The sequence below is a fragment of the Lampetra planeri genome, chromosome 35 (genome assembly GCF_965212315.1).
Source record: "Lampetra planeri chromosome 35, kcLamPlan1.2.h2, whole genome shotgun sequence".
Lineage (NCBI taxonomy): Eukaryota > Metazoa > Chordata > Hyperoartia > Petromyzontiformes > Petromyzontidae > Lampetra > Lampetra planeri.
The window spans coordinates 2612778-2678890 of record NC_136141.1 but is presented as its reverse complement, the minus strand read 5'-3'; the positions used below and the strand labels follow the sequence as shown (position 1 = coordinate 2678890).

At 49.0% G+C, this 66113-nt stretch overlaps 2 protein-coding genes and 1 long non-coding RNA gene across 5 annotated transcripts; 2 read left to right on the top strand and 1 right to left on the bottom strand.

Annotated features, from left to right (window-relative positions):
* Positions 1-3446: 3446 nt before the first annotated feature.
* Positions 3447-6229, top strand: LOC144730260 (uncharacterized). The gene is made up of 2 exons (XR_013587803.1): positions 3447-3537; positions 6014-6229. It is a non-coding gene; the product is annotated as an uncharacterized LOC144730260 (long non-coding RNA).
* A 1930-nt stretch (positions 6230-8159) lies between these two features.
* Positions 8160-11036, top strand: LOC144730259 (urotensin-2 receptor-like). Its single transcript, XM_078610924.1, has one exon. The coding sequence runs from the start codon at positions 8236-8238 to the stop codon at positions 9502-9504; it is 1269 nt and encodes a 422-aa protein (XP_078467050.1). The 5' UTR covers positions 8160-8235; the 3' UTR covers positions 9505-11036.
* Positions 11037-34406: 23370 nt separating this feature from the next.
* Positions 34407-63049, bottom strand: TEX47 (testis expressed 47). 3 transcript variants are annotated; one of them, XM_078610921.1, is made up of 9 exons: positions 62884-63049; positions 56293-56365; positions 52302-52405; positions 50931-50995; positions 49701-49779; positions 47507-47632; positions 40304-40463; positions 37300-37426; positions 34407-35793 (listed from the first exon to the last, which is right to left on the bottom strand). In XM_078610921.1, exons 1-8 carry the CDS (start codon positions 63046-63048, stop codon positions 37344-37346), a joined length of 855 nt encoding a protein of 284 aa, XP_078467047.1. In that variant the 5' UTR covers position 63049; the 3' UTR covers positions 34407-35793; positions 37300-37343. The 3 variants fall into 3 exon arrangements, with proteins under 3 accessions (XP_078467047.1, XP_078467048.1, XP_078467049.1); XM_078610922.1 differs by having other exon boundaries at positions 34407-35528; XM_078610923.1 differs by lacking the exon at positions 62884-63049 and adding an exon at positions 58513-58974.
* Positions 63050-66113: the final 3064 nt, after the last annotated feature.

Genomic DNA, 66113 nt, shown 5'->3' with positions numbered 1-66113 from the left:
TTATGGCTTTATTATGGTGATTTCGAAACGTTTTTTGGTTTGGCCATGTTTGTTTGTTGTCGTACGGAGTTAGAATGATGACTTTAATCTAAGTTGTCTTGTGGTTGTTGTTGTTGTTGTTTGACTTGCATCCCACTGGGACTTTTGCACAGCGTTGGTGTACGGTGCTTTTTCTGGAAGACTTTGCAGTTTTTTCCTGGATTTTTCTGTTTGCGCAAAGTCACTTTAAGATGTTTTCTTGTTCATGTTTTTGTTTTTTTGTTGCGGTCGCACCCGATTCAAGAGCCGAATGGCTCACAGGGCTATACCAAATAAATTAAACTTAAAAAAAAAACAATCTCCCACCGGACACATCAACCTTTAATTACGTGCAGTTAGAAACCCGTTTAATAATAATAATGTGCACGTATTACCACATGCGGCGGTCACGCTTAGCCGAACCTAATCAGGGGGAACCGAGCGGGTTGATGTTCCAAGAGAAACAGCATGTGAGAAGTTCATTAAATGAGCAAAGCATCCATAGGCACGCCACGTAAGAGAGTGTCAACGTCTCCAGGGGTTGTGTGAATTCCTATCTCGGGCACAGAGAACACCGGGGAACAGCGCGTGTCCCACGTGGTGGTTCCAGTCCCTGACGTATCATCATGCGCCACGGTGGTGAACCATTAACTACCTCGCCTGGTATACAGGAGGTCGTGGGTTCGATCCCAACCCTGACGCCTGCTGTAAAATTGGAGTTTGCGTGTCTCTCTCTTATCATTACGGTGGCTAGGAGATGTTAACTCCCTCGCCTGGTGTGCAGGAGGTCGTGGGTTCGATCCCAACCCTGACGCCTGCTGTAAATTTGGAGTTTGCGTGTCTCTCTCTCATCATCATCATCACGGTGGTTGAGATGTTAACTACCTCACCTGGTATGCAGGAGGTTAGTGGGTTCGATCCCGATCGTGATACCGGTTGTATATTTGGAGTTTTGCGTGTCTCTCTCTCTCTCTCCCGTGGTCGCGTGGATTTTTCTCCGGGTCCCCGGAGTTTCCCCATGCACATTTAGAAACGACGGCATCCGTTTAGAGTGTGTGGCCTGCTTCAAATGTCCACGTGATGACGAACCACGCCGTTCAGCTACCATTCGTGGCCAGGCCGCTTCAGAGAAAGAGCTACGCAAGCTCAAGTGGCCTCTTACACCCGCTGAAATAAAATGTATTTTAAAAAACCTAGTTTTGTTTAAATACTAGTCTTTTTTTATACGAAGGTATGAAATATTACAGTTATCTTACGTACTGGAATCGATTCCTCTGTCGGCTATCGGTTCAAATACTCGAACTGATCAATTGGATAGCACATTCCCGCGTGTGCCGCTGGACGGGAGGTGGATGGGCGTGGCTTTTATGGGGTGGGGGGGGGGTTTCCCGCCTTCGGGAGGCGGGATGTCGTGTTGTTATTGATTGCTGTTTTTTAAAGGAGACCATCGACCACAGGAAGCAGTGGATTGCACAGGACAATGTTTTCGTCGATTGATCGATTTTGGCCGATTGGTGGGCCTGGCTCCCGTGAATTCCACGCGTTGCCACCCTGAACAACCAGCGGCCTCGATCCTCACCGTTAACATTTGTATATATATATACACAGACGTATAAACAATCGTTCGTGGGGAAAAAAAAACCCCACGATCGATTATTTACGAGTCGTTCAAATACCGTGCACGTTTTACGTTTGTAACGATTACAGGGGTGGGGGCAAAGCAAAATAACAAGAAGGGAAATTAGTTTTGTCAAATTCGGTTAAAAACAAATAAACGCTCAATATTTCAAGAGGCTGCAATGCGCTGTGGTGGTGAATACGAGACACGGCGGTGGGTGATTGGGTCCTTAATAAAATAAAATAACGTCACGAACAGCATCCAGTTCCCTGCCCGATAGACGAAACGACGCAGGCGAAACGAGTGAGGGGGGAGTACAAACGAGACGGACGATGCAAACATCACCGACAACACGAATAGGTGTTGGCAAGACCCTCTTGAAAGATAGTCTTGAGACTCACCGATGCTTTCGTGGGTAAGCAAGCCTCGTAATGAAAAAACGGTGATAATGATCGTGTTTATATTATCCATGATAGAAGGGGGGGCTGGGTTTGTTGGATTAGATTTCGTAAATATATACATGTTGAACTCTTCTGTTCTCTCGGTAAAGTCACGTAGGAAGAACTAAAATAAAACAAATCACCACGTTTCGGAGGCAACACAAGCCTCCGTCATCAGGCGAGAAAATGTATAAATGTTGTGTCGTTAAACCCGCCACCACGCGACGCAGTCAGTTGGTAAGGTTTGTCACGTAAACAGAAGATGCCAATTAGTTATTAGTACAGCACTAACCGGTGTGTTGGAGGGTAAATCCGCGAAAGCGAAAGCCCACGTGTTCATCTGACTCGCGTCTCATATCGACGTTACTACGGGAGCGCAATCACCAGCACGAGTCTCGGGCAGAGCGCACGGACTGCGAGTGGCCGTGACGCGGAGCTCCGCGTGGGGGGCACGGAGCTCCGCATGGACCCAGCAGCCACTCAGCACTCACCCAGCACTCACTCACTCACCCAGCACTTACTCACCTACACACTCACACAGCACTCACCCAGCCAACACTCACCCACCCACCCGCCTACTCACCCACCCACTCACTCACCCACCCACTCACCCACCTACTCACTCAGCACTCACCCACCCACTCACCCACCCACTCACCCACCCACTCACTCACCCACCCACTCACCCACCTACTCACTCAGCACTCACCCACCCACTCACCCACCCACTCACCCACCTACTCACTGATCCACTCACCCACCCACCCAGCACTCACCCACCCACTCACCCACCCACCCACTCACCCAACACTCACCCACCCACTCACCCACCCAGCACTCACCCACTCACCCACCCACTCACCCAGCACTCACCCACCCACTCACCCACTCACCCACTCACCCACCCACCCACTCACCCACCCACTCACTCACTCACTCACCCACCCACCCACCCACTCACCCACCCACTCACCCACCCACTCACCCAGCACTCACCCACCTACTCACTGATCCACTCACCCACCCACTTACCCAGCACTCACCCAGCACCCACTCACTCACCCACTCACCCACTCACTGATCCACTCACTCACCCACCCAGCACTCACCCACTCACCCACCCAGCACTCACCCCCGTGTCTACGCGTCTCTGCCTTCGCCTCGATGCAGAACGGAAGGGAGGGAGGGAGGAGACGCCTCGTGGTCGTCTGGACTATGCTGCTCTCGCTCGGCACTAGTTCTCTCAGCGCCACTCCGCCTCCTCCTGCACGCGGAGACTCCCGGATCCCGCCCCGTGCCCCCGTGACACGGGGGGGGGAGGCGGATTCCAGTCCCACGATTATTTATTTATCATCCCTACTGCCGCCACCGTTACTTCTCTTGCTGATGCTGCGTCTGTGCGGACGACGCGAGACGTGCCCTGCGAGCCGGAGGGCTTCGTCGGGGCGCTGCCCTCGAGAGGTTGGGGCTCGTCTCTGTCTCCTCCTGTGTCTCCCTGTCTGTGTCTCTGTGTCTCCCTGTCTGTGTCTCTGTGTCTCCCTCTCTGTGTCTCCCTGTCTGTGTCTCCCTGTCTGTCTCTCTGTGTCTCCCTCTCTGTGTCTCCCTGTCTGTGTCTCCCTGTCTGTGTCTCTGTGTCTCTCTGTGTCTCCCTGTCTGTGTCTCCCTGTCTGTGTCTCTGTGTCTCCCTGTCTGTGTCTCTGTGTCTCCCTCTCTGTGTCTCCCTGTCTGTGTCTCCCTGTCTGTCTCTCTGTGTCTCCCTCTCTGTGTCTCCCTGTCTGTGTCTCCCTGTCTGTGTCTCTGTGTCTCTCTGTGTCTCCCTGTCTGTGTCTCCCTGTCTGTCTCTCTGTGTCTCTCTGTGTCTCCCTGTCCGTGTCTCCTCGTTTCTCCGTCTCTGTGTCTCCCTGTCTGTGTCTCCCTGTCTGTCTCTCTGTGTCTCCTCGTGTCTCCCTGTCTGTGTCTCCCTATCTGTCTCTCTGTGTCTCTCTGTGTCTCATCGTATCTCCCTGTCTGTCTCTCTGTGTCTCTCTGTGTCTCCCTGTCTGTCTCTCTGTGTCTCCTTGCGTCTCACTGTCTGTCTCTCTGTGTCTCCCTGTCTGTCTCTCTGTCTCTCTGTCTGTCTCTGTCTGTCTCTGTGTGTCTCCTTGTGTCTCCCTGTCTGTCTCTCTGTGTCTCCTTGTGTCTCCCTGTCTGTCTCTCTGTGTCTCTCTATCTCCCTGTCTCGCTGTGTCTCCCTGTCTGTCTCTCTGTGTCTCCCTGTCTGTCTCTGTGTGTCTCCTCGTGTCTCCCTGTCTGTCTCTCTCTGTCTCTCCATCTCCTCGTATCTCCCTGTGTCTCGGTATCTGTGTGCGTGTCTCTCACCGTGTCTGTATCTCCTCACGTGCTCCCTTCCGTGTCTCTGTCCCTCTCTTCATTCTGTCTCTCTGCGTCTCTCGAATGCTCTCCCCTGCGTCTGTCTACCTCGCTTACTCTGTCGTTCCTTGCGTCTCACCGCGTCTCTCTGCGTGTCTCTCTCCGTGTCTCTCTCCGTGTCTCTCTGCGTGTCTCTCTGCGTGTCTCTCTCCACGTCTCTCTCCGTGTCTCCCTCCGTGTCTCTCTCCGTGTCTCTCTGCGTGTCTCTCTCCACGTCTCTCTCCGTGTCTCTCTCCGTGTCTCTCCGTGTCTCTCTCCGTGTCTCTCCGTGTCTCTCTGCGTGTCTCCCTCCGTGTCTCTCACCGTGTCTCCCTCCGCGTCTCTCTCCGCGTCTCTCTTCGTGTCTCCCTCCGTGTCTCTCTCCTTGTCTCTCTCCGTGTCTCTCCGTGTCTCTCCCCGTGTCTCTCTCCGTGTCTCTCCCCGTGTCTCTCTCCGTGTCTCTCTGCGCGTCTCTCTGCGTGTCTCTCTGCGCGTCTCTCTCCGTGTCTCTCTGCGTGTCTCCCTCTCCGCGTCTCTACATCTTCGTGTCTTTCTGCATCGTTCGCCGCATCTCCCCGTGCCTCTGTGCCTGTGTCTGTCTCGGGGAGCGGTGGCGCAGCGGTTAGCGCTATGCTGCACTGCGAACCCGGTGACCCGAGTTCGATTCCCGCTTACGGCCAACACCGGTGACGGTTATCTGAACCGGTGATGGGCCTCCCCTAGGTCGACTCATCTTCAAATGAGTATCTGGTGCAGTGTGTAAACATCACAACCAGGGAGACAAAGGCGGCCGGGCGCGGTGCTGGCCACCCACCCCCTCGTGTGCCGTGCCGGCCTTCATAGGTGCTCGCTAACAGCACTTGCCCCTACAGTCTGTCAAAGCTACACGGGAGATCGTTGTCTTCGTGGCGTTTCCCCCCGGCGTGTTTATCGTCTCAACTTGTCCCTTGGACCACTTGTCTAAGTTGTCTAAGTCGTCTAAGTTGTCTAAGTCGTCTAAGTCGTCTAAGTTGTCTAAGTAAGTTTTCTAAGTTGTCTAAGTCGTCTAAGTAAGTTGTCTAAGTTGTCTAAGTAAGTTATCTAAGTAAGTTGTCTAAGTCGTCTAAGTCGTCTAAGTTGTCTAAGTAAGTTGTCTAAGTTGTCTAAGTAAGTCGTCTAAGTCGTCTAAGTTGTTTGAGTAAATTGTCTAAGTAAGTTGTCTACGTCGTCTAAGTAAGTCGTCTAAGTCGTCTAAGTAAGTCGTCTAAGTTGTCTAAGTTGTCTAAGTTGTCTAAGTCGTCTAAGTAAGTTGTCTAAGTTGTCTAAGTAAGTTATCTAAGTAAGTTGTCTAAGTCGTCTAAGTCGTCTAAGTTGTCTAAGTAAGTTGTCTAAGTTTTCTAAGTAAGTCGTCTAAGTCGTCTAAATTGTTTGAGTAAATTGTCTAAGTAAGTTGTCTAAGTCGTCTAAGTAAGTCGTCTAAGTTGTCTAAGTCGTCTAAGTAAGTCGTCTAAGTTGTCTAAGTAAGTTGTCTAAGTTGTCTAAGTCGCCTTCCCCGTGTCTCTGTCTCCAGCTGGCACTTTGGCTGCTCTAAGAACCGCGTCTCTGCTCAACGACATCGTCCTCGGGTTACCCCGAGTCACAGAGAAGTCTCTCCCGTGCGTCCACTGCAACCAACAACAACAACAACAGCAGCAGCTCCGATTAGCACGGTTGGCTACGTACGGTGCGAAAGAAGTTCTACATACAACAGCAGTTGCAGCAGCAGCAGCAGCAGCAATGACACCGAGACAGCAACAACAACAGTAACATCAACAACAGCGGGACACCACCAACAACATTGAGACAGCAAGAACGTTGGAATAGACAACAGCAGCAACAAGGCCGACCACAGTGGCACAACTTGTAGTGGTGGTGGTTGTTGTTGTTGCAGCCAGCAACCTCGACCCAGTAAACGGAGGTTCATACGGAGACGATAAAACACATCACCATCACACCATCATCAACATCACCGCTATAACCATCATCACTACCACTATAACCATCATCATCACCACTATAACCATCAACATCACCGCTATAACCATCAACATTACCACTATAACCATTATCATCACCACTATAACCATCATCATCACTACCACTATAAGCACAATTATGACCGAGTGAAATCATAACCATCACCAAATCGCCCCGGCAATATTGCGTTTGTGTTCCACCATCATCATCATCACTGTCACCACCATCGTAATCATCACTGTCACCACCATTGTCATCATCACTGTAAGCACCGTCATTATTATCATTGTCCAATTGTCGCTCTAGCAAATACCCGTATAGCATTCGTCATCTTCATCACCACCATCATCATCATCATCGACCACGGATGCTGACACCACTGATGACACCACTGACGGTGATGACGACGATGATGATGGCGGTGCTGTCGAGTGCGTCACTAATGACAGATGCCACCTCCACCCGCCGTGTTGCCCGCTAATGTTTCTTCTCGCAACTCCGACTGAGATTTTCGACGGCGGTCCCCTTCCTTGTCGGAGCCGGCACGTGGCGCACAGCGTAGACCCCCTTCCGTCTGCAGATAATACACAGATCCACTCCCAGTGCTAGAGCACAGACGAGCAACGCATGCGTATCTCGAGCCGTGCACAGACACACACACAGCATGGGGCAGTCGTCGTGCTTGATGGAGCTGGTGGTCCCAGCTTGACGTCTGGCCGCTTGAGCGTCGCACTCGGTTCACTGCTGCACCGAGATCGTGCCCGTGTGTGAGTGGCCTTGGGCCGATTGCAAGCGAATTATATTTGTATAATTGTTGATGTTGTTGATGCGATTAGTATTTGAATTATGATGGACACAAATCAATCTCCGCTCTCCGAATGTTTTTCGCGATCACATTTTTTTTATTTTGAAAAATAATAATAATCATCGGCTTTCGGGTTTTACTAAGTTGTAAAGAATGCTGATCGGATAATCATCTTATATACACTAAATGTGTGTGTGTGTCACAGTGTTTACCTCTCGAGTCCATTCGGAAGGTCATTTCACTTCACATTGTCGGTCGTAGCGGTCAGCGCGCCGCGCTACGAAGATTGCGACCCGAGTTCGATTCCCGTTCACGGCCACCAACACCGCTGACGATTATCTGAACCGGTCCTGGGCCTCCCCCTAGGTCGACTCAGCCTCAAATGAGTAGCCGGTGCGGTGGTGTGTAAAACATCGCTACTCGGGAGGCAAAGGCGGCCGAGCGTGGTGCTGGTCACCCACCCACCCCCTCGTGTGCCGTGCCGGCCTTCATAGGTGCTACTCGCTAACAGCACTTGCCCCAACAGTCTGTTAAGGCCACACGGGGGATCTTTGTATTTGTGCAATACCCACTGGGGCAATACGTCCTTGGCAGCGAGAGCCTTTGTAACACCGCTTCCAACGCTAAGCGATACATCTCCAGAACTTAACCACACTATAATTAGACTTTTCTAGACCTTCCCATTTGGCAAACGTCCAACACTTAATTATAATTAGGCTTCCACCATCGCTCAGTACAAGATTAACGGAGTGGGCGTGGTGGCTCTGCGGAGTGTGTGAGTGTGTATATCACACACACACACTACACCCACGACACACACACACGACACACACGCAGGAGAATCGAGTCACTGATCATCCCGTGCGCACCGCAGATCACCTCCGCGAAGGGCATCTGTGGGTCTAAAACATCTGCAACTGAAAGCGCATCGCCACTCATCAATCAATCAATCAACCCCACCGCGCTCCAACATGTGGGACATTCTCAACAACAACTCCTTCACAACCACCACAACAACAACCACCACCACCAACAACAACTTCTGGTCACCCGCTCACGACCTCACCACCCTCCTCAACTGGTCGAGCACCGCAACTCCGGACGCTTCATCAACCTCCTCCTCCTCCTCATCATCATCCTCGACGCCATCCTCCTCCGACGCCGTCGCCACGGCGGTGATGGCCACGGTGCTCTCGCTGCTCTGCGTCCTCGGCGTGAGCGGCAACGTCTACACCCTCCTCGTGCTGCGTCTCCTCTCGCGTCGCCGCAGCAGCCGCAGCAGCCGCGCCTCGGGCTGCCGCGGCGGGGTGGGGTCCTCCGGCACCACCGCGGGCTCCGTCTACTGCTTCGTGCTCAACCTGGCGCTCGCCGATCTCGCCTACCTCTCCACGGTGCCCTTCGTGGTGTGCACCAACGTGGCGCGCACGTGGTTCTTCGGCGACGCGGGCTGCCGCCTCCTTTTCGGCGTCGACCTCGTCACCATGCACGCCATCATCTTCCTGCTCACGGCGATGAGCGCCGAGCGCTACGCGGCGGTCGCGCGGCCCCTCCGCCACTACACGGGGGGACGCTGCGACGCGGCGTCGTCTCGACGAGGCTGGGCCGTGGCGCTCTTCGTCTGGGTCCTGTCGCTGGCCGCGGCCGCGCCCAACATGGTGATGGTCAACCTCGGCGAGCTGAGGCTGCGCGGAGGCGGCGTGGCGCGCATCTGCGTGCCCAGCTGGAGCCCCGGCGCGTTCCGCTGCTACATCACCGTGCTGTTCGTGACGAGCGTCGTTGCGCCGGGACTCATCATCGGCTGCCTCTACGTGCGACTCGCCGTCAAGTACTGGCGCTCGCAGACCGCCACCGCCGTGGCCTCCACGCGCTCCCCGAGGGTCAAGGTGCTCTACATGATCCTCGCCATCGTGGTGGTCTTCTGGGCCTGCTTCCTGCCCTTCTGGGCCTGGCAGCTGGCCAACCTCTACTTCCGAGACCGCCTGGGCATCTCGCGGAAGGCCGTCTCGTACATCAACCACGCGGTCACGTGCCTCACGTACGGCAACAGCTGCGTGAACCCGTTCCTCTACACGCTGCTCACCAAGAAGTACAAGGAGTTCCTGGCTCGCAGGAGGACGCCGCGTGGTGCGGTCGGCGCGGGCAGGGCGCTCGGAGGCTCCAGGGGCTCCACGTCGTCGCACGACGCGCCCTGCAGGAACGTGCGCATCTCCTCGCGGCGGTCTACGATGACGAGCGCTTAGAGGATCTCGGCTTGAGAGAGGGGGACATCTCGAGCGACAGAGAGAGAGAGAGACATCTGGAGCCAGAGAGAGACACATTTGGCGACAGAGAGAGAGACATTTGGAGCCAGAGAGAGAGACATCTGGAGCGACAGAGAGAGAGACATCTGGAGCGACAGAGAGAGACATTTGGAGCCACAGAGAGATACATCTGGAGCCACAGAGAGAGACATTTGGAACCACAGAGGGAGAGACATCTGGAGCCACAGAGAGATAGACATCTGGAGCCACAGAGAGGGAGGAAGACATCGCGAGCCAGAGGATTTCTCAAGTCGGATGACGCGGTGAGGTCAGAGGACACATGAATGGAGGTCATGTCGAGTCAACGGATCGAATGAATGTCAGCACCACGGTGGTGAGATGTTAACTACCTCGCCTGGTATACAGGAGGTCGTGGGTTCGATCCCGACCCTGACGCCTGCTGCTGTGTATTTGGAGGTTGCATGTTCTCCCCGTGGTAGCGTGGATTTTTCTCCGGATCCTCCGGTTTTCCCTCCACATGTAGAATAAACACGCGTTTAGAGGATTTGCTTGCGATAAATTTGCACATGTTAAGCCACTGAGTTGAGCTATCATTTGTGGCCAGGTCGTTTCTGAAAAAAAACAGGTACACGGCTTAGTGGACCTTACACCTGGTGAAATAAAAACACATCGTTGTAGTTTATTGTTTTATCTCAAAGGTCAGAGGACATCCGAAGCTCGCGTGACATCTCAATGACGCGTGCTTACATGACCTCATGCCGAGAGACACGTCTCGAGCGCGAAGATTTCTAAATCCAGAGAAATAAAACGTCACGGTGACCAGCGGCAGTTTTTGCTTTTAGTGCTTAGTCCGTTGCTCTCTCCCGCACCTCCGTTGAGCACGGTCAGATACGTACGGTGCGAAAGAAGTTCAACGCACAAACACTGCTCAAGATTGACAACCGTTATATTCATCACCAGCAGCACGTCTTATCAACACCACCACCACCATCATCATCACGAAATAACATTGTATCAATGCCGTCATTGCGCTCAAGTTAATACTACTAATAATAGTAACGATGCTATATATTTTACGCGAACAATATTTTACGGACATCGCAAACGATCGGCAGCTTCGAGGCGTCGAGCAGCGTTCCGTGTGGCTCGAACGCCAGGCGAGAGAAAGAGAGGGAGAAGGGTGAGAAGATGATGGGTCAGGATGTGTTAGGACGCATTCGTCAAAATAGGCACGCAGATCCGCGGAAACACATCGCGCGGGATAAATGTCCTTACCCAGGAAAGCCTCACAGAGTCTCGTGTTTGGGAGGAGGAGGAGGAGGGTGCTGTCAAGTTTTCGCTGTAGCGGAAGTTGACGATGATTGTTGCTGTTGCTGCTGCTGCGGCTGTGTGTTTCAGTTTTTCAGTTTCATTTATTTGGAATAACCCTGTGAGCCATTCGGCTCTTGATTCGGGTGCAACCGCAACAAAGAATAAAATGACAAGATACATTTAAAATGTGTGATCCCAAACCCCGAGTGCATTTGCGGTGAATATTTAACTTTGTTTAAATTTGGGGGGCGAATGTACTCACTCGTGTAGTGACATCGTCTATGCGATCGGTGTTAAATGTGGTTGTGGTTATTGTTGTGTGTGTGGAGAGAGAGATAGGGATGTTGACGGGTTTTATAAGAGGCGACGGGTTGATGTTGTATCAACGCTTTCAAAATCTGACTGTGGCCATCATCATCAACATATTCATTATCGACATTATTACCAACATATTAATAATTTAATTCAAAATCATCAACATATAAATTATCTAAATCAACATAATCAAGATCATCATCAACATATTAATTATCTAAATCGATATCATCATCAACACATTCATTATCTAAATCAACATCATCAACACATCCATTATCCACATCATCATAAACATATTTATTGTCTACATCAACATCGATGTTATCATCAACATCATCAACACATCCATTATCCACATCATCATCAACATATTGATTGTCTACATCAACATCGATGTTATCATCAACATCATCAACACATCCATTATCCACATCATCATCAACATATTGATTGTCTACATCAACATCGATGTTATCATCAACATCATCAACACATCCATTATCCACATCATCATCAACATATTGATTGTCTACATCAACATCGATGTTATCATCAACACATCTATTATCTACATCATCATCAACATATTGATTGTCTACATCAACATCGATGTTATCATCAACATCATCAACATATTCATTCATCAATATCGTCTACATCAACGTTAATCATTGGTACAGTAATGCCGCCCGTCCACATCATCAACATCAACACCAATCGCTGTTGTAGCAACATCGTTAATGTGTTCCCATCCACGATGTTGTCACAACAAGACCGGTGTGTTGACATCACATCCAAGATCATCGTCAAAAATCACTCTTACGGCATTCCCGTTACGGCGCTAAGACATCATCATCAACATCACCAACATCACCATCATCATCAACATCATCAAAATCATCAAAATCATCACAGTCAACTCATTTCTTTAGAACTGCTTTTTGTGTTTAGTTTGTTGTCGTTCATCAGCACCTCCGATTAGCACCACGGTTGGCTACGTACGGCGCGAAAGAAGTTCCACATACGTACCAGCAATCACTTCTACGGCAGTCCCGTTGCAGTGTCAAGACGTCATCATTGTTCTGTATTCTCATTCTCCGGATGGCCATCATCAGCATCACTGCGTGTCCGGGACGTCTGTGGCATCTGTAAAAAATAGAGCTTCATAGCTCATCGGATTCCTCCACCTCCAGTATAAATAAACATTCTGATTCGGAACGTTCGTTACAACGTAAGCCCCAAAGTGTGCGCGTGTCTCTGTCCCCCGCCGAAGATTCGCGACTCGGCCACCACGACCCCTGGGATAGCCACGACTCTGATCACGCACGGATCCCGCACGCGCCTTTGTCTTCCTCGATCGATGCAAACCACGTGTGCGCTTTCTGGCTCTTCGGGTTTGAAGCGGCGTGTTGTTCGGCATGATGTCCGACGTTTCGCTCGATTTTTTTGGTGCAACTGTTTCAGCAGAATTGAGTTTATTTTCGTTATTATCGCCGTTGCACGAGCGCACAGATGCAGTGATCCAAAACCGCCAAGCCGGCTAGCGACACACGCGTGTGTTGTGTGTGGTGTGTGTTGTGTGTGTTTTGTGTGTTGTTTGGGTTGTGTGTTGTGTGTATGTTGTGTGTGTTGTGTGTGTTGTGTATGTGTTGTGTGTGTGCGTTGTGTGTGTTGCGTGTGTGTGTTGTGTGTGTGTGTTGTGTATGTGTGGTGTGTGTGGTGTGTGTGTGTTGCGTGTGTTGTGTGTGTGCGTTGTTTGTGTGTTGTGTGTGTGTGGCCGAACCCGGCGACCAGAGTTCGATTCCCGCTCACGGCCACCAACACCGGTGACGATTATCTGAACCGGTCATGGGCCTCCCCTAGGTCGACTCAGCCTCAAATGACTACCTGGCGTGGTGTGTAGTAAACCTCGCCAAAGGCGGCCGGGCGTGGTGCTGGCCACCCACCCGGCCTGCAGAGGTGCTCACTAACCGCACTTTGCTATACGGGGGATCTTTGTCTTTGTATTTGAGGGTTCGCACGTATGGCTAGGCCACGTGGCCAAACACGCACGTAAATGTTGACGACTTACTTAAGTTCATAATCAACGTTTTTGAGTTTAGATCGCGTTATTTATAAATGTGTCGTAACCCTCCACCACCAGACACGGCCAATCAGTAAAAAAGTGTCACGTTGACAAAAGACAAATAGTTCACTGCTTTAGCCCATCGGTGTGTTGAAGCGTGAAACCACAACATTTACAATTTGAGTAGCACGACGTTTCGCTGGTAATTGCATCCAGCACCATCGGGCAATTCGCCAGAATTACGACACATTTATAAATAACGCGATCTAAACCCAAAAACGTTAATTATGAATAATATTGGTCGCGAAAGTCTACGTGTTAAACTGACTTATTTAAGCTTACGCGTTAAGCAACGAATTAAAGTCGTGAAAGACGAGTTGTCACAACAACATCAACAACACATTCCGTGTTAATAGCACTGTGGCCTGAACATAATGTAGATATATAATAGGTGACGTTTCGGACAATGTCCCTTCTTGAGGGCAACATATTGAGGTCACTCTACCGAATGGGACCTTTTTGCCGGCGTCAAAGTACGAAACAATAAGAATAGGTTTGTCATGACACTCTACCTCGCTGGCCTCTTTCCCTACTGCGAAGGACCATTGCCCGAAACGTTATGTGCTTGTTTTATTTCCGAGGCCAGAGTGTTGTTGCTGTTGGTAGTGTTGTTGACACGGAATGCGTACAATGTTATCTTTGCTGCTTGTGCACCACTGTCCACGTAGCAGCACGGACTATTTTTTGTCATTGCAATCGTTGATACCTAGGCCGTAATTATAATATTCAAATATGCTCAAAATGTCCCCCCACCCCCAATATATTGCTATAAAAAATATTTTAAAAAATAATAATTGCGATGCTAAATTTCGATTTAAAGCTTTCGTGACTGCAGGGATTCATCTTCTTGGTTCTTTCGGTAAAGTAAATAAAAACAACAATTTGCTAAACCTTGGCCACAATATCTGGACTTGTCTTCATATAACAACGCATAGATTTCTGTTTATATGATTGTGGTTATGGTTGTACTTTATGAATCCCTAATCTCTGCCATTACATACAATGAAACAAGAAAAGGTAAAAAAGAAAAAAAACAGAGCAATGTAATACAATACATTATTAGACATTATTGTAAAAAAGAAATAAAAAGTCCATCCTATATGTTAGTGAATTTTTTTATATTTTAGGCAGAAAATTTTCAAATTTTTTCTTTTTTTCTGGGGGGGGGGACCCCAGACCCCCTGGAAGATTTGGTCCCCCCCCCCAATGTAGACTCCATGGCTACAGCCTTGGTTGACACAAAGATTCATTAGTTTATTTTATCTATAGCCCTCCGCTGCCCGACAGAGCCAGTGAAATTGAAGGGTGATAGTGATAAAAAAAACAAAAGTTACATTCCGCTTGCACGATGATCTAACCGAAAAGAAACGAACTCTGAATCATATTGGTCGTGAAAAGCGACGCGTATTTTAAAAAAATTTATAGAAATAGTTAATAGAGTCGGACGGGATGTCACAACACGCAACACAACTTAGCAGTAACACGCAACACAACACAACTCAACAGCAACACAACTCAGCAGCAACACGCAACAGGGTACACGCAGTGTCTGTAATGAACGTGGATATGCAGGCGCGTGTGCGTGTGTAGACGTGGCGCACGTGTACGGATGCGCTGCGTGTACATTGCACGCGTGGGCGTGCGTACGGACTCGGGCACGATCATACGAGTTGGGGTGTGCACGCTTGCGACTGACCACGACGATGATTGCAGGCACGAGACCATCCTCCCAAAGAGTAATTGCTAAAACCTGTGTAAAAAAAATACACGCGCTGTATTTATATACGTGTGTTTGCATATACATCTGATTTTTTTTTATATAAAAAAAAAACTACTGTAAGTAGTCATTTCAGCAGATGTACAGGGCTATCCATTTGTAGACGCCCCACTAAAATAGTGCGATGCAGCCGCGTGGCCTTTGCAACGCCGCATCGCCACCGAAGTCCGTGGACTCTTCTAGCTCGCCCGCCCGCTCACTCTCTGCCATGCTCACGCAATGATCACTCTCTGCCAGGTGAGCAAGGCCAGTCGGGATGCAGTCGGTGGAAGCTGCTGCTGGTGAAGATTCGTGTTCGGAGTCGGTGGTGCCATGAGCGCAAAACAGCGACAAAACATCGCAGCAAACAGCATTGCCGCCGCGACTTTTAAAGGACAATGGATCTTTTTGTTTTTCATTGCGAGTCTGATTTCAAGAAATGATCACGATTATCATCATCATTAATCATCATCATCACCATTATCATCATCACCATTATCACCATCATCATCATCACCACCATTATCACTACTATCATTATCATCATCACCATTTTCATCATCACCATTATCATCATCACCACGATCATCAACCTTGATCATCATCACCATCATCATCACCATTATAATCACGATCACCATTATCATCATCACCATCATCACCATTATCATCAGCATCATCACCATCATCGTCATCACCACCATCATCATCGCCATTATCATCATCACCATTATCATCATCACCACGATCATCACCACGATCATCATCACCATTATCATCACCATCATCTACCCTTAACACAGAAGGGCCATGACGTTTACTTTGCAGGGCCACGGTGTTATTCGCGAATGCGTTGAGGTTTGTGTGGTTCGTTACTTTTTCTTCTTCTTTGGAGAACCAAGAACGTGAAGATTGGGCGACACAAATTGACGAGGCATTTGCAAGAGGTTCGCCGAGCGATGCCGCAGTGAGCGCGGAGAGCGAGCGGACGACATTTCAGAAGACTCAAACTCTTAATTTTTTCGGTAAAGTCACGTAGGTAAAAAATGAAATTAAAATTAATAAAAAGAAAATATTTTTTTTATAATTTTTTATTTAATTTTTATTAATTTTAATTTCATTTTTTACCTACGTGACTTTACCGAAAAAATTAAGAGTATAAAAAAAATTATTATTATTTATTATTTTTTTAAATTTTAATTTCATTTTTTACCTACGTGACTTTACCGAAAAAACTAAGAGTATGAATCCTTGCAGTCACGAAAGCTTCAAATCTAGAATTTCAGAAGACATTTCACACCGCGCCGATCAAGCACCAGGTTCGCGTTGGGGACACTGGCGGTGCTGGAAGTGTGCGGACCACGGGGGAACGGTGGCGCAGTGGTTAGCGCGCTGCGCCACCAACCCGAAGGCACAGAGCGCGGTGACGTAACCACGGCGCTCGTGCCAGGCTAGGTGCACGTTGAGGCCATCGCTGCTGGCAGGAGGAGGTCACACGGGCACTGACCCAGCAGGTGCCGTGGGTCAACTGAGATGAAGAAGATGCACCACCAGTTGTGCTACTCAACAACAGCAACAACCGCCCTTCGCCACTAAGTGGCGGTGACGTCACCACAGCGCTTGTGCCAGGCTAGGTGCACCTTGAGACCACACACACACGGATAACCCTTGCCACCCCCACCCCACGCCGCGCGGGTCATGGGGGGGGGTTAATTGACCATACTTCACCACGCTGGTTAGTCGTTATATAACTATGATTGTGTTGGTCACGGACGAGTTGTGTGACCATACTTCACCACGATTGGACAGCGTGGCTCGGTGAAGGACGGCGCCTCGATTCAAGACACCACTCGCTCCGCTGCTGCTGATGATGCTGATGATGCTGCTGATGATGATGCTGCTGCTGCTGATGATGATGCTGCTGCTGGCATGGAATTTGTAGCGCAGTGGCACCAACCACTGGTCATTGCAGAAGCCGAGCACGACCTCCATCAGGTGACCAACAATAACGCGGTTCGAGTCCTGGCCACGGCTGACGTCATTGCACCAGCCCGCAATGTTTCAACACTCGAATGTGGAAATAATCGCTCCGGGCGTTTGGCTTGTACTGAATCAACGCTGCTGAAATTAGTCGCTCGGAGAAGGAACGTGGGGCCGATGTGGAGAGGAGTTGACACAATAAACTACACACTATTTAAACACTGTAAGCTGTGTTTTTTTCTGTATTTTATCAGGTTAGGCCCCACTGAGCTATGGAGATACTTTTCAGAAGCGATTTGGCCACAAATGACGGATCAACGAAAGAGGCTTATCACGTGCACATTTATAGCAGCGGCCAAACACTCCGAACGCGTGGCGATGTTGTTTCTAAACGTGGAGGGGGAACCCGGAGGACCTGGAGAAAAATCCACGCGACCACGGGGAAAGAGAGACACGCAAACTCCTAATTTACAGCAGGCGTCAGGGTCGGGATCGAACCCACGACCTCCTGTATACCAGGCGAGGTAGTTAACATCTCCTCGCCACCGTGGCGAGATGTTAACTCCAAAGGATGCGTTAGTGCCAGCTTGTTTATCTCGTTATTTATATTGTCCACAACGACCCGAATAATGATTTCGAGCATGGCCAAGGGAACCCCATGGCCGACACGGCGTGAGGAGGCCGTCCTCTACCAGTAGATTCACAAAGAGGTGTAAACTCGGCACGATTACTGGGCAAACGTAATTGTCGTCAAGTAGCCTTGGGCAAGCTGTCCGTACAACATTCGGCCTGACATCGCTTCGCTGTTTGTCCAACAGTGTGTGTGTGTGTTGGGGGAATGGTCAATCTAAATTGGCCCTCCTCCCACGGCACTGCCCACCACAGCGTTGCCGTCCGGCACCACGAAGAGGTAGGGGGTTGTTTTTGCCAGACATCACCGCCACTTTGTGGCGAATGGCGGTTGTTGTTGTGTGTTGGGGTTGTGGGTAGGGTACTATGTTTGCAAAACAAAGTACCTGCCTGGGTATTTGATGTCATCCAACACTCACCTCCCCACGAGTGACGGGGCAGTTGTGGAGAGAGTGGAGGAGTTCCCATACTTGGGCAATGTGCTCACAACGAGTGCCGGTTTTGGCAAGCGGAGGTCTCACTCCGAATCGGTCGAGTGGGATTACCATTCCATCGGTTGTGTAACGCCGTGTGGAAGCGACCTACTCTGTCGCTCCGTACAAAGCTCCGGGTCTTCTCGACCAAGAGTTACGCCCTCCCTCATCGATGCTTGCGAAACGTGGATTGCCCTTAAAAGGAAGATCGGCGCGGTTTTGAAACATTCCGGCTGGTCCGTCTACGATCCATGCTGGCTGGGTTCAACCAGCCTGGATTGTGATTAGGAGATCCTTTAAAGGGCTGGACACAAGCATGCCCCATCGTTGAGATCTTCCCTTCACCACTCTGGTCAGTACGAGGAGCTAAATAAACGACTATTTTTTGGTTTTACCAGGTAAGGCCCACTGAACTATCTCGCTCTTTTTCAGAAGCGGCATAGCCACAAATGATAACTCCACGAGGTGGCTTGTCACGTGGAATGGTAGAGCAGTCAAATGCTTTAAAGACACGTTGATTCGAGATGTGGAGGGAAAAACCGGAGGACCCGGAGACCACGGGGAGAGAGAAATACAAACTCGAAATATACAGCCATCAGGGTCGGAATCGAACCCACGACTTCCTGCATACCAGGCGAGGTAGTTAACATCTCCTAGCCACCCTGATGATGATGAGAGAGACACGCAAACTCAAAACATACAACAGCAGGCATCGGCAGGGTCGGGATCGAACCCACGACCTCCTGTATACCAGGCGAGGTAGTTAACATCTTATAGCCACCGTGGCGCACAATCAAACGTGCTAAAGTAACGTCCTGCTCGAATGAGCATTGAGGCATTGTTCGTGCTCATTCACTGTGTTACCAGCCATCCTGAGCCAGTGGTGGAATTTCCACGTTCCTATGGCTGGAGGAGGGTAAGGAAAGTTTATTTATAGGACGTCCGCTTGTTGACTTCCCCCACAAAGTGGTACTCATTGTATCGACCCCGGAAGGATGATGGGCTGAGTCACCCCCCCTCCCCCCACCGCTCAACCAGGATTGGTGAAGTAATATATAATAAACTCGCACGAAATCTGTGAAATTTCTGACTCCAAAAATAGTTTCGTAAGGTTTGGAGCCACGCCACCAAGATGCACGTACGGGTCATGTTAACAAACCATCTCATGGGCCCCAGGCATCCACTCTCATCCCTGCGCGCCTCTCCCGCTCGCGAGCTCGGGTTACCAAGTGTGTTGACCACGTGGCATGGGAAGTCTGTCCCAACGTTGGCCGCTGCTCATCTTTGTCGGCAAAAAACAGGGCAGCCCTGCAAGTGCTTGCTCGCGGCCACTCCGGGCGGAGAGGGAGCCCTAAGACGCGTCGAGAGAAACCCTTCTTGACGGCCTATTGATCTGTGGGTGAAGGGCTCTGTAGCTAATCGGATTCCTCCCAGTATGAATACATTTTCTGATTCACGCTGTCCAGACGTCTTGCAAGAGGCGGGAGTTACCCACATTTTACTCCACCACACGCGACCTGACGCCCATCTGCCAACGTCAATGGACCCCGTTTATAAGGCGGCTGCCGTTTATAAGGCGGCTGCCGGGTGGACAGAGGCGGGGGCAGGAATTGAGACACGTGCCCACGTTTTAATCGGTGATCTCTGGAAATTCCATATTCCTATGGCGGGTCTGGACTATTTACCGCAAGCGATGTATTATCGCCAATGTGGTACGTATTTTATTGGCCCTGATAATTATGATGATTGATCAACATCATCATCAGCAGCAGCAGCCTTGTTCATCATCTCACGATCCTGTGAGGTTATTATTTACATAGCACCTGCAAGTGAGCTGGTTTCACTGCTCCATCTCCTCGGCATTCATTAGCAAGAGTGATGAACATCGATTTGCATCGTGAGATGAGCGATTTGCCAACCGGTGCAATCCATTTTGCAAATGTGCTTCAAAAAACTAAAATAAACACGAATTAAAAGGAGAACATTGGCACCGGTATAAATCATGAACTTACAAAATAAACAGTTGGAAAAAATAAATATAATAATCCCAGGGTTTATCTTTCTCCGTGTTGAGGATGAATGTTTATGGAAATCCCATGGTTGCAAGCAAAGTCAGACGACATTCGCTTGGAGCAGGAGTCGGCAATCAGTGGCGGCTCTTTAAGGACCGCATTGCGGCTCTTGAAATATTGAAAGGCTTTTCTTTTTTTACAAATTAGAAACAAAAAATGGCTTTTCTTGTTATTTTGGCTGCAGACCCCTGACCATGGGAGTTCAGTTCACCATGGGAGTCCAGTTTACCATGGAAGTCCAGTTTACCATGGAAGTCTAGTTCAGCATGTAAATCCAGTTTACCATGGGAATCCAGTTCACCATGGGAGTCCAGTTTACCATGGGAGTCTAGTTTACCATGGAAGTCCAGTTCATCATGGAAATTCAGTTCACCATGGAAGTCCAGTTTGCCATGTGAATCCAGTTTACCATGGGAGTCCAGTTTACCATGTGGTTCCAGTTCACCATGGAAGTCCAGTTCATCATGGAAATTCAGTTTACTATAGGAATCCAGTTCACCATGGAAGTCCGGTTTACCATGGGAATCCAGTTTACCATGGGCAGGAGTCGGCAATCCGCGGCTCCGGAGCCACCACGTGATACTTTAAGGACCGCTTCGTGACGTCATTTATCAAGGACCACCACCGTGTCTCATATTCACCCCACAGTGCATTGCGGCCTCTTGAAATATTGAGGAATTTTTGTTACCGAATTATAAAAAAAATGTCTCTCGTTATTTTGGTTCCCGACACCCCCGGCTTAAAGTTATCGGTGAGTGGGAATGCACGTTAACACCTTGCAGTGTTACCGCAGAATCCTCGAGCAGTGCGCTAACCACTGCGCCACTGCTCCCCAAAGACAAAGACCCCCCGTATGGCCTTAACAGACTGTTGGGGTAAGTGCTGTTAGCGAGTAGCATCTATGAAGGCCGGCAACGCACGTGAAGGGGATGGTTGACCAGCAATCACCACCTTTGAATCTCTAGCGGTAATGTTTGCACACCGCACCAGGTACTCATTTGAGGCTGAGTCGACCTAATGCACACACAGACGCGCATCGCCTTCTCTCCCCGCAGCACGAAGCGCGTCTACCACCACAGCAGCACGTGTCCCACGTGGTGCTTCCAGTCCCTGACGTATCATCATGCGCCACGGTGGAGAGACATTAACTACCTCGCCTGGTATACAGGAGGTCGTGGGTTCGATCCCGACCCTGACGCCTGCTGTAAATTTGGAGTTTGCGTGTCTCTCTCTCTCATCATCATCATCATCATCGCGGTGGCTGAGATGTTAACTACCTCGCCCGGTATACAGGAGGTCGTGGGTCCGATCCCGACCCTATAGCCTGCTGTATATTTGGAGATTGCATGTCTCTCTCCCCGTGATCGCATGGATTTTCTCCGGGTCCTCCCGTTCTTCCCTCCACATTTAGAAACATTGGTTTAGAGTATTTGGCTCACCTGTCCAGACCCTCACCTGTCAAGACTCTCACCTGGTTCAGTCTCTCACCTGGTTCAGTCTCTCACCTGGTTCAGTCTCTCACCTGTCCAGTCTCTCACCTGGTTCAGTCTCTCACCTGGTTCAGTCTCTCACCTGGTTCAGTCTCTCACCTGTCCAGTCTCTCACCTGGTTCAGTCTCTCACCTGATTCAGCCTCTCACCTGGTTCAGTCTCTCACCTGTCTCAGTTTCTCACCTGGTTCAGTCTCTCACCTGGTTCAGCCTCTCACCTGTCTCAGTTTCTCACCTGGTTCAGTCTCCCACCTGGTTCAGCCTCTCACCTGTCTCAGTTTCTCACCTGGTTCAGTCTCTCACCTGGTTCAGCCTCTCACCTGTCTCAGTTTCTCACCTGGTTCAGTCTCCCACCTGGTTCAGCCTCTCACCTGTCTCAGTTTCTCACCTGGTTCAGACTCTCACCTGGTTCAGTCTCTCACCTGGTTCAGTCTCTCACCTGTCCAGTCTCTCACCTGGTTCAGTCTCTCACCTGTTCAGACTCTCACCTGGTTCAGTCTCTCACCTGGTTCAGCCTCTCACCTGGTTTCAGTCTCTCACCTGGTTCAGTCTCTCACCTGGTTCAGCCTCTCACCTGTCTCAGTTTCTCACCTGTTCAGTCTCTCACCTGTCCAGGCCGAAATACGAGGAAGTTTGACCTCTGGCTTCGCGCCTCCGAGACCTCGATCGAACAGAGCATCCGGTTTGCGAAATATGCGCGTGCTACAAACTCGTGTCTATGATTAGGATTGGCAGAATTTTTTTGTTATCTTCGTCCAGAATGTTTCATAAAAATGTGCCGGTTGCCGGAAACATTTCCTTTTACGATATAAAACCATTTCAAGGCACGGGTTAAGATGTTTTTTGTCTGTTTGTTTATTTATTTGAAGGGGGGGCGGGTAGCTGGTGCTAGAAGGAGGGGGGAGTGACCTAGCATCATAAAATATTTCATCGCTGACCGCAGGGGAAACACAGAGCACGATACAAAATACGTAAATAAATGTTCCTTCGTTTGTTCGTTTCTCAATCCGCTTGTCCTGGTGAGGGTCGCGGCGGCAGCGTGTTGAGTCGTAGCGGTCCACACCTCCCTCTCCCTGGCGACAGACTCTAGCACTGCTACACTATACACTATTACACACTACACTATACACTACTATACACTATACACTACAATACACTACACTATACACTACACTATACACTACTATACTACACTATACACTACTATACACTACTATACACTACTAAACACTACACTATATACTACTATACTACACAATACACTACTATACACGATACACTACTATACACTACTATACACGACGATACACTATACACTACTACACTATACACTATTATACACTATACACTGCTACACTAGAAACTACTACACTATTATACACTATACACTACTACACTATACACGACTACTCTACACTACTACACTATACACTGCTATACTATACACTACTACACTAAACACTACTACACTAAACACTGCTACACTATACACTACTACACTATACACTACTATACACTACTACACTATACACTACTATACACTACTACACTATACACTGCTACACCATACACTACTACACCGCGACACTGTACACTACTACACTATACATTCCTAAAGAATATGAACCAAAGAAAATTAATTCCTGCAGCCACGAAAGCTTTAGGTCAAGATTCACGGACAATTTGTTCGTCAGCCGTGGTACATCCACTGCTAGATCGCAATGGAGGCCCTCTCCAGGTAAACGCCCCCCAGCTGCTGCCGACCGCCTGATGCAATCGTCACGTTCCGGGCAGACATCTGAAGATTGAGAGTGGGGGTGGTTTCGATTTAAAGCTTTCGTGACTGCAGGGATTCATCTTCTTGGTTCTTTCGGTAAAGTCACGTAGAAGGGAAGTAATAAAATGATAAAAATAAAACATAATAAAATAATATAATAATATATTATTCATCTTCTTGGTTCTTTCGGTAAAGTCACGTAGAAGGGAAGTAATAAAATGATAAAAATAAAACATAATAAAATAATATAATAATATATTATTCATCTTCTTGGTTCTTTCGGTAAAGTCACGTAGAAGGGAAGTAATAAAATGATAAAAATAAAACATAATAAAATAAAATAATAATATATTATGTTTTATTGATAAAAAGAAAACATAATAAAATAATATAATAATATATTATGTTTTATTTTTATTATTTTATTACTTCCCTTCTACGTGACTTTACCGAAAGAACCAAGAAGATGAGTGGGGGTGGTTGTTGCCATACACAGAACAAATTTTGGATACAACTCAACAGCACATCAGTTTTCCATTTGTTGTTAAAATCTGATTGTCTCTGCCCAACGTGGCCCCAACTCTTTAAAAAAAATGTTTTTGCTTAACTTGAATGCAACGAATTTTCACTACTCTCCCCCCCCCCACGCTATCAGCAATCATTGCTACATTTCTCACAATTCATCGATAGATTCTATCGCAGCGGAATATAAAGCAGATTTGCTAAAACACATTATTTTAGTTTGTTTACGAAATATGCTTTAACTTCCGAAAGGAGCAGCGTATTATGAGACAAACACTGCACCGGAATGCTCGTCCGTGTGTGAGTGTACACATGTGTGTACACGTGTGTGTACACGTGTGTGTACACGTGTGTGAAGTGTGTGTGTGTACGTGTGTGTGTGTGTGTATTGTACCAGCGGTGTCAGGATCGGCCTCTGTGGAGGAGGCTCGTGAAGGACGCTACTGGGCAGTTGGAGGCAGTCGCCATCCAACAACAACGGAGGGCGGAGGAGCGACGCTCACAACAACGAGCGGAGCGCCGGGTGGCTAAAGCACAGCAAGTTGGCACAGTAGGGGGCACAGGTGGTGCATCAGCCAGTCATCTCGGTCATCTCGGTCAGTCGACCCGTGGCACCTGCTGGGTCTGCCCCGTGACCTCCTGCCAGCGGGCGTTTGACACTTCACGTGGCCTCAAGGTGCACATGGCCTGGCACAAGCGTCGTGGTGACGTCACAGCCACTTAGCGGCGAATAACGGTTGTTGTTGTTGTGTATGTTGGGGAGCGGTAGTGTAGCGGTGAGCGTGCCGCGCTACGGAACCCGGCGACCCAAGTTCGATTCCCGCTCGCGGCCAACAACAGTGACGATTATCCGAACCGGTCCTGGGCCTCCCCGAGGTCGACTCAGCCATAAAATGAGTATCCGGTGCGGTGTGTAAACATCGCCACTGGGGAGACAAAGGCGGCCGGGCGTGGTGCTGGCCACCCAACCCCTCGTGTTCCGTTCCGGCCTTCATAGCTGCTCGCTAACAGCACTTGCCCCAACAGTCTGTTAAGTCCTCACGGGGGATCTTTATCTTTGTCTTTGTGCGTGGAACTTCTTTCGCACCGTACGTAGCCACCCACGCGAATCGAAGCTCACGGAGGAGGAGGAGGACCAAGACCGGTTCAATTATTCACCGTTTTTGGTCGTGAGCTGGAATCGAACTCGGGTCGCTGGGTTCGTTTCGCGTAGTGGGGGCTTCACCAACTTGCACGTTGACACGCCAACGTGCATCTTGCGCGCAAGCGCAACAAGAAGAAGCCGATTTTACGACGGGAAAAAAATTCCTTCTCAGAAAGCATTTCCACTCAAAATATGGAGCCGGTAACTCGAAAAACATGGACAGTGGTGTCGCTGATACGCGTGTGGTGAGTCTCGCAGTGACTTTTATAACGCTTTGGAACAAGCAGCCCTCGTCCTATTTGCATGCGCACGCCTCTGTCCACATCTCCAGGGAGCTCTAGACATCCTCTCTGAGAGGGGTGTTTGTTTTTGGCCTACTCTTCCACGCTGACCACGCGTCTTGGCAGAGGTGGAGTTTCGATTTAAAGCTTTCGTGACTGCAGGGATTCATCTTCTTGGTTCTTTCGGTAAAGTCACGTAGAAGGGAAGTAATAAAATAATAAAAATAAAACATAATAAAACAATTCTCACGACGTTTCGGCTACAACGCAAGCAGCCGTCTTCATTCTTCACCTGAAGACGGCTGCTTGCGTTGTAGCCGAAACGTCGTGAGAATTGTTTTATTATGTTTTATTTTTATTATTTTATTACTTCCCTTCTACGTGACTTTACCGAAAGAACCAAGAAGAAGAGGTGGAGTTCTTCCCCCGCGCGTTTACGCGATTCTGCCGATCGTCTGTGGCAGGTGGACTTCAAAGGCACTGAACGTCCCTTGGCGTCTCAACTGCCACGCCGGGAGATCGAACCCATTGAATGGATCCGCACGTCGAGGGCGCTAAGCATGGCACCGTCACGCACCGCGGAGGCAGCAGCAGCAGCAGCGAGGGGTTGGTGTATCACCACACACGCTCACGTGGTGTGTGAAACTCCCTTCGTGTGATCGACGAGGAGGGAGCCCGACCCCTGGCTCTGCCAGAGAATGTTGACTCCGCCAGTTCCATCCGTACTGGCATCGATGAGTACTGTGATAGAAGATTTGTTTGATTTGATTTCTACCCACGTGACTTCACCGAAAGAGTCAACGAGTATGGATTCCTGCAGTCACGAAAGCTTCAAATCAAGATGGTTGGAATCGTACGAAGTGCGGTGGTGGTGGTGGTGGCGGTGTCGTTTTTTGCTGTTCACGCTCTGCGCTTGGCCGCTCCGCACCATTACGCGTGGTGCCGCGCTGCAGATTGACGTTGTTGTCACGCACGTAACGCATGCACCTGTGCGTTGAACTTCTTTCGCGCCGTACGTTAGCCAACCGTGGCTAACCGGACGTGTGGCGGCGGGGGGGGGGGAAGGATAACAAACTAAACGCAAAGAAGCAGCTCTAAAGAAATGCGTTCGTCAGTCTAGACGACGATGACGACGACGATTTTCAAGTGCAGCGTAGCTCACAGCGGCTTCCAAATATCGGAAGGAGGAGAGGAGCGTTCACCTGAGGACGGCTACTTGTGTTGTGGCCGAAACGTCGTGAGAATTATTTTTAAATGTTTTATTTTATTATTTTATTATTTCCCTTCTACGTGACTTTACCGAAAGAACCAAGAAGGAAAAAAAACATGCTTCAAATCGCTTTAAACTATTGTCATTGTAGTGCGTATTTAATGTGGCGCTGCGCTCTGATGTTGTAGATGAAAACATTTATTAAAACGTCTATTTAATTAAGTAGAACGTGTTGTCTATATTTATTTAAAGTTGCACATTTTGATGTGACGTCACATTTCTCACCCCCCCCCCCCTCGTCACACATCGTCACAAATGTCTGACCCCCCCCCCCCTAGGTGCGTGACGTCATTTATGGACGGCCTGTTCTGCTTACGCGACAAACCTTACCGATTGGCCGTGTCTGGTGGTGGCGGGTTTAACGAAACCACATTAATATATTTACGCGATCTAACCCCCCAAACCCACTCCCCCCCGCCGCCCCCTATAGTATGGAAGTAAAACGTAGTTTAGTTTTTAATGTTCTTATACAGATTGCGCGGGTTGCCTCGCGTGCGATGGCGCATTTTTGTGTTGTTCTTGTTGTTGTTATTACACTGGTCAACAAAAAAAAACATTTTTTTCTGGCCTGGACTTTTGCAGCTGTTTTAGACTAATTTCAGGGTGCTGATTCCAAATCTGATCTCAGATTTGCTCTATCACATAATTTTTATGCTATCGGCATACCCCATTTTCATTGATTTTACCCGAAATTAACTCTGTCACTTATGATTGCAAGTTGTTGCGAGTCAGTGACTGCTTCAGTGTTAAAATATGGTGCTGTATTTTTAGAATAGTGTGTTTATAATATCATTTTATGTAGATATCCACATTTATTTAATATTTTTCTTTTGCAGTTTTTATTGAAAATGCAATATTTGATATCTCAAGAACCTGATGTGATAGACAAAAACTGATGCCAGATTTGGAATCAGCTCCTCAAAATTACCTTAAAACCTTTGGAATACCTTATGCCAGAAAAAGTGTGTTGACCAGTGTTATCACTCCAAACATCATGAGCCTCTTTCGAGCGCTAAATTCACGTTGTCGGTGCCTCTGACGGATTGCTTTGCGTCGCCGGGGTGAGGTTCAGTGGCAGTGATTTCTGTCCGTCTGTCTCTCCCTCTGCGCTCAGTCTCGCTACTGATGCTGGTGCCCGCATGCCCTCCACTCACCACCACCAGGGCCGGATTCAGATGTTGTAGGCCCCTGGGGCTACAGGTAATGTTGAGTCCCCCAGTAATATTTTCAAAATGGAAAACAAAGTTAAAGAAAAAAAAAATTCAAGGCTAACAACAAATTAAATTCAGCATCCACAAATGAAACAACTTTCCACTTCAATCTCTGGAGGCCTTCCAGCTGGCTGAGACCCCGTGGGCTGTCGCCCCTGAAGCCCCCACGACTCGATCGGGCCCTGCCTCCACCCTACCTGAGAGGAGGATGACCCCCAACCGCTTGGCCAACACGCCCCCGGGCACATTTTTATTTTTTTTAAATCTTAAATATTTTTATTTTCTTTTATCGCTGTGTTTTCTTCACCAGCTGGCACGGAGGTCGAGAAGCCGTTGCCTGTACCGATTCAGACCAACGCACATCCAACACAAGTGTTCCCTATTAGGATCTGCACGCACATACTCTCAGTGTTCTTTCCTTTTCTTTTCGTTGTTGCAGACTTCATTATTTGTTTCTTTCTTTCCTTCTTTCACCGCAACAATTGCCCGCGGTGGAGTGGTGGTGGTGGTGGGTGGTGAGGGGTGGGGGTGGTGGCGGCTACAATGATTTCATCTCCGTGTTTCATTCAGCCAGCGTCTTGTCGTCCCGATTCAGCGTGTGCCCCCCCCTCCCCCCCAAAAGATGAAGGATCTTCGACTTGCTGCTGCTGCTGTTGCTGCTATCTCTGTGTGCATCTCGCCGGGTGGTAGAGAAGACGGCGCGGGGGAGAGCCACGCCGCGCTCGTTCACTTAGCCCGGCGGGTGTCTATTTGTTAACGGGGGATGATGATGACGATGATGATGACGACGATGATGATGAGGATGATAATGATGATGACGATGATGACAATGAGGATGATGACGACGATGATGATGACGATGACCATAATGATGATGACGATGATAATGATGACGATGATGATGACCATAATGATGACGACGATGATGATGATGACGATAATGACGACGATGATGATGACGATGATGATGTTACGATCTTTAGCGTCCCATACTCGGAGCCACCTCGTGCGGCTGACGAGTTTCATGTTCTCGATGTCAAGAAAAGTGCCGTTGCCCGCCTGGAATGTTGACCCGACTTCTATGAGGACGCTGATGATGATGATGGTGTTTGGTGATGAGGATGGCGCGACGAGCTGTGGTGTTGTTGTGTTTGCTGTGCTTGTACGAAGGTCACGTGAACTCAGACAGCTTGACCGGCACACCCCGGTGTTCCAGAGGAATGCAGGCAGGGCTCTCCTTGCAACGAAACGATACACGGTGTGCACAGGGCCGGATTAAGGCACGGGGGTTCATCTTCTTGGTTATTTCGGTAAAGTCACGTAGAAGGGAAGTAATAAAATAATAAAAATAAAAACATAATAAAATAATTCTATGATTATTATGTTTTTATTTTTATTATTTTATTACTTCCCTTCTACGTGACTTTACCGAAAGAACCAAGAAGATGAATCCCTGCAGTCACGAAAGCTTTAAATCGAAAAAGGCACGGGGGCTTTAGGGGCTGCAGCACAGAGGGCCTCAGCCAACTGGAGTGCCTCCAGAGATGAAATAAAAAGTTATTTCACTTGCGAATGTTGAATTTTATTTGTTGTTAGCCTTGTAAAAAAGTGAAATTTTATTTTTTCTTTAACTTTGTTTTCCTTTTGAAAATATTACTGGGGTGGGGGGGGGTGCCTCAACAGTACCTGTAGTCCAGGGGCCTACACAATCTAAATCTGGCCCTGGGTGGACGTGACGGACGGTGGGGTGAACCTGTGATCACGTGTGTTGTCACGTGCGTGCATTCGCGTACGCGTTCTCACGTGTTTCGTCACGTGTGTGCACGTGTGCGTGTCTTCGATGGAGAGCGGTGGCACAATGGTTTACGAACCCGGAGAATCCGAGTTCTATTCCCGCCCGCGGCCAACACCGGTGACGAATATCTATACAGGTTTTGGGCCTCCTCTAGGTCGACTCAGCCTTAAAATGAGTATCTGTTCCGGTGTGTAAACATCACCACTGGGGAGACAAATGCGGCCGGGCGTGGTGATGGCCACCCAGCCCCTCGTGTGCTGTTCCGGCGTGAAAAGGTTTTCGCGAACAGCACTTGCCCCAACAATCTGTTCAGGCTATACGGGGGATCTTCATATTCATTGTGACCTATTCCACGACCACTTAAATATTCCAACGTTGTCATTCTCGCTGGCAGCAATATTCGAGCAAAGTTTCAGTTGTTATATTTTTTGTCATCGTTTGGTTTGTCATTGCCTCCGGCGCAGGAAAAAAAGGAAAGCACTGAAACCAAACGAGGTCGTAAAAATCACGTGGGCTGATTTAATGGCACCGTACGAACAGTGGCAGACTGAGAAGATCAGCTTTCACATTTCCCAAACAAAGCCAAAGTGCGTGGAATAAGGCACTTAATGAGCTCCCTAAAGATGAATGTGCTTGTTTATATATCTATGTGTATGTGTGTGTGTTTATACTGCATGTAATAATAATTATTGGGGTGGTGCGGTCGATATAGCTTGCTGGGCTATGAATACCGACTTCTTTGAGTTAGATTCCAAGCCATCGCTCGCGTCGAGTAGAGAGAGAGAGGGTTGCCACTACGGAGAATATTAATTCTAGATTTGAAGCTTTCGTGACTGCAAGGATTCATATTCTAAGGTTTTCGGTAAAGTCACGTAGGTAAAACATTTTAATTAATAAAAGTAAAATAAAAAATAAAATATAAATCAATCAACCAGTATATATACAAGGACTGTTTTCTTGGAATTTCTCATTTACTTGATACAGCTATCGTGCTGTGACGGTTCCACCTGAAGACGGAAGCTTGTGTTGCCTCCGAAACGTCGTAATTTTTTACCTACGTGACTTTACCGAAAACCTTAGAATACGGAGAATATTGTCACAATACTGGAAGACAGGATAAACTTGCATGAAGATGCTTCGTCTTGAGTGGTAATTTGTCGTCGTTGTTGTTATTATTATTAATAAACTCACAAACACCATGACTTTTAATATCCCGGGAGGACTTACAGATTTCCCGGAACGGCTAACCTCAAAGAGAGGACGATCCCGTAAAGACCAGCACAGGTGGCAACTCTCGTGGCTAGTGATATCTGGACCGGTTGTGTGTCCCCGTTCACCAACCAGCTTGGTGAAGTATAGTCAAGCGACTCACCATCCATAATAGAGGGTTTTTTGGGGGTTAGATCGCGTAAATATATAAATGTGTCGTTAAACCCGCCACCACCCGACACAGCCAACTAGTAAGGGTTGTCACGTAAACAGAACGTGGCCAATTCGTCACTAGTACAGCACTAGTGTATAGTGTAGTGTATAGTAGTGTATAGTGTAGTGTATAGTAGTGTATAGTGTAGTGTATAGTGTAGTGTATAGTGTAGTGTATAGTAGTGTAGTGTGTAGTGTATAGTAGTGTAGTGTATAGTAGTGTAGTGTGTAGTGTATAGTAGTGTAGTGTGTAGTAGTGTAGTGTAGTGTGTAGTGTATAGTAGTGTAGTGTATAGTAGTGTAGTGTATAGTGTAGTATACTAGTACAGCACCATCGGTGTGTTGGAGAGCCAAGCCACAATGTTTACACTCTGAGGAGTACGACGTTTCGCCAGTAATTACAACCAGCTTCATCAGGCGACAGCCAAATTTGTAGAGAAGTCCACCTGTTTCGTTCCTTACATAGAGGCGTAGATGTGGTGGCCACACTTCTGTGCTCTTGCGCAAAGTGGAGAGGGGGGGGGAGAGGCATTCATCAGCAGTGGATAGATCACGGCTGATGAAACGCGGATGGCTTTAATGCAGGTATATGAAACACGGCAATGAACTGGGTTTCATTGCCATGCTGGAATGCTTGGAGACTATAAAAGTCTAAATGATGTCCGTGTTAAAAGTTGCGTGGGTCCGGCTCTGCGCTGCCATTACCGTGGATTGACTAAGGGCTGCACAATAATACCAACAATACCCCAGCTGTATATGCAGAGTGGCTGAGCAATTGACTATGTACGTACGCATTTCTAGATTTGAAGCTTTCGTGACTGCAAGGATTCATATTCTTAGGTTTTTTCGGTAAAGTCACGTAGGTAAAAAAATTAATAAAAGTAAAATAAAAATAAATAAAAGATTTTTTCTTTTATTAATTTTCATTTACATTTTTTTACCTACGTGACTTTACCGAAAAAACCTAAGAATATGTACCTACGGTGGACTTATTTCGCACCGTACGTTGCCAACCGCGCTAATCGGACGTGCGGGGGGGAATGCCAACAAACTGAACACAACAAGCATTGTAAAGAAATGAGTTTTCAATCTACCTGTCAGAACGTTCAAAGTTCTCCTCTTGGTCGGGGGTTAAATCAACCCATCATCTCTCCAGAGGCCATAAAATAGAGTACCACTTTGTGGGACCCTCATCAGTGGTTGTTCTATGGAGGGCCTGGCCTCTGCCACAGGAATGTGGAATGCCACCAACGGCTCAGGGTCACAAATGACAACGAGCGCCACTCAATGCTTGTTTGAGCAAGGAGACACTGTCCTTGGCGTCGTCAGCCAGGGTCAACTCACTGCTGGATGAAGTCCCCTCTAAGTCAGCATCATATATCATGGCCCTGCGATCTAACAAGCCGCTCGGCACCTGCACAAGAGCTGATTTCATCGCTCCATCTCCTCGATGGACGGCCTCTTGGACACATTCCGTTCCTTGGCCATCATCGTTTCCAGCGACTTGTCCTGCCCAAGCCCACTCACGTTTCTCAAGAGTTTCAAGCGAGTGTATGTATAACAGGGTAAGTGTGTGTGTGTTTGACCTAGGGGAGCGGTAGTGTAGCGGTTAGCGCGCTGCGCTATGAACCCGGCAGCCCGAGTTCGTTGTGTTTGACTTCTCGAACCGGTGTTACTCTCTCCGTCTCTCAGCGTAATCCCGGGCGTGCATCTTTCCGCACTCTCCCCACGGACGCATCTTTGTTTGTTTCTTTGTGTGTCTGCGTGTGAATCGTAATCCCATGGAATGACGGTGTCGGCACGGCCACGCGCAGGGCAGCGCACTCCACCCACGCGCCGTCCGCTCTCCCTGTCGGGAGAGCGGACAGCGAGGAGCAGCAGCAGCAGCGACTGTGGCCTCCGATCCAGAGGTCGGCCGCATTCAATTCGAACTCGCGGCGTGACAGTCGACACATTGGGCTTGCGGGTTTCTTAAATCCACCCCCACCGAGGAACGCCACGCTGAGTCGCGCGACCCTTTCTCAGCAGTTGTTGAACGCGCGCTTATTATTCACGAGGGAGGAAACCGAACCAGCGCGCAGAAAACCCCCACGAGGATGAGGGCCCCGTCACCCCCTCTCCAGCCCACGGGAAGGGAGTTTCACAACCATCTGTCCGATCCAGCAACCCTCAACTCCACCCGTGCCGGATTACGGGCCAGGTGCAATAGCCATCACCGCCCGGCTAGGCATCTGGCCAGCGAGTTCAGGGTAGGCCAAGTTTCCTGCTAGAAATGTGCTCTCTTTGAAGAAGGCTGCCCCCGAGTGGAAGACCCATCTTCCGCCAACAAGTGGCGCGGGATGCACCATTGCAGGGCCGCTCCTTTATCCTTCGCTGTTAGGGGGGTGGTGGTGGTGTGGTGGTGGTGGTGAATGAACGTTGCCCTGCTAAGTTGAAAGGACGGCAACGCGGTATTTGCGCCACTTCGCCGGAGGCTTGTAGACCAACATGAAAGGGAGCTCACACGCCGGCTCGCCACGCGCCGGGGGACGACACCAAGCCCTCGTGGCGGACACAAATCGCGTCGCACGCTCCGCCGATTTGGTTTTCTTTAAAGGGCGGACCTGTGGAAACGGCGTTTGATTGCGGAAACTTACGACCCAGAAGACGAGAGAGCGAACGGCTCGAGATGGCGAATCACGGATAATACGTGGGGTTGGTTGGTGTGTTTTTTGTTTGAAATACGAACACGTCAGTTTAACACGCAGTAGGTTTTCGCGACCAATATCCATAGTTCAAGGGCTCGGCGTGATTTTCCCGCTGGCGTTCGGCCCACTCAAAGTGTCCGCCGGTACGTGGCCGTCGATTAGTAATTTAACAAAAAGCAAGCACGTGGGCAGAGGGTGGTTGCCATGCGGTGGAAACGCCACGTGCCCATGATGGGAACCAGTTTATACGTAGGACGGCCACTGTTAGCTATCCACAATATGGTACTTATTTTAATGACCCGAAAATGGATGAGTGCCTGATGTTCATTGATAACCAATCTGATGTCAAGTTCTTTTAGAATTGTAAAAAAACGGACTGTCAGTGGTCTGTGTCTCTTATGAAAACGATAACATTTCCCGTTTATATAAATGTGGTGAGTATTCATACATATTTTTAGTTTGTACGTAAGCATGCGTATAGGGGTTAGAAAAGCAATGTGTGCATCATGTATGTTCAGTCTTAACATTAATTTGTTCGTGCAGAAAATTCAACAACTCTCCAAAAAACAGTCTTGGGACTCAGCGAGGCTTTCGTCTGGAAACAGAGGACTATTATACTTTTGTAAATTTACGTACTTTTATTGTTTTTAAAGTCATTAAGGAGCAAAGGCGACGGAGCGTAAAATACTTGAACCCACAATAGGGCCCCCCTCTGCCTTTCCTGGACCCCCCCCCCAACCACCCCCACATTGTTTTTGTTGGCTAGCTACCGCCCCCCTCTAAGTTATAGCCCTGTTGTTATTCAATTATAACTCTTTACTACAAGGCGTGTGTGCGTGTGTGCAGTGGTACCAGCATGCACGTACACGGTGCACAGGGCGCCGTGGTGGCGAGATGTTAACTACTTCACCCGGTATACAGGAGGTCGTGGGTTTGATCCCAACCCCGACACTTTTGGAGTTTGCATTTCTCTCTCCCCGTGGTCGCCTGGATGTTTTTCTCTTCGCGTTTTCCTCTGGTTTTTCCCTCCACATTTAGACATACGGGGTTAGAGCATTTGGCGGCTGTACATTTCCACTCTGTTAAACTATCATTTGTGGCTAGGTCGCATCTGAAAAAGAGCTATGCAGCTCAGTGGGCTTTACCTGGTGCAATACAAATCGTCTCTAGTTTGTGTGCCCCTTCTCGTCCATGAGCCACAGCCCTGGTCATGTTCCATGTGGTGACCACCCGATGTGGCGTAGCTTTCGCAGGTTCCAAATCGCATCGCGACTACGTGCGTTCCGCTACTTTAGGTGGTACCAATTTATACTCTGGCTCATGGACTCTCGGCATCTCCAGCAGAAAGGGCGGTTGGTTTCTGTCCCTATAGTCGTGTTTACATAACTCTTAGATGGGTAGAATACATTCAAATTACACATTACCGGAGGAAATGTCATTAAATGTTCACGTAATACAAATGACCAATTAGTTTAGATTACCAATTACGTTGAGGTAATTTCGAAAGCGATTGACAAATTACAAGTGACATTGTTTGAGTCACACGTAATTCAAAGAAACTGCTCATCTCTGCCAAACCAACCACCCCCACACGTGGAGCAGACAGCCGCCTCTGGGTGGTCACTCCTCTGGGAGAGTGGGCGCCTGTTCCCAGGCTGGCGGGGTCTGTGATGTCACGCTATCACGTGGGGGGCAGGCTGAGGGCAGTCGTCAAACGATGAGAGGACCCCCCAACCACCCCTGTAACGGAATAAGACCGCAGGCCGGAAAAAAAACGTTAGTTTCCAACAACATGGACACGTGTACAGAGCACCCAGCCTCTATGCACCATGCAAGATCCATCGCCAGACTGAGGGTAGGCTGTGGGCAGGATTTGGTTAGGCTGAGGGTAGGCTGTGGGGTGGCTGAGGGTAGGGTTTGGCTGGCCGGTGACTGAAGAGGGAAATCCCAGCTGCAGAGACCTCCGGTGCTGCTGGTGGTGGCGCGGGTGCTGGAGGCATCCACCCTACGATACACGCAGCAGATGAGACGACAACACACAACAAGCACACAACGAACGTGACATCGTGGTGATCCCCACGCTCGGCCTCGTTTGGAGATCGTCAGCGGCAACGGCGCTGCTCGGTTCGTCTACGCCGCCCGCCCAGTTGGGCCGGCCCCGACGTCCGCTGGACGTTCAACCCCGACTCTGTCTGTGTCTGTCTCCTACGCGCATGCCGGCGCATTCTCTGCGCGTGCCTTTTTGGCTCCGTCTATGTTTCTCTGTGATTCTTACCGCTCCGTTTCTCCGCGCGTATCTATCCATCTATGTTCCTTTGCGTCCTTCTCACCGTTTCTCTGTACGCGTTTACCTATAGATACACGCTTCTCTGTATCGACGTCACTCTGTGCGGATGGCAACGTTTCTATGTTTCTATACGCTTCATTGAATCTCCCCTCCCAGCACTCGCCTTGCTTCAGCCCTCCCGACACTCGCATCCTGGCTGATGTCACAACGCTACACTGCACCCCCCCTCCCCCCACCTCAACATCTTATCCTCCCATCCACAGCCTGTTCACGACGATCCTGCATCACGCCCGAATTGTCCGCGCGGCGAAACGCCAAAGCGGCGGCGAAGCCGGTCTCCCAGAATGCCGTGCTCCTGCTCAGGCCATCGACGTTCGCTCTGAGAAAGCGACGCAGCGGTCCAGCGCCCCCCCCCTCCTCTCACCATTCCCCCCCACGACTCCCCCCCCCCCCCCCGGCTCATGAGCCACCCCTCCCGCTTAAAATCTAAATGAATGAAAACACTCCAATTAATCTGTCCCGGCGACTCGATGCGAAATGAGATATCGCCATTTGACACTGTGAAGCCATCAATTCACGTTGGGCTGCTTCTAATGAAGCCCGAAGAAGGAATGTGGGCCGCTTTTTATTTGTCTCGCACGTTGGCGGGGAAAACAAGAAAAAAAGATTCGAAGAGGCGCACAAACATTGACATCAAAAAATTCCTATGCGTGCATTCCCAGCGACGGAAATAAAGTATTTCTTTTTTTTGGAACCTCACTTGCTCAGTCTGAAGCCTGGAAAAATTAGGCCAAGTGTGTGTGTGTGTCTGTGTGCGTTATGCGTGGGTTGGGTGTGTGTGCGTGCGCACGTGTGTAAGTGTGCGTGCGCGTGGGAAGCGGCAGTGTAACGGTTGGCGCGCTGCGCGACGAACCCGACGACCCGAGTTTGATTTCCGCTCACGGCCGACACCGGTGACGATTATCTGAACCGGTCCTGGTCCCCCCCCTCGGTCGACTCAGCCTCAAATGAGTACCTGGTGCGGTGTGTAAACATCGCCACTGGGGAGACAAAGGCGGCCGGGCGCGGTGCTGGCCAGCCACCCCCTCGTGTGCCGTGCGGGCCTTCATAGGTGCTCGCTAACAACACTTGCCTCAACAGTCTGTTAAGGCTACACGGGGGATCTTTTTGTGTAATGCGTGGGTTGGGTGCATGTGTGCGAGTGTGCGTGCGCGCGTTTCACACCGGCGGGGTTGGTGGGGGCAGGTGCAAACCACCGCACGGCTCGCTCAGCTGTTCAAAGTTTCTCCTTCCTGGCCCTCGTCGATTTCCATCGTCGATGTCATGCTCTGTGGCGCCGGCCACACCAACTCTGTGGGAGGGGCGGTGGATGGGGGATGGAGGGGGTGGGGAGTGTGGGGAGGGGGGGGTTTAAGACGCCTGCCCCCTATCGTTTCAACTGGCACGCAGGGAGATTTAAGTCCAGGATCAGAATCTTTATTCAGACTGCAGGAGAAATCCGATGAGCTATGAAGCTCTTTTCCACAGACCTCCAGTGAGGGGGCGGGGTCAGCAGGTGAGTGCGCTGCTCCCCGATACGCCACCTCTATCCGTTTAAAAAGAAAACGTGATCCTGAAGAAAAATCAAGCGGCCCTTTTCTCGTAGACATGCGCACAGGCTGCGTGCCCTGGGCTGCTGAAGGAGACGAAGGAGGAGACGAAGGAGGGGATGAAGGAGCAGACGAAGAAGATGAAGGATGAAGGAGAAGACGAAGGAGGAGTAGAAGGAAAAGAAGAACTTAAAAATCATTGTCAAGCGCGCGGCCGTAGCACTCCAGTGACATCGTTGTGGTGGTGATGCCACCGCCGCATCATAATTCACTGACTCTTCATCAGGAGGATTAATAATTTTTTTGCAATCGAGTAACTTGCGGCCAATTATTTTTCCTTTACTCGGTGAATGTGGCCCATTCCGCCAGAAGAGAGAAGGGTGCCAAGAAGTGGATCGGATATCGTGCGTCGCTGATGTTAGCCATGGCCAAGAATCAAACTCAAGTCAACGGGTTCACAGCAAAGCGCACGGACGACTGCACCCGTCACTGCTCTTAGCCCGGCCAATCATATCAACTATATATTTTTAAACTAAAAAAAAATTGGGCTTTTTCCGTAAAAAAACAAATTATAGTTCACATATATACGTGTAATTTTTTTTTTTTACATTTAGAGAAATGAGCCCGAAACTTTGTGAAGCATTTCACAGTTTAACAACGCCCCCAGCTCGTGTTTGTATAAGAGAGGTCGCCCCCACCGCCACCCCGTCCCCACTGCCACCACCGCCACCACCGCCACCACCGCCACCCCGTCCCCACCGCCACCACCGCCACCACCGCCACCCCGTCCCCACCGCCACCACCGCCACCACCGCCACCACCGCCACCACCACCGCCACCACCACTGCCACCACCGCCACCCCGTCCCCACCGCCACCATCGCCACCACCGCCACCCCGTCCCCACCATCACGCCGGCCCCACCACCACGTCGTCCCCCAGTAGCGAGTAAACGGGAAAGGGGCTAATCTTAATTTTGGAGCTTTCGTGACTGCAGGAATTATTCTTTGGTTCTTTCGGTTAAGTCATGTCTAAAGATAAAATAATAAATTAAATAATAGCATATTACGACGTTTCGATTGCAACACAAGCAATCATCATCAGGCATAAAAGAAATAGCAACAAAATAGCAACAAAAATCTAAATCTAACTAGAAAACTATAGACAGACATACAAGCAGACAGAATGGGAAAGGGGCTCTCCGCTTGGCACATGAGCCACCCCCCGCTCGCTGAAAGGCGCACAATAAGTGATTCCTGATGCGGCTTCATGAACTGTCCCAATCGGATTTTAAATTGAATTTAATCATAAATTCGCCTCGTTTGTTCCGTCTAATTCGTACTATCCGCGTTTCTGTTTTGTCCACCGATTCATTCTGCACTGCCCGGGGCCCCGTGCTGTGTGTATCGCGTGTCCACTATATGGTGTCCGTTCAAGTTGCACCGTCTGCTTTGCCTCGTTTGTAACCCTCTCGGTTGGTCTCGTTCATTCAGACGGTTCGCCTGATGGACAAGGACGCATTATGAGTTTCACAATGTCAACGTGTAAATATGAATGAAAATGTTTTGTACCCAGTCACAGACTGTCCGGGAGAGTCTACACCAAGTCGTAGGAATTTTTTTCATGAGGGTCCTCGCATTGAGTCTTCAACATTTTGAAGACGTTTTCAGCCAATTAACGATGAGTGTTTATCCAAGTGGGAGGAAATCAGAGGCCCGCCCCCGATGAAAACCCACACGTGCAAGGGTGCAACACTCGATCCCCGTACAGATGTAAACAGGTGGCGATTAGTCCACTTGCTGTCCCGCCTTTTCCTGGTGAGCCAGGGTACGGCTCCTCCTCGACGCCCACGGGAAGGGAGTTTCACAACTTTCGTGCGATCCACCAACCCTCGCTGCCTCCACGGTGCTGGTTTACAGGCTACGTGCAGATCCACCACTGCCCAGTTACCACGCCACTCACAGTCTGATACGGCACAACAATCCCATTTTGTGTTGATTAATTTACTAATTGTTACATGCCTGGTCGTCACCTTCTGGTACACGGGGCAATGGAGGACCGAGTGGGGTGGGGAATTAGACTGAGCTACTGAGTGGGCCAAGGGCAGGGCAATGGATCAAGAGAGATGCGTCGTCAATTGACCACCAGCGCGTTTACAGCGACGACAACTGGACATCTGCACCTCCGATTATCACGGTTGGCTACATACGGTGCGAAAGACGTTTAACTTACATACATACCATCTGCGTTTCTTTATTCCTGTAAATCAGCCTATTGCTGAATTGTCATGATGATTATTAAGTAAGTCCACTTGTTTGTCCAGGAAAGCCTCACTGAGTCTTATGACTCTTTTTCCGGAGAGTCCTGCCCCGTTCTCGCAGTAGCGGGGTGCGCGATGATTGCCACGTACAATCCCAATTGAGTAAACTTTGGGTAACTTCTCATCTTTAGTAAATCTCGTCCATCAATTCCCTGTTGGTGCAGACAGAGAGAGATGGAGACGGAGACAGCGGAGAGTCGGAGAGAGTGTGGAGTGGTGTAAGGGCCAATCGTAGATGGTGAGGAATTCGGTCGAGGTGAGGAGTCCATAGCAGCCAGAGAGAGAGAAACGGAGAGCGAGAGCGTGGCATGCACTATTACCAGAGTCCAGGGTGAGATGGAAGGGGCGATCGTAGGCGGTGAGGAATTCCGCTGGGGTGAGCAGCCCGTGACAGCAGAGTAGGTGCGCCAGCGTGTCTTGCGGCAGAAGAAGATCCGGGTGTCTCTCCCGCACGCTCTCCAGTGCCTGACGCATGCTCACCTGGCACGTGCACAGAGGCAAAAGACAAAGTACCGCCCCCCCCCGCCCCCCCAAACTGCCGTTAGCGAGCACTTATGAAGGACGGTGGGTGAGTCGACCTAGAGGAGGCCCAGGTCTGGTTCAAATGTTCGCCGCTGTTGTTGATCGTGAGCGGGAATCGAACTCGGGTCGCCGGGTTCGTAGTGCGGTTGCGCTTAACTCCTGCACTACCACTACCCCCCACTGGCACGTACACAATGCACATCAGCACATAGTTGCCCATAGAGTCCCGGGTCAGCCAAATGATGAGTGACTGAGCGCATGGGTGAGTGTGCGCTTGGAGTGAGTGTGTAGTTGAAAGTCGATCACCCTCCAGCCACAACGGAGGGCGGAGGAGTGACGCCCACAACAATGAGTGGGGCACCGGGTGACTGAAACACAGCGAGTTAGCACAGTGGGGAGCACAGGTGGCGCATCTGCCAGTCATCTCTGTCAATCAACCCATATTACCTGCGCTTGTCCCATAATCTGCCAGCGGGCCTTCGACACTTCACGTACCTGTGCCAGTCTAGACTGCACCTAGCCTGGCACGTGCACTGCGGTGATGTCACCGTCACTCAGTGGCGAATGAATGGATTTTGTTGTTGTCATCGTCGAGTACATAAGTTAAGTCATGGACTCAGTGTAAGTTTGCGGAGGTGAGCGTACATGCAATTTTGTGGGTGAGTGCATCGGTTAGAACACGGGTGAGTGTGTGCAGATGTGGCTGAGCGTGCGGTGAGCGTGTCGGTGAAATCACACCGGGGGCCAACGCACCAACGCAATTCGTGGAATAGCTCAGATTGGACGAGAGTAATATCAATGTCAGGGTCAGTATTCCTGTTGCTACATTCACATTGCGCCATTATAATGGGGGGGGGGGGGGGGAGCAGGGGAAAACACTCCGCTTGCAGCATTCTGCTCTTAAACTGCAGGAGAACCGTTAAATTCAAAGTCAGCGCCGGCTGCTTGAATGAGAATTGGAGCGGTGCTCCAATACCGTTAGTCGCCCCGGGGCCCACATTCTTGAGGGTAAGGGGCCAGTCTCTCTGCAGGATAATTACGATTGGCTTCCCACAACGCGGTAATCATTTTTATCAATCCCGAGGGAAGAGGAGCTGAATTGACCCCCTGAATGGGATTTAATTTCCGAACCTTTCGATCGCAAAGTCGCGCACTCTCTACCAACCGCTCCAGCCTATCAGGTTTTATAATAATCCGAAGTAAAATACGAACGACACGAAACACGAGCAATTCGGCCACACGATGCTGTGGCAGGCAGAGTGCTCAACTCCCGCTTGGAGCATCGACTTAGCCCATCTTCCTTTCGGGGATGGATAAAATTGGTACTACTTCGAAGGAATTCAACGTTACATCAGGGTGTCTTCTTCTTCTTGCTCAAACGAGATTCTGGTCGGAATGCCGATGCAAGCAATTCCACGTTTCCATGGCAGGGGCCCAGTTTATCCATAGATCAACCACTGTTGGCATTGAACAAAGTGTGACCCGTCACGAATACCGCGCGAATTCAGCGGCGTATGTTTGTTTATCACGTTTTGGATCCAGCTGGCCAGGAATAGCCCACTTTTCACCCTGGCAACTGGAGAGCACAAACTAAGTGTTTCTGACATAACATCAAAACTAACGCTCACATATTACAGAACCACACTGAAGAGACAAACAACATATATACTATAAAAATTAATTCAAATAATTTTTTATACTTCAAATCTCATCAATGGGACACTGTTCCAGTGCGCAACCAGGCTATTATAATTGAATTTAAAAAGCCGTGAGCACCAACTGGACATCTGTGAAAAAGAGCTTTATAGCTCATCAGATTCCTCCAGGAAAAATTTATATTATTATGATTCTGTAAGGAATTTAAAAGCAGTTACTTGAACGCCACCCCCGGTGCAGTTTGACCGCCGGGACGCCCGACAGCTACGCCACGGGACGAACGTTCTTGACGCCGGGTCAATCGCTACGATCGCAGGGCGGCTATGAGGCACCGCGTGAAGCAGCGCCGTCGTCGGGGCTACGGTACCCGTGTTTGCCAACAATGCCAACGTGGTCTCCGTAACCGCACCCCTCCAACCCGACCGCAAAGCGCGCTCGCACGCACGCACGCTCGCACGCGCGCTCGCACGCACACGCGAACGCACGCACACGCGAACGCACGCACGCACGCTCGCACGCACACGCGCTTGCACGCACACGCGAACGCACGTGCACGCGGGGCAGACGGCAGACGATGCCCCTAATGAGCACGCTGGGTCCCGTGTGCGTCTCGGGGCCGTTCTCCTCCACGACGCATTTCACACAAAACGTACATATTAGTCACGTTTGATGGTGTGTGTATATATAACTTAAATGAACTTCTTCTTGGTTCTTTCGGTAAAGTCACGTAAAAGGGAAATAATAAAATAATAAAAATAAAACATAATAAAATACAATTCTAACGACGTTTCGGCCACAACGCAAGCAGCCGTCCTCAGGTGAAGAACAGGTCTGTCGGGAAGACTGCGTCCGACAGCCGACAGCCCTGTTCTTCACCTGAGGACGGCTGCTTGCATTGTGGCCGAAACGTCGTGAGAATTGTATTTTATTATGTTTTATTTTTATTATTTTATTATTTCCCTTCTACGTGACTTTACCGAAAGAACCAAGAAGATTAATCCCTGCAGTCACGAAAGCTTTAAATCGAAAATTAAATGTGCTTATTTCACAAATTCACTCTTAAGTGGTGTAATCTCGTTTGGCTCGTATTAATGATTTTAATTTGCGAGAGCAACGTAATATGCGTTCCTTATTTTGTCACAGACCCCACCACCGCCACCACCACATGCTGGGCTCCAGCCAATTTGGGAAGGGTTGCTAAAGTCTTTATTTTTATATATATAATTTCGAGCATGCAATCACTTGTTTGCTAGTTTATGCTCACTTGAGAATTGTGGATTTCACCAGCCTCTACTCAGTAACGTCCCCTAAGTTACATCTTGAATTTAGGAATGTTTTCAAAGTATGTTGTGCACCTAAAAGGACGTGGCATGTAACCCGGGTCGCCTTTGCTAAGGAGGCTTTGTTTTATGCGGCATCTCAATCGGTGTATTTTTCTTCTATCTCCGAGTTAAATAAAGGATCCTGGCTCACGAAGTGAAACCTTAGAGCGAGCGTCACGGAACAATGATATTCGTATTAATAATGTATTTGTTGACGCTGCTGCCGCGTTGGTAGCGGCTCGCGAGTACGAATAACACAAGAAAAAACTCTACGCCATCAACAACAACACTATTGAGCATTGCCTCAAAAATAAAAATGTAAATTTTTTTTTAACCCTTTATAACCTGTGCAACGTTTCGGGCAATGGCCCCGTCCCCCATTCGTCTGTACGAATATTAACGATCGGCGAAAATAGTAATCGCTGCCACATGCGGCGCTGGAGCTTAATGAGCGGCCGTCCGTTCGTCCGTGCGACCGACCGACCGACCGACCGGATGCGCCGCACCAGCGGAACCCCGCGGTTCGATGTCGCTCCGCCCCGCTCGTTTCGTTACGTCCAACAGATGTGGCCGAGTGAGTCCGTCCCGTGGGAGCGAGAGGTTCTCGCGCCACGTCCACATTCACAAGCGCGGCAGATTTCATTTCGGCGGCCGATTCATCACACACCCCCCCCCCTGCCTTTCCCGAGAAGAAAGTTTCTCGCGAGCGGCCGCGCGGGCCGGGGGGACGCGTGCGGCCTTCGGAGTTGAAGCGCCGTCTCTTACCCCTGCCCTTGCTCGCTCCATCGAGAGGAAAGCGCTGCTGCTTCTCCCCCATTGGGGGACCCTGAGCCCGTGGTGAAAATGTGAGAATTTCTACTTCTGGGGGGCAGGAGACAATCGCTGCGGATATGGGGCTTCCAAAAAAAAAAGCAGTGATCAATTTTATCGGTCTGGGACGGATGATGATGGTGTTGATGATGATGATGGTGTTGATGATGATGATGGTGTTGATGATGATGATGGGCTGAGTTTGTCCCTCCCCACTCAAACTTGGATTTTAACTTGGGACCCATCCTGCCCTAATTTACGTTTAAGTTTCAAACATTTGGACAGTAAGATATATATCAAAATCTAAATAAAACGACTTGAGTGCTCTCATTAGCGGCACCAAATTTAGAATTAACATTCTTTCATCGGTGCGCTCCACGCTCATTTGTCAAATCTGCACAATACTTTGCAGTTGCCTTACTTTTTAACTCAACTCTGAGCGTCTGGGATACAATCTGCTCTGTTGTTGTTGTTGTAATGGTGGTTGTGGTGGTGATGAAGCGTCATAAGCCGAGGCACGCTGTCTGATACGCATGGCAGAATTCCGACCCTCTCGACAGAATGCGACGTGTCTGCGGAGGGGGGAGTTGGGATGCCCGTGCCAATCTTGACAACGCTCGGCCAAAATCACCGGTGCAGTGGCAGACCCCTCAACCCAGCAGTGGAAGGTCACGAGTTTAAAATATCGGTCAGGGGTCAACTCCGCCCATCATCCCCGTGAGGTTGGTGAAATTAAAACTATTAATGTAGCAAACCATAAGTGGATGCGTTATGAATATCCTGGTCCTTCCCGCCCACTGTAAAAATGTGGAATTTCCATCGCTGGCTTGTGGCTGTTAATGCTGATGAGTACTTGTGGTGACAAACACTGCTGCGGACGATCAGAATTGGCGTTGGAGTTTACAGGGCGGTAATTAACGTGGAGATCGGCGTAGTCATAACTCTGGAATTGGGGCCAGATATGATTGGGGTTAGTGATAGGGTTGGGTCTTTCAATTGGGGGTATTGTGCACGACAGCACCACCCAGCACCTGTGATAAGCGTGGTTGGCTACGTACGGTGCGAAAGAAGTTCAACATGCGTACATACACGAGTAAGGCGTTCGTGCGATTTGACCGTGACGTGACGTTGAAGCTCTCAACCGATATTCGTTGACTATTTGGACACAATTTGACCCCCTGCCAAAACACGAGCCGGGCTCTCACGCGGGAGACGAGAGATGAATGGTGGTGGAATCACCGCTATGCACCAATTACACTGCCCAGCAAAAGTCTGCGGGCCAGAACTGCGCACAGAAGAATTAGCTATAGACGAGTGAAGACGTAGCGGCTGCCAATGTGACGGGCCGGCGATGACTTTCGTGAGAAGATGATAATGAGTCGCCCAAAATTGCCTCACGGCGAAAAACGAGTGCGCAAGTCGAAAATCCAGCGGTCTTTTCGCCACCGACGTTACACATGCGCACGTGCCAAGATTTCCACGTAACATTTGGCGCACGCAAAACAAAGGTGATTGGTTCGCCTCCGCGTGCCAGGAGCAGGAGAGAGGTCATTCCCGATGGGCTCGAAGTGTTTTTCACAAGTGGGTATGAGCACTTGTCATTGGCCGTTTCAGCGTCGCAGTGGTCAGTGGACGACGTCAGTTATTTTCGCGGGAAAGAGGGAACAATGTGGTGCACAAACCGAGTTCTAGAATATTTTTTTTAGATCAGGCTCGTGAGCAGGAGACAGTCGTCGTGACACTCTGAGGGGTTGGCGACTGCAACAGTCATGGAAAGAGGCCTTCTTCATCCAGCAGTGGATAGATCGCAGCCGATGATGGTGATGAACTGAGTCTTGTTTTATTACTCGGGAGTTTTGTTTTAGTCGTCGGTAAAAATGAAAACTAAGGTGTCTTATGCTCTTTTCGCGAAGCGATTTTTTTGTCTTTTTACGAGTTGTTTTAGAAGTCACACTGTCTCAATGATGCAGAGGAAACCGAAAATTTAGTAACGCGTGCTTTAAATACTGGGGTCCGCATAATTTTTGCAAAGATTTCATCTTTTTTTTTTAAGGACGAATTTTTTGTCGCTGACATGTTTTTGGCAACGTTTAACATATTTTTGGAAGACCCGGGCCACCGCTTCCTGTCGAAGTCACGCCAAACTGTACCGACTTTAGCTCTGGCTCCTGCTCATTCCTCGCATCATGAAGCTCCACCGAAAACCGCAAACAAATAAAACAGCCGGCGACATGACGAGGCAAACGCACAGGGAAGCGATCTGTCCGCCCGAAATGTCAACGCGTGATTGTGAAAATACGATTTTTTTTCTCGATGCCACGTGTGTTTTTGTTATCGACTTCGGAAAACCTGCCCTCCATCAACAGTGCTTGCTTACGGCCTGGCAATAACGGCTGTGCACATACGGCTTCGCGAAATATAAATACACGACACATATAAAAGACAGAGATCCCCCGCACAGCCTTGAACAGGCTTTTGGGGACAAGTGCTGTTAGTGAGCAGCACCTATGAAGGCCGGCACGGCACACGAGCGGGTGTGTGGCCAGCACCACCGCCCAGCCGCCTTTGTCTCCCGAGTGGTGATGTTTACAGACCGCACCATTTGAAGCTTAGTCGACCTAGGGGAGGCCCAGAACCCGTTCAGATAATCGTCACTGGTGTTGGCCGTGAGTGGAAATCGGCATCCTGGGTTTGTAGGACACCGCGTGAACCGGTGCACTATACACACACACATATGTATTGCCCTCTAAGTCACGGTCGTTGAGGGGGAAAATGTAACTCTTGCTTAAAAAGCCCTCAGAAGCTGCAAGCACCGTCGTGAACATTTTTTCCGCAAATTACACAAAGTACCCGATGGTCTGCATGTCACTCGATTTCACAATGGGAACGCGCAAGATCGTGGGAACCGAGGCGCGGACCGATCCGTCACCATGTTTCACAGCGTCGTTTGAAAGACTTCCCCTCCATCATGTCCAGTTTCCCAAGCAGCTGCCTCAAGTCTCTAATCTCCCCTACAAACTTTACCCTTGAACCTTCTCCAACTTACAAGTTTTAATACGTTCGTCCTCTTCCTCCATGTCACTTCCCCCCCCCCCTCTCTGCGTCCCCACGGTATTATTTTGGTGTTGTGTATTTTAGCTTTGAAGTTTGCTTTTCTTACCCCCCCCCACCCCTGCACCCCCCCCCCACCCAGCCTTAGAAACCACCACAAACCTTAGGGGAATGGAGCAAGTGCAGTCCCAGCTTGAGCACGTGAGTGATGGCCTCCGACGCCAAATTCACGGTGGACTCAGTGGCTCCCCCGTCTCCCTCCAGTCGCGTGGCAGGGAGATTCAGCACCTTCACGCGAGCACAGGGACACCATCTCCCCGTTTAGTGTCCCAGGCTGTCAGGGGCACAAGCATTGTCGGTGAGGACCTATTAACCCTTTCCCATTCCGAGGACGTACGTGTACGTCGTCAGTTTTAATCCTTCCGATTCCGTTCCGATGACGTACACTTACATCATCGGAACGGACGTACACTTACGTCACCGGAAGGGAATCGGAATAAAAACTAAAATAACTTTATCGGTCCATCTTCAGGTTGGAAGACGTACCGAGGCTTCCACAAGGCCTAGCGGGAGGGCGTGTGGAACAGTTTGGCGGCAGCGGGTTGGTGAAGACAGGGCGCATAGATGCGAGAGCATATCAGTACGGTACAACTATGGCTTTTCGCCGCACCGCCCTCTGCTGCCCATCACGTAGGCCCGCAGCCTGCAACAGCTATTTTATGCGTGGTTGTCGCCCGCCCAAGGCCTATCTAGGCCGGAGCGTTGCTTCGCTGCCTAGAGGCAATGCAATTGTGCGCATTCCGGGTGATTCGATCATGGGCTCGTGCAGGTAGCCCGAGGGAATTCTGAGCCCGCATTGTGAACGCCGTATTCTGACAGCAGGTCTCCAACTGGAAACATTTTCTTTTCCATTGAATGACTTTGAAAAAATTGTACGGACGTGTGTATAAGTTCACTGCAGATGTGTTTTTCTTTCCGTACGTGCTCTCTATAAATATATAAAGTGGACGGTGGAACCCAGCAGTGAACCTCACCAATGTCACGAGTAGGCTAGTATTTTCCTACATCACTGCTACATCAATCTCTTCGTACACTGAATGTCCTTTTATTAATTCGTTAATTCATTAATAAGCCAGGAATGTTAGCGCTCGCCTGTGAACCAGCGGTGCGGAGGCGAGGAGGGTAAGTGGATGACAGGGATATGAGAAACTCGCAAAAGCCACTGGGCGACACGGTGGCCAACAGACGACAGCACATCAGGTGGAATTACGAATGCATCTGTGCGGATCTTTGTGCGCTATTTCCTCGAACGTGTGAGATATCTCTGGGCATTCCAGTTTCCTCTCAAAAGCAAATGCTCTCTTTTAATTGGAATTGGCCAAAGATCCCAATGCAGAACCCTCCTGAAAAGAAGTCTTTAAATACAAGTGAAGCTTCTCTGGATAAAAAAGTTGTAAACATGTTAATTTTGACACGCTTAAGAATCCATCGGTGCCAATTTTCAGGTATGCTACCACAGTGCTGTTAATGTTTAGCACAGTGCACTTGCAATTCAAATGTTGTCGGTTTGATCTCATGGCACATTAGGTAAAACAGTGTCGACAAGAGGCATGGACATGTGATATGTGTATCCTTGCATGACTAACCTTTCATAATAAAGGTTTTTGGGTCAGATCGCGTTATTTATAAATGTGTCGTAACCCTCCACCACCCGACACGGCCAAACAGTAAAAAATGTGTCAAGTTTTTCAAAGGACAAAATAATTAACTTCTTTAGCCCACCGGTGTGTTGAAGAGAGAATCAACAGCATTTTAAAATTTGAGTACGACGTTTCACTGATAATTGAATTAAATGATGACGTCACCCTGATGCTGCTCTATTTAAGACTGGAAGCAACAGGAGAGCTTCACCATTCTTGCCCGATGAAGCTGATTGTAATTATCAGCGAAACATCGTACTCAAATTTTAAAATGATGTTGATTCTCTCTTTAACACACCGGTGGGCTAAAGAAGTGAATTATCTTGTCCTTTGAAAAACGTGACACATTTTTTACTGTTTGGCCGTGTCGGGTCGTGGAGGGTTACGACACATTTATAAATAACGTGATCTGACCCAAAAACCTTTATTATGAATAATATTGGTCTCGAAAACCTACTACGTGTTAAATTGATTACTAACCTTGGGGGGATAGCGCAGAGGTGGGGAAAGGGGGGCGCTGGGACCAGTGGTCTTGATTGGGGGGGAGGGGGGGGGCTATTGAACTTTTAGACATTCAAGCCAATTTCTCCCTGCTCACACAAGCGTATGTATGTATGTATGTTGAACTTCTTTCGCACCGTACGTAACGCCCATACCTGCCAGAACCACTGCTGAAAGAGCCTGTTGGGGAGGTCATGTGACACCACCACAATCTTGACTCCTTGCAGCAATGCCCTGGACGAGAAGTGAAGGGGGGTTGCGCAACAGTAATGCATTGCAACGCTCCTGACGGACGTGACACGAAGCCAGACGGGCAAAGTCAGCGGCAGAACCGGCGGAGCCGAGTGCCCATGCGCTCCCAAACGAGAATTTGGCAGTGCTACCCTCCATCGGAAAGCGACGCATTAATCGACACGTTATTAAAACAGAACAGTAAATTTCGATTTAAAGCTTTCGTGACTGCAGGGATTCATCTTCTTGGTTCTTTCGGTAAAGTCACGTAGAAGGGAAGTAATAAAATAATAAAAAGAAAAACATAAAACATAATAAAATATTGTTTTATTTTTATTATTTTATTACTTCCCTTCTACGTGACTTTACCGAAAGAACAGTAAATCGCAATGGTTATTTATGTATATAAGTAAGGCTCCATTGTCAATCCACTGCTGGATGAAAGCCTCCCCCAAGCTGTGTTGTTTGAGCGTACAGTACTTCACGACCTGCGGTGGTTGGCACAGGTTGCCGATAAGTGGGGGGGGGGGCTACATGGCCAGTTTCAGAAGTCACCAAGGCTAGCCATGGTCGGGAACCAAATATCATGACGCCACTGCCCCCGCCAGCTGCTTCAACACTTTACTTTTCGAAGCCAGTGATTGCAGTCGGCGCATTTGGTTACACAATCGTAGTAAAAAACACGTCAGCATGTTCAAATCCTGGCCAGGAGAATACCCGGCCATATCATCCGTCCGAGGTGGGTTGCTGCGAGTACCGCTCTGTAAAAAAAAGTCATCGAACGGAGAGACTGCTGCTCCCCGTGTGAGGAATGCTGAGGCTCTGCCACCTCTTGGGGACCACCAACAGAGAAGAGCGTTGCTCAATTCTCACTTGAGTGCGGAGGCATTCAAAATATTTATATTTTTTTCTTCACTCAACATTGTAACCCATCTTATTCATTCATATTTCACAACAGCCAAGTGACGCGGTTAGTCAAAGTGGGGGGGGGGGGGAGGCAACTTCATCCGCTCGGAGTGCAAACCCGGCGTGCATTTAATTCTGCGGACGTTGAGGCCGTGAGGACGTGAAGTCGGCTCCACTGCCACCACCGCCGCCGTGTCGATGCCCGCGCGCCGTGCACTCTCTCTCTCCGTCGCTGCCCCGTCCCCTACCTCTCCTCTCTCTGCTCCATGTCCCTGAGGTCCCTGAGGATGGCGTAGATGGACTCGCTCCCACACTGCACCGCTCGACAGACGGAGGACGATTTGAAAACCAAAATCAAAACACGCAAAAAACACGAGCAGCAAGGTCAGCAGAGGGCCGGGATGCCCACGGCCACGGCCGGTCACGCAGCCCGCCAGCATTTTCCTGTGTTTTGTTCGCCGAATGTTCTACTCCCAAAAATCCCCCCCTAAATTGGCATGGGACCATTGAGGACAGTGCAGGAAGCTGCCGTCAATTACTGTCAACTTATAGAATAGCGGGGGGGGGGGGGGGAGCAAGCTGTATGCTGTGTGATGTGAGAGCGGAATGATTAAGCCCAACGGCGAGTCGATTAAATCGTTACGATTTAGGGTTCTGCTTTAAGAAGCAATCGTTAACCTTAATTATTGCGTAAGCTGTTTTTTTTTTTATTGTGGTTGCCCTGTACGGCTCGCCGATGCGTCTCTGGGTCGTACGGTGCGTTGTCCGGCAAGACGTCCGACGTTTTACTCCACACACTGCGAGCTTCTTCAGCAGTAGCAATGAGCAGCCCGCGTTCGAGCCTATTACCTGCTGCTGAACCGGCAACGCCAACACCAGCAAGCAAGCAAGCAACGCTCGTATCGTCGAGAGAAATTGAGCTGCTCCATTCGGTTTCTTAAAGTAGCTCCCAGCACTTGGAGCAAAACGTCGGAGCTTGTGCCGAAGAACCCGTGGCACGACACGAAAAGACATCGGTGAGCAATTTCTTTTTCCTTAACGATGCGGCAGCCTTCCGGGGGCTAACCCGCCTCTGGTTTTATTCCTTAAAAGGAAGGCGCAACGCAGCAAAATACATTGCCCGCGTCTTCTAGGTGCACACCGAAGGCCGTGTGTCCGGGGCTGTGCAAATGTAATCTTTGTTAACAAGGGAAATGAACCGACTCTCAATTCACAATCAGTTACCCCATCGCAGTGCTCTCGTAAGCGGGCCGTTTAAAACGCACGGTAGTAACATTGCAGTGCCACGACTGTAGCGCTAGATCCGCGTGGCCAATTCTGACTTTAAAGCATTTTATGCGGCGGTCAATCTTGCGACAGACAACGCTGAAATGCCCTGGGCGAGGGGGGGCGAGAGGGGAGCAGTAGTCGGAGGGGAGTTGCGTCTTCCTCTAATATTGCAGGAAAGAGCCGCACAGGGGCAGTCAGCGTAGTGCTGAATCACCACCCGCTTGCTAGAGGCCCCCCATCCCCGCACTCTCACTACCCCCCCCCCCGCTCACAATTTTGTCGGTCTCGCGAGCGCTCGCCGCACGGCCCAGGACAAATATTTTTCTCACGGCGCCGCAAGGGGCTCTGACCTCGACGGTGTGGATGACGGCCGTCGGGTAGATGAGAAGCAGGCCATAGGCCGCCTCGCCCTGGTGGTGCTTGTGCAGTCGAGCAAACAGCCGCTCGTAATACTCTGGCCCCAGAGAAGGAGAGACAAACGGGAGGGAGGGAGGCCATTGCGGTAGACGCAGAAAGAGAGAAACAGCTCGCTCTCGGCACAGCGTAATTGTTATCGAGTTCCACGGTGCGTTAACCTTTCAGAGTTGTGGGTGGTGGTGGTAAAAGTAGTGTAGCGGTTAGCGCGCTGCGCTACGAACCCGGCGACCCGAGTTTGATTCCCGCTCACGGCGAATTCCAGTGACGATTATCTGAACCGGTTCCTGGGCCTTCCTTAGGTCGACTCAGCCTTAAATAAGTACCTGATCTGGTGTGTAAACATCACCCCTCCAGAGACAAAGGCGGCTGAGCGTGATGCTGGAAACCCACTCCCATCCCCTCGTGTGCTGTTTCGGCTCACTAGCAGCACTTGCTCCGACAGTCTGTTCAGGCTATACGGGGGCTCTTTGTCTTCGGTGCAAGTTAAATGCTTCAATCTGGCCAAAACGCGCATTTGCGTTGAGGTATTCCACCTTTCTCGAAAGCTCTTGGTGCAGAGTTCGGCTTAAGATCGCGGAGACGTATTGGGTTATCACAATTTAGCGCGCTGCGATCACGGTGTGCACATGTACAATGCATTTACAAATCTTAATAGTAATAAAATGTAAACAAACATATGCGCAGTCGTAGTCGACGGGATGTTAAACGGCCAGGGAGAGGAATGCATTGATGCACGACCCAGACTGCGTCCGCAGACTCGAATAAAGACGGCCACTGCATCGCGCGGTTTCAGATGCGCTTCTGCGGCCGTCTGGAACGCTCTTCCTTCCGATATAAGGAAGTTGCTGGAGCTATGCCCTTTTAAATAATCTAGATGAAAAATAACTTCTTTAGAACTGATGTTTGTGTTTAGTTTATTGTCCTTCTCCCGCAACACCGATTCGCACGGTTGGCTACATACGGTGCGAAATAAGTTCAACTTAGATACACACAAACTCTATGATGTCACGCGAATCCTATTTTTCCAAGATATTTCTCGTTTTATGTTCATAATTTATTTGTCTCATGGGTTCTGTTGTAACAACTGAATGCCTGAAGCACAGAATTCTGAGAGAACGTTTTACGCCACCATTTAAGGACATCAATTTTGCATCCTCACCACTTTGAAACTTGATACCAGCCAGAGGCTCATCGAGTGGTCCAAAAAGACTGAAATCGGGCGGAGATGGTTATGCCACAAAAAAAAACTGCCTTATGATCATCCCGGGGGGCGGTGTTGGCTGTGCTGCTGCACGTGCCCTGCTATCCAGCACGGTGAAGGCAGCAGCGTAGGTTGGTGGATCAAGGTAACAAATGTTGTGAAACTCCCTGTGGATGTCGTGGACATGCCGTACGTACCCTGGCTCGCCGGGAGAAGGCCGTGCAGCAAAGTGGGGATCAATATTATCCGTCCCTTCTGTGTGGGATAAAGCGTTGGCCCCTCACATTGGTGCGTCGGCGATTTCCTCCCAAAATTGTATAAACAGTGGCTGCCCTATGGATAACGTTGTGTCTACCGATGGAATTTCCACCACCGTCTCAGAGCTGTCAACAGAGGGTGTCGCTCCGTTGTTCTTTTGCGCAAAGAGCTCCAACTGGTGACAGATAATTCTAAGCATGGGGGAGCTGTGGGCGCAGTGGTTCGCGCACTGCACTGTGAACCCGGCGATCGGCGTTCGATTTCAAGGCCACGACGCACACCAGAGGAGAGTTACATCTGAACCAGTCCTGCAGCTCCCCCTTCACGAACACACGATGACCAGCGTGGTGACGTATGGTCAAACCATCCCCATGACTGAATGGTGTAAGGTAGGCTTCATCCAACAGCAGATTGACAAAGGGCTGTGAGTTATTATTTTATGTTTCATAAGTACGAGCATGGCTTTCGCAATGCACTGTCAAAATAATTAGCACGCAAACTTGCCATGAATGTCTGGAAACTGGTCCCAGACATTGTAATTAACACCACCGCATGAGTGAATACCGCCTTAGCGAACTCCAACATAAGCAACCTATTAATATTAATAACAGTCTGCATCGTAGGCAGGCACACAGCACACTCCCTGTTAAGGTCAATGCATGGTAATTATACCATGGGGAATTCAGGTTTCATGTTGTATTGGGTTTGTAAGTTGCAGTTTAACCATAAAATCCTTTACTGCCAATTTCTAAAGGGATTGTTTTCTGAACATTTCATATTTCATCACAATGTTGGTGGACATCTTCCAATGGATTAATAAAATGTTTTGTGCGCACAATTATCTACATTCCTATTTTACAATATCAAGCTTTATGAACATAATGCATTTTTTAACAGGACATCTGGGTGTTTGCTTCAGCGCTGCCAAATATTTCCCTGCAGATGATCCAACATTTGAGAGTGATTTACTGCCATCGCGATTACCGTATTAGTAAAAAATGCCTTGAAACGAGTTAAAAGCCGACTTTTGAGGCAATGCCCTCTTTCAGGTCACCTCCGAGGCGGAGCGTGTTTACGGCGCTTTAACGACGACCATAAAGTGCGGCACTTTTTGAGAATTGTGTTTCTTTTACAAACGCTGCAAATTTAAGTCTCCAAAGTTTTGTTCAATTTCGCAAGCGGTTGTTGTTGTTGTTTTGTGTGTGTGTGTGTTGAAACTTGAACGGTTACCATATTCCCGGTGCTATAAGCCCGGGCATTAATTTAAGATTAAGTTCAAATAGGCGAAGCCCATGTCAAGTTTAAAGTACTCTGACTGTATTCTCCAAGTTTCTTAAGGAAAAAATTCTAACATCTTTCACACTATACGTAGCCAACCATGCTGATCGAAGGTGCGGGAAGTAGTACATGATCCAGTAGTACTGTCCCTACGACTCTATGCAGGCCAGACTGAGAAAAACATTAACCCTTCACCGTTCCGAGATGCCTGTAAGTTGCAGGGTGGGTGTCCCGTTCACCCCTGAATCTCGGAATGCGCAAACGGCTCAACGTAAATTTTATTTAGAGAGGCGTAGCGCCGCTGTTTGTAAAGACGCCGTGCTCACCGCAGAGAACCGTGGCGACACGACCGCCGCACTCTGTGATAGCTGGCGCCAAACTGTGCCACGCGCCCTCCCGCATGGCTTTTCACTTCCGAATCAAACTCGTGCCGCACAACTAGTGACACCCAGACCAGGCACGTGCCTACGAGGGCTACTTTGTCTGTCGGGTGGCATCTTCATTTGCAGTCGGGTTTTGTAACAGCTGCGAGATGCCGCACAAAGAAGCAATTGCAAAGGTGACGTCACTGGCACCTGGTCATCATGAACTCTTGACCTTTGTTTAATCCCGCACCTCTGATTAGCACGGTTAGCTACGTACGGTGCGAAAGAAGTTCAACATATATACGTATTTACGTAATCCAGTGGTTCTCAACATATGTAGTATTGCAGCCTCTCAATCAAGGCCACTGGTCCCCCCCACTCCTCTCCTCCCCCTCCGCCCCCTCCAGAGGTCACAATACAGAGAGAGACCACACTTCCACTCCTCAGGTCTATGTGGTGTTAGTAAATCGTGTGGGCAATGTCATGTATCGGTGTTTTGTGTTCGGCATTTGTGCCATGTTGTGTATTTGCGTGTGGTGTTCGCAAGGCATTCGCGTCACAATGTGTATTAGTTTTGTCATCGCAACGGACGTTAACCCCTCCCCCCGCGCACCTCCGATTAGCACGGTTGGCTACGTACTGTGCGAAAGAAGTTCAACATGCATACATTTCTCCTGCACGATATCCATACCGCAGCCTGCGTGCCCTCGGTTTTCCTCCACGACCCCCCCTCCCCCCCCATTTCCTCCCCCCGAAGTCGAGAACCGCTGGTTTAATCGGCCACTTGCTGCCTGCCCACCGTGAGCAGGGCGCTGCGTGTACCTGCAAGCTCCCGCTTGTCCGCCAGATCTGGGTGGAGCTGTCCCACATATATCAAGCGGTGCAGCAGCGACTTCTGCCAAAACAAACAGGGTGAAGATACAAAATAAAAATCACGATGATGATCTACGATTAAAACACGGACACACAGACGACGCTTTGTGAAAAAATGTGTGTGGGCCCTGCAATTACACTGGCATTTGAATTGCACATCTGTTTCAAATAATGGCCATTAAAGTATTAAAAGTGTGATTCCAAAAGCCACTTAAACCTGAAAACTATTTTTTATTTTACCAGGTAAGGCTCAATGAGATACGTAGCTCTTTCTCAGTAGTGACTTGGCCACAAATGATAGCTCAACGAAGTGGCTTATCACATGGAAACGTATAACAGCCAAACACTCTAAACGTATGTTTCTAAATGTGCAGGCGTCAGGGTTTGGATTGACCCCACGACCTCCTGCATACCAGGTGAGGTAGTGAACATCTTGCCACTGTGGTGCCACTTGATACGCTTATCGGGAATTGTCGGCCGTAGATGATGGCTTTTAAGAAAAAGCGTGGCAGTATAACGTGTAAATGCTCTTCCTTATGTGAACAAAGCCGGATTAATCCATCAAGAGTGAAAGTGTTTAACTATATTATTTACGAATCATAAGATGAGAATGTACTATAGCTGTACAATACATTGAATGTACTCCAGTATATGTGTGCAGGAAATCCTTAAGGACTCCAAAGTCTTTTTTAGGAGGGTCCAGCCACATCGCAAGTTTGTATAATCCCATTAATGAGTGTCTGACGTTGTGTGGGAGTACCCCGAGACAATTACGTAGATAAAGATCCCCCATATAGCGTGTAACAGACTGTTGGGGCAAGTGCTGTTAGCGAGCACCTATTAAAGCCGGAATGGCACACGGGAGGGGGGGGGGCTAGCACCACGCCTGACCGCCTTTGTCTCCCCAGTGCTGATGTTTATACACACCGAACCAGGTGCTAATTTAAGTCAGTCGACCTAGGGGAGGTCCAGAACAGGTTCAGGTAATCGTCACTGGTGTTGGTCGTGAGTGGAAATGGAACTCGGGTCGCCGGGTTCGCAGCGCACGCACACACGCACACACATATGGGGAGGTAACACTTTTAAAAGCTTTCCACAGATTCAAAATCCCATTGTTGTACATGACCACCCTAAACCTACAACACCTAGCATTCCCAGGAATATCTCACAGCCGAGTGATAACTAGGCTTAAACCCTACTTGCTTCCAAGATCCGTCGAGATTGGGCGCATTCCAAAGGTGATTTGGAAATCTAAGTGCTACTGACAACACTCAGCCGAAAAGACACGCGCGACTCTCAGTACTCGTACTGTGGTACCAGGGCATCATTTCAGCCGGGTTAACGACTTGGGAAAATAATTCCACACCCAAGACATCACACCACACACACATACCTCTCCTTACGACTGTGGCTACACGTCACGACTTTCCACGGCGAACGCTTAGCGAGAAATTGAAACCCGTCGCGGTGTTAGAGATGGAGAGCAGGTTGGGGAGGAGAAATGCTTCATTTAGAATGGAAAAAAAAATCTGAATATATCGACCGGACGCCATTGTCTGAGAGGGAAGCTCGACGAAGGACGTTCTGGAAGGGAGGTGGTTGAGAAGGAGGCCATAGGCAGAGAAAGTTTGAGGCCGTTTAACGACTTGAAGGAAGGGGGACGTACAGTGAAATGAAGGAGGAGGCTCAAGATGGGACAGCGTCGAGTGAGTTTTTTCTTATATCACAGTTGCTGAGCGCAGTTCCCTAAAATGCCACGTGGCCAACAGCAAACGTCACTCTTGAAGTTGCAAGAGACAAGTCTTCATACGTTCCTTGATTCGAACGATGTTGCTATAAGAACTGGCGAAGCAGAGACGATGGGAAGGGAACTCCAACGTCGAGCAGCGCGAGGGGAAGAGGCAGGAAGAGAAGGGCAGTGCGGTGGTCGACTTCGATCGAGGTGACAGGGAGCAAGTCTGGCAGACCCACTTCCTCAAAACGGGTGAATAAAAGCAGAGTCGCCGTGGCAGTAGCCTTAGAAGAGTGACAAGGAGGTAAACCGAGCCAAAGATCTTTAGTTATCGGCCAATTAGCAGAGAACTCAAGCTGAACTATAGAGAAGTTTTACAAAGCGGGCGGTGGTGGTGGCGGCAGCGGTGGTGGTGTTGGGGCAGGCTGCTCGCACACCGCCTCGCTGCCTTGAGCCCGGAGGGCACGCCGTTCCAGTAGTCGCTCGTACAGGTTACCCCTGGGCGCCGCTGGGGCCACAGGGGCGGCGTGGTGGTCCCGCGGTGGCGGCTTCGTTGGCTTGTGAGCCATGGCGGTGGCGGACGGTGACAGTGGAGGAGCAGGAGGATGATGATGATCAGCAGGAGGAAGGCTCGTTTTTGTAAAGTCCTTCTTGTAAGCGTGCGTGCATGCAGAACTGAAGTCGCTTCCAACCGTACAGCCGACCACAAACTCTTCAATGAGGATTTGTTGACTCCGAACAAAGTTGCTTCGAGTTGCCCGACCCACGCACAACTTTATTCCCACGGGTGTTGCACCCTTAAGATGAATGGAGCAATGCGGATTAAAGCAACAACAACAAAAAACCCTATCGCCTTGTTGGGATGCCGGGGGGGGGGGGGACGTTGGATCGTGTAACTTCAACTTAACACTGCCGTGCGTGTCAATTCCAAGTCGCCGACTTTCGTGTAATGAGACCTGACTGAGTTGGGGACCAGCAGCCCCCGTTTTTTTGTTTTGTTAACAGTGCAAACAAAGGCCGCCGCCACCACCTGTGTGTGTCTGTTGTACATAGTGACCGCTTGGCAGGGCTTGTGTGGGTTGAGCTTGTGCTTTCATGCGGCACAACGGTCACACAGAAGAGCGGACTACCTCGAGTGCCTGCTGGTGTGCTCTTGACTGTGCAGGTGTGTTGTGTATATTTGTAGTGTGAATAAGAGGTTTTTTTGGGGGGGGTTAGATCGCGTGAATATAAATGTGTCGTTAAGCCCACCACCACCCGACACGTTCGATTAATAAGGTTTGTCACGTAAATAAAACGTGACAATTCGACACGATTACAGCACACCGGTGTGTGGGAAAGTATACCCACAACATTTAGGCGATTTGCCAATCAGATGAAGCTGGTTGTAACAAGCGAAACGCCAAACTCAAATTGTAAACGTTGTGGGTTTACTCTCCAACACACCTGTGTGCTGAAGTAGTAACTAATTAGCACCCTTTGTTTACGTGACAAACCTTAATTGGATGTGTACGGTGGTGGCAGGTTTAACGACACATTTATATGTACGCGATCTAACTGAAAAACCTCTTATGCCTCCGTGTTAAACAAACTATATGTAGTGTGTATGTGAGTGGTAGTACAGCGGTTAGCGCAATGCGCTACAAACCCAGGGGATCCGAATTCAATTCCTGCTCACGGCCAACATCAGTGGCGATTATCTGAACCGGTCCTGGGCCTCCCCTAGGTCGACTCAGCCTCAAATGAGTATCTGGTGCGAAATCTAAACATCACCACTGGGGAGAAGAAGGCGGTCAGATGTAGTGCTGGCTACACCATCCTCTTGTGTGCCATTCCGGCGTTCATAGGCGCTCGCTCACAGAAATTACCCCAACAGTATGTTAAGGCTATAGGGGGAAACTTTGTCTTTGTGTGGATATTTTCTGTCACAGATGGTCTGGCATGCGTATAAACCAGTGCTAATACTCCCATCGCCTCCCTTCTTTAGCCTTTATTAACTAACCACTCAATTATTATATTTGGCCTGCGCCCAGATAATCCTGAATGCGCTCTCCATGCCTTGCCATAACTTGGAACACGAGCAAAAGTTGAGCCTGCTTAATTACTTCCAAGGGAGATCTCGCCTGATTAGAACAGGGATTGTAGGCTTGGACTGCAAGATGGGCAGATGTTAATAGAGAAAATTATTGAATTGATCTGTGCGGAACTTTCAATGCGTGTTGTGTGCGGTGGGTTTTCTCCCAAGCCCTCCAGTTTCCTGCCACGTGAAACCAAACTACAATTCACGTAATTGGGAAAACCTGCAAATGTGCCACGAAACGTGCAACGTTGGGCCTGACGTTGGCCCAACGTTCCACGTTTACAGGGGTAGCAGCAGCAGGAGCCACCTGAGAAAAAGTCGCAGGACTCCATGAGGCTTTCCTGGACATCTGTGAAATACTGGACGTCTATGAAAAAGAGCTTTGATAGCTCATCGATTCCTCCAGTATAAATACATATTCTGACCCTGATTCCTGGTTAAGGGCATTATCACTGCGTATGTTTTCAGCGTTTTTGCAGTCCTTGAAACTAACCCATCCATGTGTTATTTTGGCTTGTACCAAAGTTGTGTTTGGCGTCATGTCTGACGTTTCGCTGCACGTGTTGGGTGGGACGCACCCCACCTCCCATCACCCTGAACGTGCCCCCTATCTCGTCAACAGATCTCGGAAGACGAGCGAAACGTCGGTTACGCACATCGGAGAGAACGGTACGGTCATTACGTGCGTGGAGTACGTGACTCACATGCGTGGTTTGTTTTTCCTACTCTTCGTTTTCTTTCCCTCCCGCTGATGTGTGTTTACACGCGACCTCCCCAGAGTAAACACGTTGTTCAACGGCGACTCAAGATAGCCCGGTGGATTAATAGGGCTTGATAATAATCATCACCGGCCAAGTTTAGTGAAAGGCAATTTTGGTCCATTTTCTCCAAATGCAGAACAGCATTGAGGGGTAGAGCGGTGGTGCCGTGGTTAGCGCACCGCAAATGTGGGTGGTCACGTGGAACAGAGATAGTGCATTGGCCGCTGGTTCACAGGGGCTCACGGTTTTTCTTCCAGCGGCCGCCCTGATCAATACTGCGGCTTTATTAGGTGACCAGAGAATATATATTTCTCGTGCAGTATAGGAGCCGTCTGTTTCCCAGTGGACATTAATGATCTTAATGGCGTCGTTCGCAAGAGTAGGCCTTTGTATGTCGGAGTCATGGTTCAAATTTGCTTAGTAAAATAAATAGCTGCAGGTTACTGAATTGGGATTATAGAGCAATAATCGTTGTCCCCTCCTGCTAAGACCTGACAGGACTCACCAGAAAAAGAGCAATGAGACTCAGTGAGGCTTTCCTGTTTAAAGGATCAGAGTAACAATAATAATAATGGACGCGGTGACCTGAGTTTCAAATACCGGCCACAGATAACATCAATGGCCAGCTATCCGGGTCAATCCCGGACGGGTGGCAACCTTTCGTGGTGGATGATTGAGTGGGTGAGTGAATCAGTGGATGCATGAAGTGGATGAGTGGGTGAGAGAGTGCTGGGGTTGACACTTTTCCCACAAACCAACCGGGACATATTTCTCAATAAGCCTCGGTCAGGGGTTGGCACCAAAAATAACAAGAAGAGACATTTTTGTTATTCCGAATTAAAACCTGTCAACCCATACGGTTTAGCCGTAATCTTGTAAGGGAAATTTAGTTTTCAAGTCCATACGGCCGTTCCAATACGGGTAAAAAAACGTTGTCTATTTGTTTGTTTCTCCCTTGTGATGGGACTTTGTAGGATACACGTTGAGATGTATAAGGGGCACGGGGTGACCAATAAGGTCTGAATTGGTCTGTAATAAAGTAGGGGACACTGATAAGGCAGTGACAGGTTTTCATAAACTCGGTGTTCAATCTCGGAATTCGCACAAAGCTTCGGAGCGCTTAACACGCAAGCCCCTTAAGTGGAGGTTAGCAAGCCTGTTGTAAAACCGGGCGAGTTATATTTTAAAGACGCGATTTAAAACAAAGAGTAAGAGACCCACATCCCCCCCCCCCCCTCCTCGTGGACCGATGTACACAGCTCAGTTAGGCTGACCGGAATGCGAATTCGGTAATAAAAAAAACACTCAATAGTTCATCTTCTTAGCTCTTTCGATAAATTCACGTAGAATGGAAATAATAAAATAATAAAAAGAAAACATAATAAAATATTCTTATTTTACTATTATTTTATTATTTCCATTCTACGTGACTTTACCGAAAGAACCAAGAAGATGAATCCCTGCAGTCACGAAAGCTTTAAATCGAAACTCAATAGTTCATGAAGCCGAAATGCAGTGATGGTGAATATGAGACGACGGCGGTGTTTGCTTCCCGGCACTGAAACTACGGGAAAGAGAAGAGAGGACGTTGATGCTTAACAATCGGCGATGTTTGTGTGTGTATCTTATGATTTAAAGCTTTCGTGACTGCAGGGATTCATCTTCTTGGTTCTTTCGGTAAAGTCACGTAGAATGGAAATAATAAAATAATAAAAATAAAACATAATAAAAGAATACATTTATTATTTTATTATGTTTTATTATTATTTTATTATTTCCATTCTACGTGACTTCACCGAAAGAACCAAGAAGATGTGTTTATCTTGTTGGGAGCCGCGTGCGTTGTGCGTTATGCGTGTGCGTTGTGTGTGTTCGTGTGTTCGTGCGATCTGATCGACCGGGAGTGAGTGAGAGTGTGCGCGCGTGTGTGTGTGTATCCTGTACAGTTCGAGTTGACCTTCACGGACCTGGTTCAATGGTCTGAGCCGCTCTTGAAGAACCGTCAACAAAGTCGCCGCTCGGGGCTCGCCCTCACGCATCACCGCCACCTCCTCCGCCGCCATTGCGCAGCGGACGGGGCCGCCGCCGCCGCGTCGTTGCCATGGCGACGACGACGCGGCGGCGGCAGCCATAGCAACCGCGTCGGCCCTTACCGGGTTACAAACCTAAATTTTTATTTTAAGCTTTTGTGACTGCAGGGATTCATATTCTTGGTTCTTTCGGTAAAGTCACGTAGAAGGGAAATAATAAAATAATAAAAATAACAATTATCACATGAGAATTGATTATTGTTTTATATATTTTTAATATATAAAACAATAATCAATTTTCCCTCCCTCTCACTCGCTCACTCACCCACTCACCAATTTACCCACCCAATTACGCACTCACTCGCTCACTCACTCACCAATTTACCCACCCACTCACTCACCCACTTGCTCACTCATCCACTCACCAATTTACCCACCCAATTACGCACTCACTCGCTCACTCACTCACCAATTTACCCACACACTCACTCACCCACTTGCTCACTCATCCACTCACCAATTTACCAATCCACTCACGCACTCGCTCACTCACTCACCAATTTACCCACCCACTCACTCACCCACTCACTCGCCCACTCGCTCGCTCACTCGCCCACTCACTCGCTCACTCACACACTTGCTCACTCATCCACTCGCCAATTTACTCACCGACCCATTCACCAATTTATCCACCCATTCACTCACCCACTCACTCATCCACTCTCCAATTCACTTTCCCCGCTCACTCTCCCCCTCGCTCAGAAGCAGCTGGGTAAACAGCCAGAAATAGGTGGGGGATAAAGGCCAGTTTAAAGATGTGAGATTTCAAGACAGACTTACATATTGCTAATCACTGATTGTCTTATTAGCAAAGCGTTACAACGCTTGGGAGCTGCACTGGCAAAAATCTGATCACTCACCGACTCATCCGCAAGACAGACTTGAATATCTCTCTAACGATTATGATCGTCTTATTAGCAAAGGCACAGCGTTCAAAAGATTGGGAGCTGTTCAGTGGCAAATCCCGATCACCCCAGTAGTGCTTAGACGTACTCCTCGGAGTACTTAGAAGAGGGCGATCCTAAGATCTCAGGGACCACGTTGGAGTTTAAGAATGGATCAGTTCCTGTAAATATTACGGGGCTAACCCATTGAGAGCCTTGCTGTTGCCGCTGCTGCTGCTGCTTCGTTCGCAGTGGTGTACAAACACAAATTATTTTGTGTAACAAAAAAACCCTCCACAATACATTCCGTGTCAATAAAACCGTAGCCTTAAAATAAGATATATATACTGTATATATTAGGTGAATATGAAACCTTTGGACCACAATGGACCTATGGTTCCAACCAAATGCCAATGTTGGGCCAACGTTGGAATGTTGATTGGGTAATACGTGTCTCTGGTTTTCATTTTTTATTACTGCGTGGCTATTAACAGCACGAACCTACCAGTAAACCTGCCAACGTTGAGCTAATATTGGCATGTGGTTGGGACTCTTGAACCAACGTTGGTCCTAAGTTGGCCCAACATTCCACGTTTACTTGGGCCCTCTACAGGGACATGTCCACCGAGGTGGACTGCTTTGATCAGGGTGCCATTATTATTAAGGGGAGACGGGGGGGGGGATGATTTTCCTGGCTCTGGATTTTCTTTTTGTGTCCAATGGGACTGCATTATCAGTTGTTATCCCTTGGGGTGCAATAATGGTTGTCTTGACTGTCGATGAATATCGATATCGGTCCAGGGGGGCGGGGAGTTGCTTGTGTTGAAATGATGCGCTCCCAGAAGGCAGTGTGGTTGATGTGATGTGTAACAATTTTTTTTTATGATACGTGAAGGGACAGATATGCGATTTAAGGAGGCAAATTGTCCGCTTAATGAATGTGTTACTTATGTTCTCCACAACGACGCTCGTGTTTATCTTGGTTTGCGACAGTGCCAAGGTTGAGTACTTTAATCACGCAATAAGAAAGTATTTAAATACGGTACCTAAATTGCAGTCGGCAACTTCACAGAACACGCATATGGACTGTGAACTATGTATACTGAGGAGCAATTGTTGCTTTGATCATGCACATTTCGGAAATTTGTTACACAATCGTTGTTTAATATATACATATATACAATCTTATTCTATTTCGTGTAAAAAAAAGACCTTATGCTAATATAGTGGGAAATAGATGTGTGATTCAGATCTAACCTACTGTACTCAGAGTTATACTTTGGACTCAAATATCAGAGCGTATGGTTTGTTTTCATGCCCTGTTAAAGCACGGATGTTGTGTGGACACAGCCACCAAACGTCCAACGACCGTTTGCTTTGTCTGCAGAGCTAAAACAATATTTTGTGCTAATCCAGTAGTGCATTACGCGGACCTATGGGAAGTGATATATTATCGTGCTGTGTGCTTTAAAATATGGACCAAATAAGATGGTCAAACGAATGGTGGGTGCTTTAGTAAAGTTTTTAAAACCTCTTGTGCGTTAAAAATATATGTATAGTATCATATGCTGAACATGATTTTGATTTTCTGTGATGGTCGTGTTGTAGCTGTCTCTGGTCATACATATTTCAAGTGATCATTTCCCAAAGTCTACAATGTGGATCAAGCGTGAACAATGGGACAATTATCACGTGATCCTTATGGCGGTACCCCGGGGTACCAAATAATACAAACTGGCCGAGGCAATTAAATATTTTATTTCTGTTATCGAAAAATGCAACTTTGCACCGTGTACAGCTCGTCGAGATGAGCCGATTGCCGCATCGCCGACCATCAACACAGACTAAAAATGACTGCATCACGGACATTATGCGAGAGCCGGGGTACTATGGTACCCCGGGGTACCGCCATAAGGTTCACTTACAGAATTGTATTCAAACTCTCCACTCATCTCAACGGGCGTTTATCACGTCACGTCCACCCCACTTGTTCATCTCCCACCACAGGATGAACCCCTCCTCAAAGGGCGTACACTCCACCACACAGTTTTCAAAAGATGCACACGCTGTCTCGGTTACCCTCGAAGTAAAACACTAATTGTAGCGCCACTTATATTGGATTTCAATCACGCAGAATTTTAATTAATTGCACTGCATGACATTGGGGGGGGGGGGGGGTTGAGCAAATGATCATTTTTCTGATTGAAATTCTATTTCAATTTA

Excerpts from the sequence above, each read along its gene's own strand:
- TEX47 (XM_078610921.1), bottom strand. The coding sequence starts at position 63,048 with ATGGCTGCCGCCGCCGCGTCGTCGTCGCCATGGCAACGACGCGGCGGC. Across the intron at positions 50,996-52,301 it reads CCGTCATCCACACCGTCGAG|TGTGGGAGCGAGTCCATCTA; the intron begins GTCAGAGCCCCT and ends CGAGCGGTGCAG. Across the intron at positions 49,780-50,930 it reads ATGGAGCAGAGAGAGGAGAG|GGCATTGCTGCAAGGAGTCA; the intron begins GTAGGGGACGGG and ends CTTCTCGTCCAG.
- LOC144730259 (XM_078610924.1), top strand. The coding sequence starts at position 8,236 with ATGTGGGACATTCTCAACAACAACTCCTTCACAACCACCACAACAACA.